This window comes from Asterias rubens, unplaced genomic scaffold (assembly GCF_902459465.1).
Source record: "Asterias rubens unplaced genomic scaffold, eAstRub1.3, whole genome shotgun sequence".
Taxonomy (NCBI): Eukaryota; Metazoa; Echinodermata; class Asteroidea; order Forcipulatida; family Asteriidae; genus Asterias; species Asterias rubens.
In genome coordinates, this window is record NW_022985694.1 from 484,789 (window position 1) to 556,877 (window position 72,089).

Genomic DNA, 72,089 nt, shown 5'->3' on the forward strand with positions numbered 1-72,089 from the left:
TATTTTTTCATGCTGTCAGTTACGTCAACTGAGTCAAAACTTGACATGCTTGTCATGAAGGCTATGCTGGACATGCTTTCTGTGGAGAGTAACTGATAGGTTTATTCACAGCTCTTCGTACAAGTTGAATTCTGCCATTCGGTTCCGCTGCAGCTGTAGAAAGTTAGGCCGTTGGCTTGGCCTAAGCCAACGAGGGACGGGTGGAGGTCCTGGAACTTCAACAGCTTGAAGGTGACTCGCGTCCAACTGCTCTAACACGTCAGGATGAGGGCCTTGCCTAGGTCCACGAGGGATAGGTGGAGGGCCTGGAACTGCATCAACTCGAAAGCGATTTGCCTGTGAATCGAGGTGGTGCTGAACTGTAACAATTTGTCTTGTTATTATGTTGATGCACCAGAGCACTAACGATAGGACTAGTTGTTACAACCAAAGCAATACATAAGTGAAGCCAATAGAAAAGTGGACACGCCTCTATCATGTTTACACATAAATGAGAGCGGTCTCAGGCAGTTTCCGAATGTATCCTTAAGCTTCCCATCATGCTTTGCGACAACAGCACCTTCTACTATAGACTGTGCAAGTCTCGCGCGTAGCCGGACAAGAAAACATGTCAAAGGAAGAATACTTTAATTTCCGATATCAAATCTTTGTTTTAAATTTTTTCTCATAACAAAATCTGAACAACAAAAAATAAAGATGTACTATAACGGATTATTGATATAGCCAATATTACTATTTTTGTACAAGAACACAAAAAACAGCGAAAATGGGAGTCTTGGGAAAACCACAGTATAGATGAGGAAAAGGCATTTCAGGGAGGCACTTCAGAGGAAACTGAGGGCTCTAGCGATAAGGGGAGCTCACCGGATGAGAGAGAAGCCGAAGACGTGTTATGAGTACATGTAGTTAACCAGCCCGGGGACGATGATCGTCAGGCCGAAGACGATGAGCCAAACCCTGATGATCGACGGCTAAAGACAGACTGGTAAGGCCACAAAACGTTTCATGAATTATACTGAATGATGCTTCGTTTGATCAGTTTATTTCTGCTCCCAAATATAGTTTAAGGCTATCCTTGACTAAATTGAAACATGAACGAACATGATGGACAAGGTTTATTGTTTACCTTCATTCACGTTATAATACATGTATGTGAACAACACATGCACTGACTTAGGCAGTAGAAATGTGAGGGGAGGGGTAATTTTTGTCTTGCGTTTTATACTTTGTTGGCAAAATTCATACGTTATCAATTTAAACTGATATTGTAGATAACCTATGTTGTTGTTTTTCTCCACCAAGTAACTGCATGGTGGTTGACACATGTGCATCTACACAATATCTCATGTACATGTACGTAACTGCTACTTTGGATTATGATTGCAGTAGTAATGATGAAGGAACGCACACCTAATCGCAGTCCGGCAAGCAAATATGGCTTGTTTTCAATGTTGTTTTGCCGGACTGGAAGTGAGGTGTGTCGACCCTGGCGGAGGTGGGCTAATGTAATTAGGGCGAGCCACGCAGTGGTGAGGGGTTTGGCCCGAAGGGCTGATACGTGGGGGAGGGGGGTTAACATTATGCATGGCATTATGTTGAGTGGTGTTTGAAAAACACCGCAGTAGTTGTCTCACGACAGTGTAACTGAGTGCAAACCGTTATTGTTTGTACTCAGTTCGCGGTGCGTTAGTGATTTTTTAAAATCACGAAGCGCCGCATCACAAAACCACGCAGCACAACCGAGACGTCTACGTCTCGGTTGTATTTTCACGAAGTGAAAACAAAGCGGTTGATTTCCACGACGTCTGACAAGCAAGCCGTCGTGGAAGAATAAAAAGGGTTGGTCGAGGACTATAATGTGTTCGTGTACATGCGTGTATGCAGATTCAAATTTATTTATCTCGCCCTTTATCTCTAGTGCCATCCCGTCTTAGTAGACCGGGGTCATCATTGTATTTGGTGTTATGTATTACGAAGGAAGGCGCTTATGTCTTAACTTATTAAGTGATTAAATTCAACGGATGTGTGACAAGGTATTGGAGTAATTTGTATGACGTCACATCCCATTTCCAAACGCATCTGGACAAGTTACTTATACGTGTCCGTATACTTATTCTGATTGGTTGATTGGTCTATGACGTCACATCCCATTTCCGAATGTGTCTGGGCAAATTTCTCATACGTGCCCGAATACTCATTCTGATTGGTTGCTTGGTCTATGAAGCCACGCCCAAAGTTGAACGTTTCTGGACAAGTTTTCAGAACGTTCCTATAGAAAAATGTGAGTACAGTTGGCTTATATAAGTTGGATTTTTGAGTTCGGATTCATTACCTACACCAAAAACCGAAGGTATTGAAGCAAGAGTCGATTATCCAGTATACTTTGATACAATGGCTGCTCTTCCAAACGTGAACACTGACCGGGCCCAGAATAACAGTCCGACACCGAAGCCACCTCCACCATCGCCTAGTGAAGGAGTTGAAACCGAAAACACCCGTGATATTCCTCACGACATGTTAGTAACTGGTTGGCGCGAAGCCGCGAGTCCGGACGGTAGGGTGTACTATTTCAATGTGTTCACACGACACAGCGTCTACCCACCAGCGTGAGCAGAAGATGTTGCCCAACAAACCCACGTCCGATGTGTTGTTAGCCGCCATGAACGATTTGGGTACTGCGCAAGACGACGCCTCGGTACCATCCGCCGTGCCGATGAAGCGTCTGAAGGGGAAAATGCCAAGCAGAAAGCGTACCTTCGAACCCGATCCTGACCAGGAGGAGAACGAGAGAAAGGCGGTCAAGTTTCCCATCGGAGGTGAGCGTTATGTTACTGTGAAGCGTTTTAAGGGCCGTCCTTACGTCAATATCTGAGAATACTACTGGAACGAAATTCATAGCAAGATGTTGGCGGGGAAGAAGGGCTTGAACCTTCCTGCGGAGCAATGGGTCCAGTTGATGGGGCACGCCACCGACATCAATAACGCAGTGAGTAAGATAACTGACTCTTAACTATTACCTTTCTGTTTCTGCTCCAGACGGTGACGTCATGCGTTGTAGAGCACGAGTCAGACTACTCCTCAAGCGGATTCTGGATAAAATAGTAAAGGATCAGATAGTGCGGAGGGTGTACCATATACAACAACAACTTCCCTGCGAAGGCTGTCAAGAGAACTGGCCCGGTCAGGACGACCACGCCTGTCTGTTTTTCGGAGACACACCAGAGTACCGCGTGGAGGACTATGTTTCCGAACATTATAAACATGTGGCATTATCCATAGACGCGAATGAGATCTTCGATGTATTCTACGCCGTATGTCAACTTTTGGTCGCCGTGGGTTTCACTCACCCGAAACTTAGCAAAGAAACTTTGAACGATACCATTCAGGAAATCCTGTTGGGGTGGGAAAACGAAACCGAGGACATCGCACAGACATTCAATTCGTGGTCGTTTCTCAACGTCACCAGACTCTTAGATTTTGTTATGACATCTCATTGTGCATAACGAAAAGTACCGGTGTAACTAATTGTACACCTTTCCTATAGTTTGTTACTTTCATATGTTAAAATTGTAACTTGAGTTGTAAGACATGTAATTGTTGTCATTAAAGCTGTTTTTCTTTTAAAGAAACTAAATGATTTGTGTCCGTCGTACGTTATATTTGTGTGCGTTTTCTAAAGGGCCTGTTACTCAATGATAGTCACAAGTAAACGTGAAATGGGATTGGGGTTAAACATTATTCAAACTTTGAAAGGGGTGGGGAGTCCTACAGAGACAACGAACAACAAATAAAGGAAAAAGACACAAAATTAATTAAATCGGCTTTCTAAACTTTATTGAGTAAACCACCCTACTGATTATTAACATTACTTAAAATTATAAAGACCCCCCCCCCCTCCTCCCCCGACATTAAATGCTTCATACGCTTATCATACATAGAAAAACACGACTCTTCCCATCCACCTCCTACCATTTAAGCCAAGGACTTTGAAATTTGTCGCGAAACAAAGGACAAGTCGTACACCTTTGTGTTAAAGTTTGGAAAGTTTTTTCTGAGAAATCGTTTACTGCTACATCATTTCCCCCTTTATCGGTTGAGAAAAACCCAACGATGGTGTCCATGTGGATATTCCGACAACGGTGTAATAGGAAAAACAGAGAATATTGACCGCATACAGCTGACAGTGGGCCCTGTAAGTTAGTACGATTATGTACAGTCTGACGAGTGTTCTTTTTGAGAAAAGTTGTAATAGACGATAGGCTTGGGTCAAAGTATTCTCCCACACCGTCCATGGTGATGTAAACAGCAACCCAGTGCTGTTCTGGTTTAGTTGAGGGATCCGTGTTGATAACAATGGCGCTTGGATGCGGGAGGTGATGTTTCGGTATTCTATCACTCGCAAACACTCCCCTGAAGACTTGGCGGGTAATGCGGTCTCTCTTTAAGATTAATGTTATCTCGTTGGTATCCATGATCGTTCCGTCTAGCTGTTGTAGTCGAAGATGATGTTACGAGCTTGATCAATCTCTAATATGTTGTTGAACTAGGCATAGATGATGATGTTGATGGTTTCTTCGAGCGGTGAGGCAAAGTGCATGTCCAGACGAAGGTTCCCATGCTTCACCAAGCTGAAGTGTCCACCGCACGCCAAGTCTGGGGTCAGGTCAAAAGCGTAGTGTGTACCCGTCTGGGTAGTCGCTCAGACTGATGTCGTTGCCTTCATTCATGTACATTGTATCCATACCGGAGAACAGCGTGTGATAGGATCTCACGCAGTTTTTCCTTCCCGCGGTGTAATCTGGTTTCAGAGGGGTGTGGGGGATCTGTTCGCCGTTGACATGTACCGACACGTAATTAACATTAAAATGCTGGAAGTTGTAGGGGTTTTTGGAGTATGACCCATTGAAGGCCGCATTGGACACGCAACCCACCACAATTATATTGGGTAGCTGACCCAAGAACAAGTGATCCTGAGTGAGTGTTAAGTTTCCCCTGGGTACAGACATCATTTTACAGACGACGCGTCGGAGGGGATACTTGGCGGTTCCTTTTTCCAGAGCTTTGATGTGTCCGAGCATCACCGCAGAACTGACCGTTACTCTCCGAATAAACAACGATGCATCCATAATCTTAATTTTGTAGGTGGGGTTTTTCCCGGAAGCCATGAGACAAAAGGCGTCGCTGCTGGGAACCAGCTTGACTTTCAGGTCAACTCCATTGATCAAGTGTTTGTCCTGACAGCAACTGACTAATAAATAGCATAATTTATGCACAATAAACCGAAACATTCTCCTCAAATTGTGAATAAGGAATGGCCAAATTATCAGATAATCCCGCACATCGTTAATATTTATATAAAGATTTTAATCAGAAACACGTAAAATACAGCACACAAAATGTTAAAAAATTACTAGCCAAAATCTCTTATAATGAGTGTTTAAATGTAAAATAAAATGACACTATAATTTCCGCCAATCTTCAAAACAGTCATCATCAATAAATCAAGAAAGAACAATCATCTGGGTGCATTTCATGATGATAAACAAACGACATTAACCTGATAATTTATCAACAGCTTCTATAACAGCAACTGAACATACATGTTAAAACTTGCTCTTTATCTAGGCCGCGAATTTCTAACCGCTTTTTGATTGGCTGGAGGCAGCCACGCAAACCAGGAATCGCGCGCTACGAAAAAGCAGACAACATTTGCAAGAAAATCCTAATAAAAGGAAAGTTGCAAGGTTTTATATACCGAATCTAAGACACTTGACGATTGCTGACTTATTTATGAAATACAACCAAGTCTTTCTGCATCTTAATTTAACGAAAGAAAGTTCTAAGAGCGTTTCCCTTGTTTGATAGGACAAAATCACGTGTCCAAGACCAAATGAATATTAATGAACTGAGTTGTACAATGGCGGCGCCCAAACGACCACTCGTTTTTACATGAATTAAATTTTACACCTCAAAGAAGCTTTCTCCATGTTTAGGGACAAAACACACAATAATTAAGTGAGACAAAATAGACTTGAACTCCGTCTCACGTCACACTCTGCTGAAAAGAACACTGTAGGCATGGACATACATGTGAAAAAAAATTACAAAGCAATGTTAATGGCTGTCAAAAACTGCACACAACAGTCCGGGCATATTTTCATCACATCAAATGTAAACATGAGGTATTCTCTGGGTACAACATTGTACAAGGCGCAACAGATACCCAATACATTAATATGATAGAGAGGAAAACGATGATACTGTTATTGATGATGATGATGGTGATGTTTTTTTCTGGTCTTGATAACCATTACCATGAACCACTTGTAAATGAAAATCACGAGGTGGGCTAATTCCTACTTGGTCTAAGAGAAGAGTTCAAAACCACAGTTAATGCATTATAGCTATGTTGCATATGGAATATCTGATATCATGAAATCATATCGTGAGGATTTAAATGAGAGTAAAGATAATTCGCCGAAAGGTGGTGCTAATTTAAAGACCTTATAAGTTAAAGACCTTAATCAACTGGGTCTTCCATCGTGTTAGAAAAATTAAAATATGAGAAGGCATTTAGCCATATCTCTGCAGATAGGCAAATCAATAAGTTTGCAGCAGTGTAGTTTGATTTTGTGGATCCAGTGGAGTATATTTAGGACAGAACAACAGAGGTGAGGATTAGATGCGATACATCCCAGTTGTTGTAACTATCAATTCCTTACTAAGAAATGATGTATTTGCTACAGTCTAAAAAGGCCACTTTGCAGATAAAAACCTTGAGAACTATTGTGATGGCAGTCTCTATGCAACCAATTAACTATTTTCTCGAAACAATATGAAACTTCCAATACGGCTTTACTTTGATGCAGATAGGCAAACTATTCCATGAGGAACAATGTTCAAAAACTGACGTTTGGTGCCGTTTTCTTTTAATCTTTGGAAATTATCTCCTTTATGCTTTATCCGTTTTTCTACTAGAAGAGGAACATCTTACTCTTCTGTTGTATAGCTGCAAGGTTGATTTTGGAGAGATTCACTTATTAATTGCTTCAAGTTGGTATCAAGGGCTCAGCGCTGAAAGGATTTCCATCTTTCGAAAATGCATACAATCTGTCTTCTTTCTTCGTAGCTTTTTGGTACACGTTGACGGAAATTAAAATGTGCTTTGAGTGCCTCCAGCTTTTCACCCTTTTTAGACAACAATGTCAAGTACTCGTCAACTTGATTTGAAGAGTGCCACAGGTCCAGTACATTATATTCAGTGTATGGTCTTTATTCTTGCAAACTATCTTGCGTTCAAGTTCTTCAGCATGTGCCAACTTCGCATATTTATACAGCAGCACGCATTGTCACTTGAATTTCCTGTTGGCGTTCTTTGTAGCATTTCTTCACATTTTTGACTGAATGACTTCTGTGCAGAATTGAATATTATGGCGTTTCTGATGATGGAGTCTTACCAGCAAGCCATTTCATGGTCTTATTCAGGGTTTTTCCCTAACAGATCTGTCCAGATGTGCAAAAACACTCTCAACATACTTATTGTCTTAAGGGAGTCCGAGGTCAGGTATTCTGTCTCACATTCAGGAGCATCTGCCCACTTCGTCCTTGAAGACGATCTGCAGTGTAGCCGCCGATGGGAGCTTGGCACTAAAATAACCGGACATTTTTGTCAACATCTCATGGTTGTGTCGGGTAACAGTTTCTCTTGTTATTTTCCAACGAATGCTGGTTAACTGCTGTGTGCGTGTAGAACTCATTATAAGGAATTTGCAATCTCTATAATCTCTTGATACTCACTTCTGTTCGAAATCCAGGTGGATAGACGTATCCTTAATAGTGGCATGGTGACTAAAAAGAAGACCATTCCCAGTGCTTTGCAGGGCGCTAAATAATGCGGTATCATGCAGCAAGATGGTTGTTTGCCCCACTTTGCAAGTAGAGTACTTGGTAGTTGGTGACATCTTCTGCCATGAAAAAAGTACTTGCTGCATTCAGAAATAATTTATTGAATCGGTTCCCACGAAAGCGCTCATAAGGTAAGCGCCGAAAACCCATGTCTTTCAAGGACAACTTAATTACAAAGTATATATTTATATTTGTTTATTTTATACTATCTAAGTGTTTATCATAGTGATTTTTTTATTTATATTCTATTCGAGGATTGGATCAGCAGGCTTTTGAGTCATAATGTAGTAGTACGCTTTTGTTTATCCTGGCCGTCTTAAAATGGATTGTTGTCCCTTCCTCTTCCTTCCTCCACATCCCGTACCTGTCCTGTACCCTTTTGTCTAATCCCGCTCCTCTAGTTACCCTGTATTTAAGTTGCCTTTTTTTTAAGTCTTATTATCCTTTGTTTTACATGTATGTATTTGTTTTTGACACTGGCCGAATAAATAATAATAATAATATGGACCAAGGCATAGCAGGTCACAAAAGAAGTTGCACAATTGCCGTAATGATTTACGCTCATGGTTTTTAAAATGTGGTGCACTTTATTTGTTTTGACGCCCTATCAGACATGGTACTTAGTATCATCTTAGTAAGTGTTTAGCGGTGTTTCTTTCACTGGTTGAAGCTTGGTCCTTTATATCTCTTAAAATCTGTTAGAAAGTATCCTGGTCAGACTTCGAAGCAATGTTGCGTGTTCCTATAGTGTTAAACTCCCTCAAGGTGAAAACCTTCATACTTCTTTCCGAACTTGGATGTCTCATCACTAAACAGTGCCAAAATTGTTTTTACTAGATATCCATTCAGTTACTGTTGCTGTGACATCGTTCCCCTAATCACATTCCACCCATTGATAGTTGACTTGGATGGTATTACATTTGCCTTCTTATCTGCTAACTTCAAAACACTTGCTTTTACCGGAGGTACTTTTGTTGTTGCTACATTGAACACTAACTCTCCCTTTTTTCTAATAGTGAACCCCTAATGAGTCAGTTTTTGTTTCAATTTTGTCAGTAATTTTTTGCTATGGTGTCTTGGACACGTCCTCCGAGCTATTCATAGTTGACTTTTATTTCTTTGTTATAAAATCTTGCATTTTCAAGCTGCATTGTAATTTTCCTCATCTTTCTATGTTTCTTGCTTTTGTTTTTCTCTAAACACTTATCACATGACCTGTTTCTCGTGAACTCTGCATAATTATACAGTTCACTCTACTTTTTGAAACGTTCTCCGACCAGGTTCACTTCTGCACTCGATTCAGTGACGATAAAAGGCAGGCAGAAGCTCCAGCCCAAATATGGCAACAGTACTCCATGAGGGGACGTATAGTTGTCTTGTAGAGGTAGAGAGTAGCCTCATCAGGAGGCAAGAACTTCCGAGCTCGATACAGACAACCTTCTCGCATGGAAGCACTCTTGGCGATACCAGAGATATATACCTCCCAACCCGTATTACTGGAGATGTATATCTATTTTTTTGTGTTCTTCTGTGTTCTGGTCCCTGAATGACCTGCACATACAATTTGTTATCTTTCACATACAGTTTCCAGTCTGATATATTCACTTTATCTCTGACATGTGTTAAAGCATTTCAAATTTCACATTTTCGTAATTTTGTTGTGGACATTACTTTGTCCACATTGTCTTGTGTGTGAAGGTATGACATCTACAAGTTGGTCTCCATACCAATGAGGATATCATTAAACAGGTTAATGAGCAGAGTCTCAACACTACGATGGGTCCGGTATGCAGCCTGACAATTGTCCAGAAGGTCATGTTCCTTTAGAGGCTCTTCCTAGATGGCCTAAAACCCACGCCCGGTTTTGAGGCTCTTCCTAGATGGCCTAAACCCATGCCAGGTTTGAGGCTCTCCCCAGATGTACCAATCTAGTGCCAGACGTCAATTTAGAAGAGACACCGTGTAACCAGCACATCAAACCCAGTCATCAAACTTCCGGTAGCTATAATCTTAGAGTCTCTCATTTGAATTGTATTAAATCTGCCATGTACATTATTAATTGTTCTATTGCTTTAAATATTGTTCTTTGAGTAAAATAAATTATCATCGTGAATATAATCGCTGGTTAGGTTTCACTCTTCCTTGTCAAATGTCTCTGTCGTGCTTTAGTTCCTTTTTGACATTGTAATGGACTAGGCGCACGTAACACTTGCTAGGTGCTTCGCTCCTGCAACCTGAGAAGAAAACATCGTTTTTCATTTTTTGAAGATTGACTAGATATTCTCTTCGTGGCTTTTTATATTTAAGTGTCTGCTTCAGTTTTTCCCTTTTGTTTGAACGAACATATCTTCCTTTAATTTCCGATTTATGATGAGTAGGGTGACCTGTAAAATCAACTTTTAGCTGTAATTTATTTCATCATTCATTTTTATTTTAAACGTTACATTACAACCATTGAAGTTGCAATAGCCATTTGCCGAAAAAGCGAAAGTAGACGTCCTTCGTGTTGTTTTTGCGCTTACATAATGTCGTCGTAATTGAAGAGAGCAGAATGGATGAATTTTTTTCAGAGGTTTTAAAAACACATTTACCCAGTCTGCGGGCAATTTGTGTCCATTTTGGTGTCTCCTAAGTTTATCCCATTTTCGGCTGTCAATGTAAATATAACAATCCTGAGATGGGGGTGCCTTAATTTCACGGTATTTTCTTTCTTTCCGGGAAGCTACCTGTGGTGATTTTACATGTTATTGTAATAGCGCCCTCTCTTGGCAGACTTTAGACAGTTAAAACATGGCTACCTAGTTACAGACATGTAGCAGTTCATGAATAAATATAATCAAAGAATAATCCTTGCCATCCGTGTAATCTCAAATCAAAACATGGTGTCAGAAGTGAAGATTTCTCCTGTCAAGACAGTATAGCTGAAGATTGATAGAAGGTGAGCCATAAATCAGCCATAAAACTCAAGAATTGCCGATATAAAAAGACATAGAAAAAAAACGTTGTAACGTTTATTGTCGAACTGATCTCATACGTTGGGGGACGGGCTTTGCTCCTCCTGTTGTCTAGCTATTACAGGCTTTATAATAGGGGTATGTACCTGACAGAGATCTATAATACTCATCAATAAAAGGACAATCTTGAACACTAAAATGGCACATCTACCCCATCTATCACAACCTCCGGCATTGGATCTGACTGGCAACCTTGCCGAGAATTGGAAACGGTTCAAGCAGCGATATACATTGTATAATATAGCTTCAGAATTAACTGAGAAAGATGATAAGACTCAGACATCAACTCTCCTTCATATCATAGGGGAGGCAGCCCTCGACATCTACAACACATTTATTTTTGAATCGGAAGATGATAGTATGAAACAAGATGTTGTGCTAAAGAAGTTTGAGGAATACTGCATGCCGAAGCGCAATATCACATTTGAACGCCACAGATTCTTTACCAGAGATCAGCAACCAGGAGAAACCATTGATCAGTATGCTACGGAACTCCGTACCCGCAGTAAATCTTGTGAATTCGGCGAGCTTAAAGATTCGCTAATCAGAGATCGCATCATTTGTGGAATTCCAGAGGATAGCTTAAGAGAGAGACTCTTAAGGGGAGATAACCTCACTCTGGAAAAAGTCATGCAGCTATGCAGAGCAGCAGAAACCACAAAGCTACAAGCAAAAGAGCTAGCTCCATCCGGCAAGCCAGTAGTAGATGCAGTACGAGCAAAAGATCGAAGATCGAATGGCAAAGGAAATTTCTCCAAAAAGTCTCCACATGCTTCGAATAAGGGTAACAAGACATGTTATCGATGTGCCCAAACACACGAGTATGGTGCATGCCCTGCTCATGGAAAAACGTGCACAAAATGTGGAAAAATAAATCACTTTGCAAAAGCCTGCAAGGGTGCACAAAGCTCTCCGTACAGACAGAAAAATGTACACAACGTCACTGAAACTCCAGAAGATATGGAAGAATTCTTTGTGGATGTGATAGACAGTGATTCAGGCAACGATGAATGGAAAATTCAACTCAATACACATGGTATAAAAGTAAACTACAAGTTGGATACAGGGGCTCAAGCAAATCTCCTTCCTGAAAAGCTGTTTCAACAAATGAAACCACAGCCAAAGCTTCACGCAGCAAAAGTAAAGGCTACAGGATATTCGGGAGTAGACATACCCATCACCGGCAAATGTATGGTGAAAGTGCAACACAAAAGTAAGAACTACTTCATTGCATTTCTAGTCACACCAGGTAATCATCAGCCATTGTTAGGGTTGCAAGCTTGTGAGAAGATGAACCTCATAAAAAGAGTACTAAACATCACTAAAACACCCCTCGAAGTAGAAGATTTTGCAGATGTGTTCACCGGGTTAGGATGCCTACCTGGAACACACCACATCACAACAAGTGAAGATGCCATACCTGTCCAGCATGCATGTAGGAAAGTGCCTTTTCCTCTACAGGGAAAGCTCAAAGAAGAGCTGGACAAAATGGAGCAAATGCAGGTGATCACAAAGATAGACCAACCAACAGATTGGGTGTCGTCACTCTGCGTCGTTGACAAGAAAAACGGCAAGCTCCGAGTGTGTCTGGACCCACGAGATCTAAACCGGGCAATCAAGAGACAGCACTACAAATTGCCATCTCGTGCTGAAATTACAGCACACTTTGCAGGAGCAAAATTCTTCAGTAAACTTGATGCCTCAAGCGGATTTTGGCAAATCAAATTAGATGATGCCAGCTCAGAACTTTGCACGTTCATCACACCGTTTGGAAGGTATCGTTTCCTTCGTCTTCCCTTTGGCATCAGCAGTGCACCAGAGGTATACCACAAAATCATCCATGATCTCTTTTCTGAAGTGCCAGGGGTCAACACAATGATGGATGATATCATCGTTTGGGGTTCAACTCGCGAAGAGCATGACCAGAATCTCCGACAAGTACTAGAGATAGCAGAGCGTAATAATCTCAAACTGAACCGAGAAAAGTGTGAGTTTGGGGTGAGAAAATTGACCTTCATTGGAGATGTCATCAGCGACCAAGGAGTCTTGCCTGATCCCAAAAAGGTCTCTGCTATCCTCAACATGCAGAAACCCCAAAATAAGAATGATGTACAAAGATTCATGGGGATGATCAACTACATGGGCAAATTCATTCCAGATCTATCTACCAAGTCAGCACCACTACGCAGCTTGCTTGACCAGAAGAATCAATGGATGTGGCTTGAAGCACAGGAAAAGGCGTGGCAAGAACTGAAAGTTATACTGACAACAGCGCCAGTGCTCAGGTTCTATGACCCCAAAAAGCCCATCAAGCTATCAGCTGATGCATCAAAGAATGGGCTCGGTGCAGTTCTACTACAACAGTATGATAATGAATGGGCACCAGTGGCGTATGCATCCAGAGCCATGACAGCGGCCGAGACAAGATACGCCCAAATTGAAAAGGAACTGTTGGCCATAACCTATGCATGTGAACGCTTTCACCAGTACATCTACGGACAACAAATAGAAGTGGAAACTGACCATAAACCACTCATTCCGTTGTTCACTAAACCACTGTGTGATTGTCCATTAAGAGTACAACGCATGCTCATCAGAGTACAACGCTATGACTTGAAAGTGTCTTACACACCGGGTAAATACATGTATACCGCTGACACACTTTCAAGGGCAGTCGATCCTCATGCAGATAAAGACAGCTCCAAAGAGGATGACATTCAAGCCTATGTCAATACTATATTGACCAACATGCCAGTGTCCTCTAACAGGAAGAAAGAAATCGCCCTGGAGACAAAACGCGATGAAACCCTCAAGACACTGAGCACAATCATCAATGAAGGTTGGCCCGACGTGAAGAGCAAATGTCCAGTTGCAATCAGCGATTACTGGAACGCACGTGATGAACTTTCACAAGCAGACGACATGTTGTTCAAGGGAACTAAAATAATCATCCCAACATCAATGCGCCGAAACATGCTTGAGAAAATCCATGAAGGTCACCTCGGCATTGAGAAATGTAAACGTAGAGCCAGAGAAGTGATGTATTGGCCTCGCATCAACCAAGATGTAGCTGACATGGTAAAAAATTGCAACTCATGTCAAACATACCAGCCAAAGCAGACGGCAGAAACACTCCAGCCGCACCCTACTCCCGACCGCCCATGGCAAAAGGCAGGAGCAGATTTGTTCACACTCAACAGTAAGAACTATATAGTCATTGTAGACTACTTCTCACAATTTGTAGAAATTTGCACATTGACAAGCACAACCAGCGGCACAGTGATTAACAACTTGAAGTCTGTGTTTTCGCGACAGGGAACTCCACATGAAATGTTCACCGACAATGGACCCCAGTTTTCCAGTGCTGAATTCAAACGCTTTTCAGCAGATTGGGACTTCACACACACCACATCGAGTCCCCACTATCCTCAGTCAAATGGATTGGTGGAAAATGCTGTGAAAATTGTCAAGAACATGATCCGCAAAACAGTTAACAGTGGCCAAGACATCTATAGAGCTTTGCAGATTTATCGCAGTACACCACTTGAGTGCGGGAAATCCCCAGCAGAGCTGCTGTACAACAGAAGAATTCGTTCCAATCTTCCCATGGTGGACAGCTTGCTTGGTTTTAAACATCTCGACAGTAAAGCATTCAAGCAAAGAAAGGACGCACAAAAGGAAAAACAAAAGGGTGGATCCCGTGACCTTCCTCTACTTCAAGTAGGAGATACCGTGAGGCTGCTGGATACGACTAAGAATATGTGGTCTCAGGGCGGAGTAGTTACAGCCGCATTGCCAAACCGTTCATATCAAGTAGATACAGGCAATGGCACGAGACGTCGTAATAGGCGGCACTTGAGAGTTGCTTCACAACCGCCACAGCAGTGTGACTTCATCGAGCCATCATCAAAAGAACAGGATTTCGAAACAACCACGACCGCAACAGCAGTTGAGCCGAACAACAACGACATCACTCAACCAACAGCTACTATGACCAGGAGCGGACGAGTTGTTAAGCCACCGATAAGACTTGATCTATAAATCGCGAGACTTGCCAAACCTTACTTACAGTCACAGTTAAACTTAGCGTTAATTAGTTTACAGCGTTCATGAGTTTACAGCGTTAATGAGTTTACAGCATTATCTTCAAGTTCTTAAATTTAAAGTTTTCTTGAGGAAATTTAGTTGTTTTTATAAACACCAGTCTTCGAGAATTAACACTGAACTTTTCCGCATCGTCTTCATTACACTACCGCATCGCGATACGCGTATCAACTGGAATGTGAACTTTGAACTATATACATGTACACTGTCGGGACAATAACTTCATATTATGAACTTCTTTATTTAAAGAAAGGAAGATGTGGTGATTTTACATGTTATTGTAATAGCGCCCTCTCTTGGCAGACTTTAGACAGTTAAAACATGGCTACCTAGTTACAGACATGTAGCAGTTCATGAATAAATATAATCAAAGAATAATCCTTGCCATCCGTGTAATCTCAAATCAAAACACTACCTTGTTTTCTTTTTTACAGCACATTTCTGAGATAACTTCATGTGGTATGTCACCGAACATGTTGTCGGAACTGTCATTATCACTGATTCCATCTTGCGAACGATTTGATTGTTCTTCGTCTGCTCTATAATGTTCATATAATTCATCATAATCGCCATGATCACTTGTGAGATAGTTTGATGAATGGTTACTAGAGACGTCATCACGTGTACTCAAATTATCTTTATCATCAGTAGATTGAACATGAGTTGTGAGGTTGTTATCAGAATCATCATGATCACTTGAGAGATAGTTTGATGAATGATTACTTGAGACGTCATCACGTGTACTCAAATTATCTTTATCATTGGTCGATTGAATGTGAGTTGTGAAGTTGTTTTCAAAATCATCATGATCACTTGAGAGATAGTTTAATGAATGGTTACTTGAGACGTCATTACGTGAACTTCAATTATCTTTATCATCGGTCGATTGAATGTGAGTTGTGAAGTTGTTATCAGAATCATCATGATCACTTAGGAAGGAATTTGATGAACGCGAAGAACAAACGTCATCACGTGTATTTAAATTGTCTCCAGACTGACTATGGCTGTCTAATTTAGAAGCAGGTTCATTTACGCGGGTCTCTTCGTTAGATCCACAGTCATCACTCTCAGGCTGACTATCAGATTTCACCTCACCCTCTCGAGATGAAAATGTTTCATTTATGTTGCCGTCTTCAGTCAAACCAACGTCTCCATTGTGATTATCGGTGTGGTCATTTGATTTATCGGGTGTTTGATCTGCAGCTGTGTTATTGTCATCATGCCTATGTTTAAAAACCAATTTATTTGAGTTGCATCCATTTATACCACAATAAAAAGTTACATGTTCCGTAAAGGAATCTCCCTTTCTCACAGGTTTTAAACATAGACATGAGTAGTGGTACCACAAGCCACAGTTATCACAAGCGACCATGCTCTGGTCTTTACTGTAAGTACTCTGGCATATGCAATATAATTTCTTTGCCCGTTTTGACCTATGACTTTTGGGGGGATTAGATTTTGTTTCCTCGCGCCGGTTGATAATCCGCCTAATGACGTCCTTAACATTACCTGTATTATTTTTCCAACTTTCATTCCATTTTGTCTGTCTCTCTTGACCCATCTTATTGATTTAATTGAAGAAATACTTACGCTTGGAAGTGTGTTACTGTCTAGATCTGACAGGGTTATGCATTTGCTAATAACCTCTGCCAGTATCTGACTCTTACTTGTTACGTCAATTTTCCCAACTCCATAGTCTGGCCCTCCTCCCACCTTAATCGGTTGAGTCACTTTCACGTCTTTTGTCTGTTTAAATAAAATAATATACCAATTTAAGTAAATAATCAAACGTGGCCACGCGAACAACAAGTTACAAGCCAACTCAAAATTCGACAAGCCTATTCATTTTGTTTCAATGCATTGCAAGTGTTTGGGAAGCCCGTCCTTACTTCAGAGGGAGCCGTTTCTCACAATGTTGTATACATGTACCATCGACAGCTCTCTATTGCTCGTTACCGAGTAAGTGTTTAATGTTAATAATATTTTTCGGAAATAACAAGTGACAAGAAGGTTGTTAGATGGTACATACCTTTGAAGCAAGTTTACGGGGAAACGAGAGCCGATGCTTTGCCCTGAGGTGGTCCTGTAATTAGTTGGGCTGAGCTAATTAGCCAATTAATATCTTAGGGGCGCCCAGGTATGATGGTTTTGGAGCTAAGGAAGATATCTTCGAAGAAAAATCTGAAGGTTTATTGATTTTACTTTGAAAACATTTAACATACCATAGTATCTCTTACTGCCAGTAACGGCCGTTATCGCGCCGCCGTTGCTTCGTAGGCAAAATGACGAAGGTTGATCACAAGAGGGCGCTATATTATGCAAATGTTTAATTAGTTGGGCTGAGCTAATTAGCCAATCTATTCATTAGGGGCGCCTAGGTATGATGGTTTGGGATCTAAGGAAAACATCTGTGAAGAAAAATCTGAAGATTTATCGATTTTACTTTGAAAACATTTCAAATTAAAATTGGTACTATTCGATACTTGCGTTTTTTTCGTATATAGAGTGTGCGTACAGGCTATATTATGCAAATGTTTAATTAGTTGGGCTGAGCTAATTAGCCAATCTATTCATTACGGGCGCCTAGGTATGATGGTTTGGGATCTAAGGAAGACATCTGTGAAGAAAAATCTGAAGATTTAATGATTTTACTTTGAAAACATTTCAAACTAAAATTGGCACTATTCAAAACTTGCGCGCTTTTTCGTATATAGAATGTGCGTTATACGGGCCATATTATGCAAATGTTTAATTAGTTGGGCTGAGCTAATTAGCCAATTAATATCTTAGGGGCGCCCATGTATGATGGTTTTGGAGCTAAGGAAGATATCTTCGAAGAAAAATCTGAAGGTTTATTGATTTTATTTTGAAAACATTTAACATACCATAGTATCTCTTACTGCCAGTAACGGCCGTTATCGCGCCGCCGTTGCTTCGTAGGCAAAACGACGAAGGTTGATCACAAGAGGGCGCTATATTATGCAAATGTTTAATTAGTTGGGCTGAGCTAATTAGCCAATCTATTCATTAGGGGCGCCTAGGTATGATGGTTTGGGATCTAAGGAAGACATCTGTGAAGAAAAAATCTTAAGATTTATCGATTTTACTTTGAAAACATTTCAAATTAAAATTGGTACTATTTTCGATATTTGCGTTTTTTTTCGTATATAGAGTGTGCGTACAAGCTATATTATGCAAATGTTTAATTAGTTGGGCTGAGCTAATTAGCCAATCTATTCATTAGGGGCGCCTAGGTATGATGGTTTGGGATCTAAGGAAGACATCTGTGAAGAAAAATCTGAAGATTTAATGATTTTACTTTGAAAACATTTCAAACTAAATATGGCACTATTCAAAACTTGCGCGCTTTTTCGTATATAGAATGTGCGATATACGGGCTATGTTATGCAAATGTTTAATTAATTGGGCTGAGCAAATTAGCCAATCTATTCATTAGGGGCACCTAGGTATGATGGTTTGGGATCTAAGGAAGACATCTGTGAAGAAAAAGCTGAAGATTTAATGATTTTACTTTGAAAACATTTCAAATTAAAATTGGCACTATTCAAAACTTGCGCGCTTTTTCGTATATAGAATGTGCGTTATACGGGCTATATTATGCAAATGTTTAATTAGTTCTGCTGAGCTAATTAGCCAATCTATTCATTAGGGGCGCCTAGGTATGATTGTTTGGGATCTAGGGATGACATCCGTGAAGAAAAATCTGAAGATTTAATGATTTTACTTTGAAAACATTTCAAATTAAAATTGGCACTATTCAAAACTTGCGCGCTTTTCGTATCTAGAATGTGCGTTATACGGGCTATATTATGCAAATGTTTAATTAGTTGGGCTGAGCTAATTAGCCAATCTATTCATTAGGGGCGCCTAGGTATGATGGTTTGGGATCTAGGGAAGACATCTGGGAAAAAAATCTTAAGATTTATTGATTTTACTTTGAAAACATTTCAAATTAAAATTAGTACTATTAGATACATGCGCGCTTTTTCGTATATAGAATGTGCGTTATACGGGCTATATTATGCAAATGTTTAATTTGTTGGGCTGAGCTAATTAGCCAATCTATTCATTAGGGGCGCCTAGGTGTGATGGTTTGGAATCTAAGGAAGACATCTGTGAAAAAAAATCTTAAGATTTATTGATTTTACCTTGAAAACATTTCAAATTAAATTGGTAATATTCGATACTTGCGCTTTTTTCGTATATAGAATGTGCGTACAGGCTATATTATGCAAATGTTTAATTAGTTGGGCTGAGCTAATTAGCCAATCTATTCATTGGGGGCGCCTAGGTATGATGGTTTGGGATCTAAGGAAGATTTCTTCGAAGAAAAATCTGAAGGTTTATTGATTTTACCTTGAAAACATATAACATACCGTAGTACCTCTTACTGCCTGTAACGGTTGTTAATGCGCCGCCGTTGCTTCGTCATGACGGTGTGTTGACAGGTTTTTTTGAAATTTGGTGCCAGCACCAAATTTCTCGCCAGCAACAAATTTGGTGCTAGCACTAAATTTAGTGCCGAGTTCAGCCTGGTCATTCCACGGATGAAGGCCACTTAATACTTGTTTTAATTAACTGACACACGCACGTGCCTTTCCAATGCCATTCTGCTGCGCGTGCCAATTAAGCATAATAAATACGCGCAAGTCCGACTTTAGGACGCTCAATCGTGACTGCGATGGGTCAAGAACCTAAAGGCCGGTTGCATATTTTTTTTACACCGCAGCGAGGGGTTTTGTACTGTAATACTGCCAATTTTTGTCTTGAGATGAGACTACAAACATTTATGCCTATGAAGGGTTAGGTTTAGGGTTAGGGTTAGCCCTACTCGGACTCTTCCTCTGTGCTGTACACAGATACATGGTTAGGGTTAGGGTTAGGGTTTAGAGTTAGACGTAGTCTCCTATCTCAAGACGGAATTGACAGTGTTACAGTACAAAACCCTTCGCTGCGGTGTAAAAAAAAATACGCAGCCCGGTTCATACTTCCTGCGAATGCGAATGCCAAGCGAATATTGACGTCACAAATTCGCAACGAATATATTGCAGCAGTTGAGCGGTCAACTCTTGCGAATTATTCGCAGCGAAAACAGAGTTGTGACGTTAATATTCGATTCGCCTTCGCATTGGCAGGAAGTTTGAACCGGACTTAACTGTTGAATAGGAAATGTCAACTGACATACAGATCCATGTAATACTAGACCCTTCCACTGATATGCTAAATACGTATAGACACCACTGGTTGGCAAACGCGATAGAGTTGTGCACCAAAAAGACGCACTGTGCGCGTGTGCGTCACGTCGCCATTACCCCCATACAAATAGACGCGATGTTCCCTCATTTTTGCCAACCAAACACATAATGCGCACGCGCGAAGGTCAATTTAAATATTTTAGTGGAAGGGTCTATTCGATTGGTGGAACTTACATCATGTGAAATTCATTATTACTCCCATCACCCTCACCGGTGATCAAAAAGTCCTTTTTGCCCATGGGAAATAGCATAGTTTTTTTCAAAGCACTGGAAGCAATCAATATCTGTATACTATTCCCCATGAGCAAATAGAACTATTTGATCGCCAGTGAGGATGGGAGTAATAGTTAATGTCACTTGATGTAAGTTCCACCAATCTAATGACAAGGATCTGGATGTCAGTTAGATATAAAAAATAAACAAGCAAACGCACGCGCAGCGGCATGGAAGAGTCGTTGAGGTGCCTTACAACAAATGCACTCGGAAGCAGCCATGCGTTTCCTTGCACACTGAGCGTGCGATTCGTTGATTTGTTTACATTTATCCCAATTACGAGTCAAGTGACTCCCGTCGCCGATTGTGTTAATTATTTTAATATTCAAATGCACATTTTTTTTTTTTTTTACTTCCTATACCATTACATTTAGTCAAGTCTTTGGCTGTATAGGACCTGAGATGTGGGTTGAATAAACAAAATCTACAAGATACAGATATATCAGCGTGCAGATAAAAGGACTGGGCACTGGATCTAGTATTTGTTCATTCTTTACGCTAGCCAGTTGTTGAGTTCGCTGTGAATGTGGTTGCGTAAATTGAGGTATAACTCAAGGGCAGACTCGGGTGTTTCGGGATACACGATTTCATTCTCTGTCATAAACTGCAGGCAAATATTGAAAACATCCTGATCACAGGGAAAATCCCTTGAAACACAGTGCTGTAAACACGCATGTATCTGTCTTTGGTTCACTTCAACTCGGAAACTTGTTCGGCCAGACAGCTCTGGAATTGTATACAGGACTAAAGGCCGACCATTGGGAACGTTTGCATTTCGAGTTCTGGCGATGTGATGGGTGTTCCAAATGCGGACAACCTCATCAAGACCGTTCTGAAAGAAAAACAAAACACAATGTTCAGTTCAAAAGTTTTACGCAGACATGTTACGAGAATAGATATTTAGGTAATTCCGACATGGAGTTCTCATTTCACAAATAATATACACCTTACGACAATTCGTGACAAAAATGGTGGGGGGGGGGGCATGAAAGTGATCCAACACAACCTCAAACTCGATATAAGTACACGAAAGCGATAAGTACATTGTGCATATACATCAAATTTAAAATGAAGACTATCTTTAATTATAAACCCCCCAAAATGGGCATTTGTAAGGAATTAACAAGTTTCATTTAAGCTCGTTTAACAAACAATCTGCTACTGGCTTGCGGCAACTGCCTTATTTCAAAAGGATCCCCACGATACATAATAGTGATCTATTGTGTGAAATATACAGATTTTAACAAGAAATGTTGTTCTTGGCCTTAAAAATAGCAAGTTAAAGCGGCCAATACTAATCCTATTCGTTCAAACGTAAATTGTATTTCTGTGTTTTTACTTTTAGTTCCAAATATGTGCTACGTAACTTAAAGATTTCCAGTTAATTACCTGAATCAACTTCATGAAGCAGAATTGAAGCAAATTCTTATCGATGAAGTCTCCTGTGAAATACCCTTCGTCTTTGAGAAGACCAAAAAAGTCCATCCAGTACTGTGCAAATTCTCTTCGTAGAGTGCCCCACCATCGTTCTATTCCTTGATTGTGTGGACTCGTTCCGTACAGAAACGCTTTTCTTACATTACCATTCAGAAAAACCTGCATGTCTCGTACAGTGCCATTCTCTGTTCCTAGATCAGCCTGGACAAGTTTTGGGCATCCCATGTGATTCCTTACTGCCTCCATGTAGTAACCTGCTACCACCTGTGGGTTGTTGTTAGTGGTGTAAGCTTTCAGCCAAATTACAGCCCGGGAAAAGCCATCAATGCATCCGTGAATACAGAAGCCGTAGTGCTTTAATTTATCATACCCGTCCATATGCCAAAGGAAATCTGGGCCTCTCGCAAAGTATGCACGCCGTTTTAGTCTCTTTCTGAGCCTACTTTCAACTCCCTCGGGATCTACAATTTTCAGCAGCAAACGTACAGTTTCCCTGTCCACGGTCAGCCCAGCTTGGACATATTTTGAATGCAGCCATCTGTATCCTTGGTGATTTCCTTGGTTTGTCTGGGTGTTAACAATGAACATGGCCACATCTAACAAGTCAGATTTGTGTTTTCTCCTGAAAAGTCCAAGCTTGCTCAATTCACTCTTCAGGGTCCGCATACTGATTATGATTCTATGATTCGCTGCTAAAGAGCACAGGATTTCCCTATAATTTAATCCAAGCTGGAAATAAACTTGTATCAATAAATCCCGTTCCATGTTGTCAAACATTGCAAAATGCCGACAACAATTGCACGACTTTATGTCCTTATGAATGATAACCTGCCCCAATATCTGTTTTCAATTTAAAGATTTGAAGTTGCGGCCGCAAGATAATAGTGGCGGTCGCAACTTACTAAGTGGCGGCCGCAAGATAACAAGTGGCGGTCGCGAGATAATAAGAGGCGGCTGCGAGATAATAAGTGGCGGCCACAACTTACTAGCGACCGCAAGATAATAAGTAGCGGCCGCAACTTACTAAGTGGCGGCCGCAAGATAATAAGTGGCGGCCGCGAGATAATAAGTGGCGGCCGCGAGATAATAAGTGGCGGCCGCGAGATAATAAGTGGCGGCCGCAACTTACTAAGTGGCGGTCGCCAGATATAAGGTGCTGTGAAATACATCTCATTCAGTGAAACATAATGCACTTGTCAAGTGGCACAAACGGGGCTTCATAGTTTGTTATAAAATGCATTGGGTAGAAAGATGTTGTAAAAGTAGAATACAAGTATCCACACAAACATGCCTCGAAAATGCACGGTTACCTCGTCGACTAACATGGTCGGCAATTATGGGAGTTTGACTCCCATGAGTGGCCGACCGTGTTAGTTCGCAAAGTAAAAGGAAAACCGTGCAATTTCGTGGCAAATTTGTGTGGATCATTGTATTCTACTTTTAAAACATCTTTCTACCCATATGAATTTTATAACAAACGGTTTCAAGCGCTTTTTATAGAACAACTCGTCTGCTCCAATGCAACGTGCTCCTTTAAAGAACTACGTGTTTCCACCATGGGTCGTACAATGTTTGGTCACACTACATCCTTTGAGCGCGCTATGTAGATGTGTGTATATTCTATGTTCAAGGCGTTTCCCTTCCTGTTAAATAGTCTCTTCTGTAGTCGTCAAATCGTAAAATGCTTTGAAAAGGCGTTAGTTGGCGGCTTTTAGGTTGAAATGTACACCTTTAGATGCTTCACAATATTTCACACCAAAACAATTTGTTCACTTTGATTTCTTTGCATTGACATTATTTTCATTGATTCAAACACTAACCAAACGATAGCCGAATACCTAGTGTTTGTTTTCACAAACACTAGTTGTTTTTTGTTGGTGTTTTTTCTCTACTAAAAGATAGTGTTTGAATCATTAGGTTTAAAACCAACACTTTATACGGTACAGTTTTAATAAAATCAAGAAAATTGTAAAACTGAATACATCTTGCTCAAGCTTCACTAACTGTACTTTTCAGTTAGAGAAATGGTGCCGTATTTACACGGTAATGTAGATTGTTGTCTGCACATTTCAAAACCAACAGACTGTGACAAATGTTTCACGTTTTAAATGTTTTATTGCACAACATTCTTAAACCAACCATAACAATTGGCAACCAACTGTTATTAAAACATTGCAAATTCTTAAAAAAACCTGAAATTGGCAACCAACTTTTATTAAACATTAATAACATCGTAATATGCAATTATCTCTCTTGAACTGGCTTTTAGTAAACAAACATTCTCAGCACTTATTATGACAAGTATTATGTCCATTGACTTAAACAAATGATTATGGGATGTCACTTCACACAACATGTACAGATCCAGGGGGGGGGGGGCACTCAATCCCACTTGCTCACATGCTCTGAACCCCCCCCCCCCCACCACCACTCACACACCACAAGGACAAATAAGTCATTAAGTAGACGTCAATGAAATTTCAAAAGATTACATTCTGCAGGGGTGAGATGTGTATTGAGGTGACTCAAAATCTAGGACAGTCAACAAGTCTTGCACTTATGAATGTTGGTGAATCAAAAAAACAATAAAAATGTTGGGCCTGACCCCTACCCCTCCCACAAATTTCCTGCATCTGCACCTGCTTTTCCATGTTCAAGGTATCACTAAAAATGTACACAAATCCGAAATGGAGGATGAATTATAGCAACCCAAATATCCTTTTATCCCTCTAGTCCCTGAACCTCCCGAGTTTGCTGAAAACCAATTTTTCAAGATTCTTGCAGTAAATTACTGGAATCGTAGTTCAAATTTTAAAATATAGCAATGGTTTAATATTTATGCACAATTTTGTACCCCTTCGGTAATATTTATATAAAAGTACAAGTGCCTCTCGTTAAACGGCTATTGTAATTTTTATGGCGAATATTTTTGTGCAATGATAAAACGGACACAATAGCTTTTCAAGGCTTTTATCTGGCTCAATGCTCATACTGATCAAATGCGAAGGCGTTAGTTTTCGACAATATCATCATGAATGATTATTAAATACAGTTTCCTTTGTGTTTACTAATGAGCATTTTGTTGGGTAAGAGCTAAATTATTTCATCGTCATTAGCTTCGACTATGAAGAAAGAATTAATAATGATCTATACAAAACTAGATGGGTTAACAAATGCGTAGACCTACTAATGACTATCAAGTTTTCTGTTGATGTTCCTTTTTTTCTACAAACACAAGTTAGCGAGGTTTCCTCCTACCGCATACAGTGTATCGCTAGGCGGCTGGGCGGACCAGTGGCTAAATGGTTAAAGGCACAAATTGAAAAAATATAACATTTTTAAATGTAACAGTTCATTACATATAAAAGCTTTTAACTTTCAAATTTCTAATCATACCAAGTAACGTCCTTATAATCACTGGTTAAAATACATTGTTTTTGATATCCGAAATGGAGGACGATTAGCCACCCAATTTGTATCCTTTTATCCCTCTAGTCCCTGCACCTCCCGAGATGGCTGAAAACCAATGTTTCAAGATTCTTGCAGTAAATTACTGGAATCGTAGTTCAAATTTTAAAAGATAGCCATGGCTTAATATTTATGCAAAATTGTTTATCAATTCGGTAATATTTATATAAAAGTACAAGTTCTCATGGGAACAATAAATGCCTCTCGTTAAACGGCTATGGTAATTTTTATGGCGAATATTTTTTTGTAAGGATAAAATGGACACAATAGCTTTTCAAGGCTTTTATCTAGCTCAATGCTCATACTGATCAAATGCGAAGGCGTTAGTTTTGGACAATTTCATCATGAATGATTAATAAATACAGTTTCGTTTGTGTTTACTAATGAGCATTTTGTTGGGTAAGAGCTAAATTATTTCATCATCATTAGCTTCGACTATGAAGGGAGAATTAATAATGATCTATAAAAAACTAGATGGGTTAACAAATGCGTAGACCTCCTAATGACTATCACGTTTTCTGTTGATGTTCCTTTTGTTCTACAAACACAAGCTAGCGAGGTTTCCTCCTACCGCATACAGTGTATCGCTAGGCGGCTGGGCGGTCCAGTGGCTAAATGGTTAAAGGCACAAATTGAACATTTTTAAATTTAACAGTTCATTACAACCAAAAGCTTTTAACTTTCAAATTTATAATCATACCAAGTAACGTCGATTACTTTCTTGCCAAGGTCGACCTAGATGTGCTTTCCCCTAGCATTCACTTTCCTTTGCATTCATACTGATGCATCATGGTGCAGCCGACTGGCACTGCTTTCAAAATGTACAACAATCTTCGTGGATAAAAACAAATAAAAGTAATTTCACTTCGCAGGTTAATAATTCTAAACAGTACTTGTCTTGAGAAAAATACAAATTGAACTCTCACTGTGAGATGCTGTTTAAGGGTGAAAATGTGTATCAAAATGACCGAAATGACCTAGGTCGACCAGTGAGGCTTGTTGTATGCACCAATAAGCTGTCCCATATCTAGTCAAACAAAGAAAATAACATTACCTCTAAATACCTTCTAGTGTTGTTGCTGCTTCTGCCTGATACTCTAAACTAAACACATAGTAGGATATAAAAAAGGAAGAAAAGTAAGAACACACATTTTGAACAGTTTATTTAAAAGAAACCCATTGGAATGAATTAAACTTGGCTGCAGAACAGTACACCTGTATAACACTAACAGCAACTGACAGATGAATGCAACCCTTGAAAGAACATGGTCCAGTTTTATAGAGCTGTTTAATACATGAACGTGGAAAGCATATAATTTGTTGAGAGAATAACATGACTATCCAAGTTTGCTAAGCTTACAAAAGTTTAGCTTAGCAGAATCGGGTAACCTGACAAAATGCTTGGACGATGTAAATTGACTGCACCTGGTTCCCCAGTCTACTAAATTGTACTTGACTGATTGATTTAAATGTTTAACTTCTAGGCCTATCATCACTTCAAAGTTCAATACAAACACAATTTATTGCACCATGTGCACCGAAGGCCTAAAGTTAAGACGAAGGAAGTAAAGTAACGTTAAACATTAAAATAAAAATATCAATTTGCAATTTGTTTGTATAATGCATGCCCCTACTTTTGCAAAAAATATAGTTTACTACAATACAGCATACACACAGTTCAATCACTATCTTAACAATGCCGTGGATGTAGGCCTACTGTAGGGGTAACAAGATGTACATGTCCTAACATATACGTTTAATATCCACTGTGACCAGACAACAACACGACGAGCATGAACCAACGTCAACGTGCCACTTCTGAGCGCAGCCAATGTCTCCCTAAAAAAGGTGTTTTACCTACACAGACCAGACAGTATACATTTCAGTTTAAGCTACATCTTTCACTTATGACTTTGGTTAAAAAAACACGAAGAAATTTACAGTTTAACCTCTTGGCGACAAACAAAACATTGAATGAAACACTCACCTCAACTTTACACCAATCCAAAAAACAAGATGGTGGTTCGGTAAACTTTTTGAGCGGGTGATGCTTGGCAACCGACAATTGTGGGCGTGTCTACGTGACGTACTGTAAATATAATTTACAGTAACATTCCTTCTAAAATACAGTATTATTGCGTGCAACAAAACTGCTGTCTGGAATTTACTGTGGATTACAGAAAACAACTTTAAAATGCAATTACAGTAAACCACTGGGCACAAATACAGTAACATACTGTCAAAGTTACAGTGCCATGTTACAGTATAAATAATACAAAACGTATGCATGTGTTCTAATAAATAGGACTAATCTTAGCTCGTCTGATAAGTTTTCAAATATATTCCATGAGGAAAACCTGGGGGGTTTCTTGAGACATAAATCCAGATTGAAAATTAAAGAACTCCTGCATATCAAATTAGAATATTAAAAACAAGTAGTCTTATACTTAAAGGGTTTTGGGTACTTTTTGTAGGACTCAAATCACAATGTGCACATCTTTCCTTTGCGTTAAACTTACAAGGTTTGAAGATAGTAGAAAGCGTCCATTGAAATATAACTTCACGAGGTGCTGTAGTTTTTTAGAAATGAGTAAACAATGTCACAACGTACACCCTATTTACCGGGTTTTGTATTTAAATTATGGTTTGGCCAATTTACCAAGCTCGCCTCGCGAAAAAGAATATTAGAATGGATAATCAACTGCTCCTTAAAGTAACGACATCCCCATGCAAAAAGATATACTAATTACCAAACAGTGGCTCAGATTGCACGACAAAGCATCTGTAGGACCCAAACGCTTCTGGGGCCTCACTCCACGCCGTAAAACTGCTCAATGTAGCAGAATGTCGGCAAAAACAATCAATTGGAAACATTTCTTTACCAGTTTGAAGGCAGTGGACACTATTGGTAATTACTCAAAATAATTATTGACACAAAACCTTACTTGGTAACATTGTGAGAAACGGCTCCCTCCGAAGTAACGTAGTTTTCGAGAAAGAAGTAATTTTCCACGAATTTGATTTCGAGACCTAAGATTTAGAACTTGAGGTCCCGAAATCAAGCATCTGAAAGCACACAACCTCGTTTGACGAGGGTGTTTTTTCTTTAATTATTATCTCGCAACTTCGACGACCAATTGAGCTCAAATTTCCACAGGTTTGTTTTTTATGCATATATTGAGATACTCCAAGTGAGAAGACTAGTCTTTGACATTTACCAATAGTATCCAGTGTATTTAAGTGTTAATAGTTTTGCATACACCACTAATATTAAATCCCGCCCAAAAGGAACTCATGTGATAAATAGTATCATGGTATATTTGATTGAAATACAGAGCGTCTAGAAAACAAAAGGTTTCCATGTGTTCTGCACATGCGCCATTAAGTGATAATGTATCTACAGGCAGTGTGTATATTACATGTATTTAAACGTTGTGTGTATATTTAATTACTCGGTGCAGGGAGGGAAGCTGTTGATCAACACAAATACAAATTTTCGCCTCGGTTTTAGATTGTTCTATGCATCTGTTAAGTTGCTACCTTGTTTCAAGACGATTCAAGAACTCTGCCTGTCTCTGGTGATACAGAGAGGTTTTGTCAGTGGAGAGGACATGATGGGTCCTTTGCTGTTCCTGGTTCTTGGTGGTAAGTGCACAGTTTTTCTCCTATATGTAAAATAAAAACAAGTATTGCAGCCTGTCATCCAAAATTCAGTTGAATTTGTCCTTGATATTTTGATTTTTCGTTATCTAACAAAAAAAACAAGGATTTGTCTCATGACAAATAATTTAAATGTTTTGTGTTGATAAATACTACACTTATCTTATTAATCACCAATTCAAAAAATATTAACTACTTACTTGAAGTTGAAAACACTCATGTCTACCAAATTGTAAAATTTGCTAAATTTACATTACAATTTGTTTAAGTAGCAGGGTGTAAGAACCATAAAGATCCATATACTTAAGCCTGTATATTTCTTTGAAAAGTGTAATTGTTTCCCATGGTGTCACAATACGCTGGGCGCGCGTGTGAAGTAACTGTGCCGTATAGTTCTTGATAAAATCTGAGGCAACGGACCTGCTTCGGTCATGAGTAATTTGCCTTTTTATCTTGATCTTAAATTATGTACTCTGTTTTCATTTTGTTTCTTTTCAGGGGTGCTCTTACATCCTTGTAGAAATAATAGTTAGTAGGAAGCTGTTATTTCAAGTACGCTTAATACTTGTTAAACCTGGGCGAACCAAAAATCAACCTGCTGATATAAAAATTGCATGTTGTCAATCAGGTCAAACTGCTGTACATCACTCGCAGTAGGGGCGTTGACAACATTTCTGAGTGATTGGATTAAATAACAGCTTCTTACACTTGTTTGATGTCATTGTTAGACTGTACAACTATATTGTATGATTGTTCTTTTATATTGTGCGTTTTACAAGACTATGTTTGAATCAGTGAGCCACCGACGAAACAGTAAACCTGACATACACCCGGAATTTTATCATTTTGTTAGTAAGGAGGCTGGCCACCACTGAATTTGTGACTTTCAAGTGTTTAAATAAAGTAAAGAGTTGTGATGCTCTTTTAGTCTAACTACCCAAATGTTACCTATATAAGAACTGTTCACACATGGACCAATCTTCTTGAGGTGGAATGTTGTTTCCTAGTTTCCCGCGGTAACTCTTCGCGAAATTTTTACTATTGAATGAATTTGTTTCCTGCCTTGACATAATTATTCGGTCTGAATGATAAATACAATTTCAAATAACATGACTCTCCTAAAATGACTTGAAAAGGAGTTTACTATTAGTTGAACATAAAATCATAACACGGAACCCAAATTAGATGTTATACCATCTATACGTCATCGGAAAAGGCTACAAAGACTGTTAAAACATACACTAAGAAAAGTGACATCATCTGACTTAAACTTCCTATCGTGATGTCCTTCAACTGATTCAGTTCTTTGAGCACACACTCCTTACCCACACCCACACTGTAAAAAAAAAAATCGTATTTTTACAGGAAATTCCTGGCAGTCGGGACGCCAGTACCATCCTGTAAAAAAACGGTGGCATGGAAATTACGGGACTCACTGTTATTAAACAAGTTTAATACATTGTCATTCAACGTTGTATTCCTTTAAAATAACGGTATTTACCCTGTCAATTTGCGACCAAGTCCCGTTTTACAAGTGCCCAAAACTGTTATCTCACATTATGTATATTGTAATTTAACGGTTTGTTCCTTTAAAGTAACGGAATTTGCAACCAAGTCCCGTTTTACAAGTGCCCAAAACTGTTATCTCACATTATGTATATTGTAATTTAACGGTTTGTTCCTTTAAAGTAACGGTATTTACCCTGTCAATTTGCAACCAAGTCCCGTTTTACAAGTGCCCAAAACTGTTATCTCACATTATGTATATTGTAATTTAACGGTTTGTTCCTTTAAAGTAACGGTATTTACCCTGTCAATTTGCAACCAAGTCCCGTTTTACAAGTGCCCAAAACTGTTATCTCACATTATGTATATTGTAATTTAAGTTTGTTCCTTTATAATAACGTTAATATTCCAGTAAATAATCAGGATTTACCGTCATTTTGGAACCGATTCCCGTTTTATAACAGACAAAAACTGTTATCTCACGGGGACAGTTCGTTATAACACGTCAGTGATTGTAATTCAACAGACAACAGTTGTTTCTCACAGTCCCTGTATGGTTTATTTATGCCACAACAATGTAATTTAACAGGATGATTTTGTTTCAATAAAACTTAGGATATAAAACCTTGATTTTAATTTTAATGTGATTGTAATATCACAAAACCGGGTGGCTGAGAGGAAGCTGTTTTATGAAAACATTTAAGTACTGACATAACATGGAAAGTTTTTTTTAAAGCTTAACTTTGTGATATTATTGATCTCTTTGTGCATTATTTTGAAAAGCAATGTTTTATGTAAAAGTTTTAACTATATAATTGCTTTACTTTAAACCGGCTTAACTAACCAAACTATGACTTTTCATAATACCACAAATAAAGAAACTTTTTTTTTTTAAACACTTGGAAAACTTGTTTTGTGGAGGTAATTTATCAAGAAAAGAACTCTAAGAAATATACTTTTCATGAAAATTCACCATAATATAGCACTAACACAAACTTATAAAGGTTCAACATATTACCACCAAAAGTCTTCAAAAGCTTTCGATTTTCATCTTGACCATCTAATCAGGGTCTAACATCATTGAATAGTAATTTACAAAACAAACATTTGCAAATCCTGTAACAAATTTGTTTACTGGCAGATTAATTTTGAAAGGTTCAACATGAGTAAGTCTCAAGAATATATAAGGGAAAAGGACGTTGAACTTACTTCCTTTGTTCAACTTCCTTTTTCCTTCTGTATTCTTGAGATTTACTTTCCTCATTGTTTCAATCTTGTAACTTTCTTTCGATTAGAAATTGCTGTGTTTAAAACCTGATTTTATTCTTCAGAGCATAATTCCACCTTTTTGGCAATGTCAATAACAAACACCTCATTTACACAGAAGTGCAAGAACAGGAAAAAGGTTTTCTATACCGCAGTTAATCAGTGCAAAATGTCAGTCGGTTCCCAACCGGATAATCCCTCGAGAACAGACAATTTGCTTTCAAAATTATGGATTATTCCAGTTTTCGTTCCAACAATGTGCACCATTCATAATTTCTTTTTAGCGATTTTTGAATATTTATCATTAAGTGTTAGCCCCTAATCCACGGCATCTTGATTTGTGGCATCTTGATTTGTGGCGTGTCTCTATCATTGTAGGAGTTTACACATTCCACTCAAAGGACTTCAGTGCATTAGTGAGCTTCAAGAGACCTGCATGTACCGCTGTCTTCTTCTGTCCTCCCTTAGTTCCTTCCTGTGGATTGATTCCCACCAAGCATCTTTAAAGGAAACAAGAATGAGTTATTGCTCAGACAACATTTATTTTGTTTTAGCCATAATGACCTTTACATTTGACCTAGGTGGTCCAAAAGCAATAGGCTTCTGGGGGATCCCTAGACTAATCCACAAACCAAGTTTGGAGTTGATATGCCATGTCCTCTTGGAGTTATTGCTCAGAAAACATTTCTTTTGTTTTAACCATAATGACCTTAATATTTAAATAAGGGGGGCCAAAAACAATAGGCTTCTTTTTGTGCATGTTCATATGTTGGGTTTGTCTCCAGAACAAGCATTATTGGTTTTACTCGTTTGTCAAAAACTATAGCACTTCTGGCAAAAATATTTCAAGGGATTTTTTCTAAAATAACCATCTTCATACCATGTGTAAATCTGTGAACCTTAAGATTTTTCCATCTTACCAATCATTTGGTTGTGCAGCTATTCCTAAGCATTGGCCTCAATCCCTATGAGTTTCATTAAATTTCAGTCACACATCACTGCACAGTTGTCAATTAATTTGGAATGTGTGACCAAGTTCCTTGCAACATAAATGTCAGTGTTGTGTTGAGCATAAAACTGAAGTCTTGCCATGATAGCCAGGCAAATGATTCCAATCCCAACTGCAACCCTATTTACAACATGAGGGCTTTTACACAGCTTAACACAGTATTGAAATTGAATAAGGCAAGGAACTTGGTCAGTGTTCAAAAATGTTTACTCAATGGATAATTGTGCAGTGATGTTTGACTGAATTTAAATGTAACACATAGGGGTTGGGGCCAAGGCTTAGGAGTAGCTGCACAACCAAATATTTTCTAAATTGACCTCATGGGTTTTGTGGTTATTTCCAAAACAGTCAGTCGGAACAATTTGGGGAACATACTGTAATTTGAAGTATTCTAATGCACTGTAGTCAGGTGCTCGGCCTTCTTACTTGACCACTAAAAAATTAGCGTTTAAAATGTGCACTTGGAAGATATCCCTTTGGGTAACTATAGGGGTGCGACCGATGTCCCCCAGTCCCTATCTTCCCCGAATCCCTTTGTTCAACCCTAACTGAAACCCTTACCATTACCCTAATCCTAACCGTAACTGTTTTTTTATTTTTTTTTTTTTTTTTTGGGGGGGGGAACACAGGGTTTGGGAACATAGGGACATTGGGTGTACCCCAACTACAGTACTGTATTTGTTTACTTTTGTTTTACCAACCTTTGAATAAACTCCATTACTCCCGCTGAGGTAGCCGGATACTGTAGGTTGAAGATGTAGTAACTGCCGAAAAGCATGCAGAGTGCGGTAATGGGGTTGTCCACATCAGCGACTGTCAGCTGTCCAATAGCAAGTGACCATTTGTTGGCCTCTAGTAGCTTCCCTGAAAATCAAAATGCAATTTTTATCTTGGGGATGGGGTGGAGTATGATAAGATTTGAAGGTAGCATGGTGGAGATAGCAATAATTCTAAAGATTTACGGTAGCACCATGTGACAAATCTCTTTGGGAGGGAACTCCAGGGAACTGGAGGGAATTAAACTTGATGTTCCAGACAGTATGCTCTGCTCGTCATCAGGAGACTGTGGGGGGTATGCTTAGTGAATTTATTTGAATGAATGGACTTAGTGAATTTATTTGAATGAATGGACTTAGTGAATTTATTTGAATGAATGGACTTAGTGAATTTATTTGAATGAATGGACTGAATATTGTTGTAGCACCAGGTAGTTTAACAAGTAAATTTACATGTACTGAAGCCATCCAATGTCACCAAGGATGTTTAAATTTGAATAGATAAATATAGCCCCTTTACTTTCTGGGGATGGTAACATAAGTGTGCTGTGATAAACAAATGAAGCAGTGGCGGATCCAGGAGCCCTAGTTACCTTTCCCATTTTTGCGGGAGCCAAGAACTATTCCAAAGGGATATATTTTTTTACTCACCCTGTATACTTGGATAATCAAATACATGTACTTACCATTGACAAGCAGACAGGGATTTCCGGGTAGGTCCTCTTTGTTGAAAACAGGTTTCTCAAGTTCCTGTAAAGCAAATATTTGATCAACATTTACTAAAACAACTGGATTTGGTAAAAAAAAAAAATTAAAAAAAGTCTGAACAAATGAAGGACAAAATTAAGGGGTCAACGATTGAGGATGTTTACACATATGACACAACGGGTGATCAAAGATTACAAACATGAATGTGTGTTAACTCCTCCTCTTTTACATGAATGCCTTGGATAGACTCACAGTGCGAAGTACAAACTGTTAAGTGCTGATTTTTCTGTCCACATACATAAATGCAGACACGCAGTCAAAACTTTCAGGAGAAGGTTTTTAAAAAAAAACATTATGAGGAAAGTATATAGATATATTTCTAAGTTGCTTACCTCCGTAGAAAGGATGTGGCATCCCCTGTCCTCACCAAAGTAGGCACACAAAACAGTGATTAAGCCAATCACTTGTGGTGACTTGTTGCCCACTACATCAACAGCTGCCTCTAGTTGCTGGAGTGTATCCTGGAGTTGTTTGTTTCGCAGACATGAAGAGTGCTGCTTAAGGAAGCGCAGAATCTTGGGAATTTTGTCCTTGAAGCTTTCTTGCACCTTGTGCATGATGTCAGTACCAACTAGCTCCTTGAAGTGCATTAGCATAAACTTCTCATCAAAGAGATATGGCCAGTCCTCAATTACATCAAGAAGAGCACAGTTGGCTTTGTTCAGCATTGCTCTGTGTTGCATATGTTGTTGACATCTTTTCCATGATTTGGGTCTTATCCGTGTGAGGCTCAGATGCGTGGAGAGCCTTCAGCTCGTCTTTAAGCAATACTTGACTTGCCACTGTTTCTCCCTTTGGAAGTGATATAGGCTGCCAATTTATGCAACCATAGGAATCCCGCTTTTTCTTTGCCGGGCCACTAGATATTTCATCCCCAGAAGAGAATCTTCCCCGTTTCATTGAAGGACGACTTATGTTGTCGACTCTGTTAACCAACTGTGAGAGCAGGCTGTCATAACCAGATCCAACTTTCTCCCCACCAAGTTCATCAATGAAAGAATCCGGAAACCTCTGAACAATTTCGGAACTTAATGCGCGCAGCACCTTTGTGCGGGGAAGTGATGTAGATGGTTTATCCAGATCATCTACAATGATGCGTATCATCTCTTTGCGAAGACTTGGCGCTGGTCTTCTCTTTGCCTCTAATGCTGCCATCAGCAGTCTGGGCATCTTCTGCCATGGAACACGGGTGCTACCTGTTTCAGCAGATGACCTTGATGGGAATGGGTTTCCCACAGCAATTTCCACACTGGATTGGCTACTCTCATCAGTTGCTGATGATGATGAACTTCTTGAGGATGATGAATCATCAAGTTCGAGTGTTGCTTTGACGGGACGATTTTGGGAGCCACTTTCTAGGAAATGCCAAAAGGGCAAAAGTAAAACAATCTTTTTCAGTTTTGAAACAAATAACAGGAAAAAGACAGTGGAGCAAAAAAGGACTCAAATACCGCCACTAGCTGCACGACAAATGGAGTACCTTAGCCAATTGTTTTAATTGTTTCGTGAACGTGAGTGAAAAATGGCATAATGTAGTGCATCTGTGCCCCACATATTCGGCCAAGTGGTATAGTGGGACACAGATGCACTACGCTTTTGGTGTTCCACAAGTGTGAACGGGATAACAAATTTATCTTCAAGCAAACTTATTTGACATGCAATAAAGTCGTAACTAGCAAGTTTTACATATGAACCTTTCAGCGGTTTACTGCATGTAGCTGGAATGTTGCTTGCAGCTTTGAATAGCGCAGGACACAGGGTGCAATATGGACCATGCAATACAGTATATCACTGTTGTTGCCATTGATTGAACAATCAGAATTGAGGATACAAGTTTGCTTGACGATAAATACTCATGTCTTATCTTTAATGTTATTACTTTTTTTAAAACAGTCCAGGTGACAATCTTATTTTGGTTTAAAATTAATTTTTTCAATTTTGTTTAAAAATGATAGCAATATGCTCTCTCGTGCCTTACTTCAAAGATTGTCATTTTAATAATATAGAACTGAAACCCCCAAAAACTAAAAAAAAGAAAGAAAGAAAACAAAAAAAAATATCCCCCTTCCCCCATGTATTAAAAGAGACAGGTATATTGCCCAATGTTAAATGGACCCATACATGTACACATTGTAAAAACACTAGTTGCACATTTGTTTTTATTGTCTTTCATTCAAAAATACAACTGTGCAGTGATGCGTGACTGAAATTAAATAAGACTCATAGGGGTTGAGGCCAAGCCTTAGGATCTGACCTCATTCTTATTTATATTTAAAACAGTTAGATGGACACTTCCTGGGACGTACTGTATATGGCCAAAACAATTTAGTGTAACAGAATATGAATGGAAGTATTTAAAATGAGAGTAGATATTTGTTACAAAGTGCTAAGCCATTGACATGCTCTTGGGTTAAAAAACCATGTAAGTATTTACAGTGAACTTACCAACAGGGGGCCTACAATTCAAATGGTCTAGCAGCCTTCTTGCTTCAATCGGTGTGAGGGTCTGAGAAATATCCCTCTCATTAATGTAGACTAGGTCATTTACAGACTCGACACCCATTTTCTGAAGATACTCAAGGAATGATGCAAGACGACGGCGCTTGATGTTTGGCAATATGTCTCGTATCTTTTCTTCTACATCATGCAGATCGAGCTCTGACTCACTGGAACTGCTTTCCAGTTGCCGACTGTCCATGTTGAATCCTGACATTTAATAAGAAATTTGCTAACTTTATTTGCATGTGTCCCATGCGTCACCCATTGAAGGCCTTTACAGGAAGTGTTGTGCTACTGATCAAATTATCAATCTACTTTCACGATTCGTACAGTTACTTATTAAACTGAGCACATGGTTTATTCTTTAGTGTAATCATTTTACAACCGCCAACTTTATAAGAAGCCAAGGGACAATAGTCTACGAGATCACAATATGACACGCAAACAACGCTGGAGTCACCACTTTGTCTTTCATCATGGATTTTGTACAGACCCAACTTACACAGAAATGTAGACTGACATGGTCTAACAAGGAAATAAACTTTCCTGTGTGACTGTGATACAATAACAAGTAGTAAACAAGAAAATGTCCAGTTACCAGCGGCATCTTTCAACAAGACATACATGCCTTTTTTATAAGATGTGCCAAACACTGATGCTTCATCTGAAACTTCACAGTTTTGCATATGTAAATCCATGGCTTGTACAGCTTTCTGGATATTGTCTGCATACATATTTGAGTCAAATGCTGTTCCACACTTAACCTTTACATCATCAGGGAAAATATTCCCGTGAAAAGAATATGCATGCATTAATTGATGCCTCTCTGACAGCATTGCAGTGACATTCTTAAAATTCTGACTGATGCGTGCACACTTTTTGAAGAAAGCATGTTTGCTTTCGAAACGCAAGGTCCATACTCTGATCAGTGGGCCAAACATCAGTATGAGCCATGGGTAGTGGCAGAGAAAGTGGTGTTTAGGTCTAAGTTTTTTCTGGGGAAACAAGTCCTTCCTTTGCTCGAGATACTCATCAACAAGGACCTTGAGATAGGCTACTTGGGATGAATCAATGCTTGGTGAAACTATGATCTCCACAATCTCCTTCAATTTCAAAACTAACTCCCAAGTGGGATTCTCAGTGTCAAGAATGTAGTTATACATAACAATAGGAAAAAATCGTAAAAACCACCAATTTTGGACAGCATGCCCTCCGATCTTTTCTCCTTTCCTGACAAAAAACAACATATTCCTTGAATCACACCCACTGAATGAAATTCTTGCCAGCTGTTTATTTAGGAGTTCATATGTGAACCAGTGCTTGTCAACAACAAAATGCTTGATGTACAATGCCAAGTCATAGTCTACTACACCTTCAAAGAGGTCATGACCAAGGCAAGGAGGCAACCCAGGATTAACTACATGATAGAAGGACAAAGCATTGAAAATTTAATCAAATTTGATCCCTTCTACATGATCAGTATCACCTTCCTGCAAAACTTGTAAGGAATTGGTGTACGTCTCTTTTGTTCTATACAATCCTTCAATGTAAGGTGGGCCTTCGGCAATCTCACTCTTACTTCGGAGACAGTAACGGCAATAGTAATTCGCACAGAAACTCTCACAAAAGCCTCCAATATAATGAGAACCCAAATTGTCACCTATTATAGCCAATATAGTGCCCTTGACAACTTCCCCTCACCATGTACAGAGATTCCTTGACTTTCTAATTGTTGTAAATCTTTAACAAGAGTAGATAAAACTGCTTCTGGCCCAAATTCCTTGATTGATTTTTCTTTGCACAGCATTATCAACTGCATAGCGTCTACTTGTGACCTGCATCTGGGATCAATGTTACCAAGAGTATAATAAATGCCTAGCACCTTATGTTTACATCTTGCTGACCCAAGTGGGTTCACTATCTCAAAACTATCCTGAAACAGAAGTATTTGCAAAGCATTGGGATTGCTCTGGAAAAATGCATTCTGTTTAAACACTTTACCATCCTGAATATCATGCAGTTGGTTTACTTGGTTACTTCCTCCATCATTGCAAACTGGCACCCAATGTCTTTGCACTGATTTGTCTTCACACATAACCTTCAACATTTCCTGAATTGGAACATAGTGGCAGACATGTGATTTGCCTGAAGAATCTACCCCAAGATTGATTTCTACTGGACTCACAAAGTTGAATGCATTTTTGTAGTAATTTTTTCTGAGATAAGTCGAGCGAAGTGTACCACACAGTTGGGACTGAAACTGGTGTGATTCTTCCGAAGGAGCTAAACTACATCCCAATTCAGCTATTCCATCCAAAATGTCATCTGCCACTTTGCATACTACATCACCAGAAACCCCTGCTTTCAGGAGTTTAGACTTGACATTTGTCTTTGCACTCTCACGAGTCAATTGATGCAGAATGTTCATTTCATCTACTATTGTTTGAATAGTTGTTTCAGGAACAAGGGACTTTGAGTACAACTTCAAAAAAAACAATGCAATTGCCTTAGTATATTCAGCTACACTAGCTCCGGTTTCAACTCCATCTTTATTATCAATATCATCATCTCCACTGTCTTCATAAGTATTACTGCCATCAAAACAAATTGCAGGTTCAGTGACACTGTGTGGATTAGAAGTTTCAATGTCCACGCCTGAGCAAAGTATTCTTGGTGTTAGTGAATGAACTGTATAGTGTCTGTGGTATCTAGATATGTGTGAAGAGAAGGAAGTCTTTTTATTGAATTGTTTTGTACATTTTCCAAATGGGCATGGTACATTCAATCCTTCCTTAATGTGATTTTTCAAGTGTGCCAAGAACTCTTGAATATCAGAACACTGCTGTTGACAAAACTGCAGCATGCATTCAACAACAACACCTGCACTCTGGTATGTGGCATTATTTGCATCCTCATCACGAACGCCACCATGATGTCTTAATACATGTGACACTAATCCCTTGTAAGTAAAACATGTTTTCATACATCCTGAGACACAACAGGGAAAGTGTACATTTCTCTCATGCCTATGAATTTGATAATGTTGTGTGTATGCCTTTATAGTCTTACAATGTACATTACAAATGTGGCAAAAAGGCTTGTCCTTTGGCATTGCATTTTCCATTTTGTGAGAATATTAAAAGGAAACAAAGCGAACTTAACCAGACCATAGATGACCAGACATGCCAGATGTCCATGTAGACCCAGCCATCAATTCAGTCACACAATGTCATGAATGCCGCCTCACCACCCATTCAGTTCACCATTGACAATGACACAACTGACATGACTGACGTTAAAATGGTAATTATAGTGTAGTTAGTAGTTAGTACATGTATTATATTAATAATAAATAGGCTACTCAACCCGACCATGGAGCAAGGAAAACTTCAGTCAATCACTGACAAAAAGCAAACATTACGTGGGCCCTAAATGTGCTCAGTTTAAAAGTAACAATACTTGGCCAAGTTCTTTTAATTCAAACAATTACAAAACGCATGAAAAAGTGCCAAAAAGCAGTCAAACCTTGTCAACGAATCTCCGAAAGTAACGTCAGTAATTTCGCCACGGCCCAGTCTAAAATTCCGCGTTTTTGAATAGTCTGGTAAGCGCTATTGTCATGCGCATAACAATGCGTATGTTTTGCTTTGCTTGTCGGCTGAAACCAGTCGGAAACGTGATAAAACTTGCATGATCTTCCAACTTCAAAATAAACTTTAAATTATTATTTCATTAGATAAAACTTAAGTTAAAATTTGAACACATGAACATTTTAAAAATCATTTCGAAAAGGATGGATTACAGTGTAAAGGACCAAACATGAAACAAATCTTCAAATGGTATTGTCGACAGAGACCGTTCATTACAAAAAGTTTGCGCGGGCGTGGTGACAAACTTGGATGAGCTATACGACGTTCATGCATGTCATTTACATGAACCAATTACAGCACGCAGCAGCTTAGAAAGTAATGAATATTCTCAGTGATCACGCCGTGCGCGCGTGTGTTTACGTGTGTGTGTGTGGTGGATGGCGTGACCTTGCAGCGCCATGAAAACTTGCACGCGGCGCGGCAACTAGACCGTCCACTGGAGCAAAGTGGGTGGAGTGTATCGGCCACCGCGCGCGAAACATGTATTTTGTTAATGTCGTTTCATACAGCTCTTGCAGCACAGATGTGCAAAAGTTGTCGTTTTGAATTTGACTGGTACGTGTGTAAAACATTTCTAAAAACAACCTTTTTTGGTTTGTACAGCAAGTACACAACCTGAATATTTATGTGAAACAGTTACTATTGCTCAATACGAGTTTCTTTTGGGAGTTTTTGTTTCATACAAAGTAGGGTATGTGCATTTTCGCTATACTTTTCTGTGTGCGTACTGCAGCGTGTTTTTCAACGCACATGATTTGTATGAGAGATGTCCGTTTACTTATTGTAATGTGTAGAAACGGACAAACCTGTAAAAAGACGAGGGTTTCTCATTCTTGGCTTCGGCTCCTTCTTCGGCTCCAACTTCCTGTTTTTTATGTGGGACACTTTTTGCTGCAGAAATGTTATACCGCATAATTCCTAACATTTAAGGCCTCAGCAGATGTTTCCAGGTCCAGAGACGAAGGAATTGAGAAATCCCCAGTTGTTGATTGAAAGGGAGGTCCTGTGAATTCACATCATTTTGATGCAACTCACGTTAAATATAAGAATTACGGTTGAGTAACGGTATAAATACCTTGCACCTCTGTGATTTTACAGGAGGAGCTTTATAAAGTACGGACTAACGGGAGAAAATGTAGTTTTAGGGACAACTCCCTGTTATTTTACGAGCGTAGACAGAAACAGTTGTAGAAAAACGGACAAACTTGTGAAAAGACGACAAAGTAGTGTATTGAAAGGAAGATCCTGTAAATTCACATCATTTTGATGCAACTCACGTTAAATATAAGAATTACGGTTGAGTAGCGGTATAAATACCTCGCACCTCTGTGATTTTACAGGAGGAGCTTATAAAGTACGGACTAACGGGAGAAAATGTAGTTTTAGGGACAACTCCCTGTTATTTTACGAGCGTAGACAGAAACAGTTGTAGAAAAACGGACAAACTTGTGAAAAGACGACAAAGTAGTGTATTGAAAGGAAGATCCTGTAAATTCACATCATTTTGATGCAACTCACGTTAAATATAAGAATTACGGTTGAGTAACGGTATAAATACCTCGCACCTCTGTGATTTTACAGGAGGAACTGCTAAAATACGGACAAACGGGAGCAAATGTATTTTAACAGGAAAAAAGTCCCTGTTTTTTTACGATTTTTTTTACAGTGCAGTTAGTTTCAGAGAATACTGTGAATGTTTAAATTGTGTTATGTTCAGAAAGTGTTCAATGGCTTTGAGTTCCACAAATTCTTGACTTATGCAAATTGAAAATTTATTATTTCGAACAAATCTTTTGATCTACAAAATCAGTCTTACAATCAGTATATCATCGGAAAGGTCTTTAAAAACCGCGTGAACGTTCAAAGACATGACCCCCATTTTGACTTTGTCTTGCGATTCAAATTGGAAATTGACATTTTTTTAAATCTTGTTTAAATGAACAATTGTTTTGGATCGGTCGAGTTGGTATTTTAAAAGCATTCGTAACCGTTTGTTATAAAATGCATATGGGTAGAAAGATGTTGTAAAAGTAGAATACAATGATCCACACAAACATGCCTCGAAAATGCACGGTTACCTCGTCGACTAACACGGTCGGCAATTTATGGGAGTTTGATTCCCATGAGTGGCCGACCGTGATAGTTCGCAAAGTGAAAGGAAAATTCGTGGCAAATTTGTGTGGATCATTGTATTCTACTTTAAAAAAATATTTCTACCCATATGCATTTTATAACAAACGGTTTCAAACGCTTTTTATAGAACAACTCGTCTGCTCCAAGATAACGTGTTCCTTTAAAGAACTACGTGTTTCCCCCATGGGTCGTACAACGTTTGGTCACGCTACATCTTTTGAGTGGATTATGTACCTTTGTGTATAGTCTATGTTCAAGGCGTTTTCAACATACGTTTCCCTTCCTGTTAAATAGTCTTTTCTGTAGACGTAAAATCGTAAAATGCTTTGAAAAGGCGTTAGTTGGCGGCTTTTAGGTTGAAATGTACACCTTTAGTTGCTTCACAATATTTCACACCAAAACAATTTGTTCACTTTGATTTCTTTGCATTGACATTATTTCCATTGATTCAAACACTGACCCAACGATAGCCGAACACCTAGTATTTGTTTTCACAAACACAAGTTGTTTTTTGTTGGTGTTTTTTCTCTACTAAAAGATGGTGTTTGAATTATTAGGTTTAAAACCAACACTTTATACCGTACAATTTTAATAAAATCAAGAAAATTATAAAACCGAATACATCTTGCTCAAGCTTCACGGTGCGATCGAGTGGCTACTATTTAGATTTTAGCCACAGGTTGTTCAGTGGCCTAAAAGCATAGACTTGATGAGTCGTTTGCTAGTGTACAATTGTTTGCAGCGCTGCCTAATACAGGTGCCACCAATACACAAATCCTGCTGTTCAAGGAACAGTCACGGTGCGATATACACGCATGCAACGGTCGTCGGTAGCGTTTGGCATGGTCATACTATGTACGGCTTGAGTAGGTTGTTCCCAAAGGAATATTCGTTATGGTACACTGTAAAATATTTCACTTTGAAATTACAGTAAATTACTGGCAGCTGAGTTGCCAGTAACTTACTGTAAAATTTACAGGAAAGTGTTACTGTATTCATATACAGTAACACTGTGTCATGCTGTATTTGTATTAATTGGTAAATTACTGTACTTTTCAGTTAGAGAAATGGTGCCGTATTTACACGGTAAATTACTGTATTATCTGTACAGTAGTTATAACTTACAAAAAATCGTATATTTACAGTACAAATTACAGTTATCTCGACTGGAGTTTACATTAACGAAAGATGATATTGTAGATTGTTGTCTGCACACTTCAAAACTAACAGTTACAATATTGCTTCACGTTTTAAATGTTTTATTATTATTATTATTATAACAAATTCTTATATAGCGCATTTCACAATAACCGTATCAATGCTCTTTACATTAGTGCCCTGGTCATGGGGCCAATAACATCCCTGTAATGTTTCTCAGCTCCCTTGGGAGTATACAGCCCTGAGCTGCCTGTAAGGCGCTTGTGGCTTTTTCATACACAATAACAACCTCTACCCTCGCAGGTACCCATTTATACCCCTGGGTGAAGAGAAGCAATTACATTCTTAAACCAACCATAACAATAGGCAACCAACTGTTATTAAACCATTACAAATTCTTAAACAAACCTGAAATTGGCAACCAACTGTTATTAAAACATTAATAACATCGTAATATGCAATTATCTCGCTTGAACAAGCTTTTAGTAAATAAACATTCTCAGCACTTATTATGTTTATTGACTTAAACAAATGATTATGGGATATCACATCACACAACATGTACAGATCCAAGGGCGGGGGGGGGGGGGGGCACTCAATCCCACTTGCCCCCCCCCCCCCACCCCTCACACACCACAAGGAAAAATAAATAATTAAGTAGACGTCACTGAAATTTCAAAAGATTACATTCTGCAGGGGTGAGATGTGTATTGAGGTGACTCAAAATCTAGGAGAGTCAACAAGTCTTGCACTTATGAATGTTGGTGAATCAAGCACAAACAAACTTTTGGCCTGACCCCTACCCCTCACACACATTTCCTGCATCTGCACCTGCTTTTCCATGTTCAAAGTATCACTAAAAATGTACACAAATCCGAAATGGAGGATGAATTATAGCCACCCAAATATCCTTTTATCCCTAGTCCCTGCACCTCCGAAGTTTGCTGAAAACCAATTTTTCAAGATTATTGCAGTAAATTACTGGAATCATAGTTCAAATTTTCAAAGATAGCCATGGCTTAATATTTATGCAAAATTGTTTACCCTTTCGGTAATATTTATATAAAAGTACAAGTTCTCATGTGAACAATAAATGCCTCTCGTTAAACGGCTATGGTAATTTTTATGGCGAATATTTTTGTGTGAGGATAAAATGGACACAATAGCTTTTCAAGGCTTTTATCTAGCTCAATGCTCATACTGATCAAATGCGAAGGCGTTAGTTTTTGACAATATCATCATGAATGAATAATAAATACAGTTTCCTTTGTGTTTACTAATGAGCATTTTGTTGGGTAAGAGCTAATTTATTTCATCGTCATTAGCTTCGACTATGAAGGGAGAATTAATAATGATCTATAAAAAACTAGATGGGTTAACAAATGCGTAGACCTCCTAATGACTATCACGTTTTCTGTTGATGTTCCTTTTTTTCTACAAACACAAGCTAGCGAGGTTTCCTCCTACCGCATACAGTGTATCGCTAGGCGGCTGGGCTGTCCAGTGGCTAAATGGTTAAAGGCACAAATTGAAAAAATGTAACATTTTTAAATTTAACAGTTCATTACATATAAAAGCTTTTAACTTTCAAATTTCTAATCATACCAAGTAACGTCCTTATAATCACTGGTTAAAATACATTTTTTTTAAATCCGAAATGGAGGATGATTAGCCACCCAATTTATATCCTTTAATCCCTCTAGTCCCTGCACCTCCCGAGATGGCTGAAAACCAATGTTTCAAGATTCTTGCAGTAAATTACTGGAATCGTAGTTCAAATTTTAAAAGATAGCCATGGCTTAATATTTATGCAAAATTGTTTATCATTTCGGTAATATTTATATAAAAGTTACAAGTTCTCATGAGAACAATAAATGCCTCTCGTTAAACGGCTATGGTAATTTTTATGGCGAATATTTTTGTGCAATGATAAAATGGACACAATAGCTTTTCAAGGCTTTTATCTAGCTCAATGCTCATACTTATCAAATGCGCAGGCGTTAGTTTTGGACAATTTCATCATGAATGATTAATAAATACAGTTTCGTTTGTGTTTACTAATGAGCATTTTGTTGGGTAAGAGCTAAATTATTTCATCATCATTAGCTTCGACTATGAAGGGAGAATTAATAATGATCTTTAAAAAACTAGATGGGTTAACAAATGCGTAGACCTCCTAATGACCATCACGTTTTCTGTTGATGTTCCTTTTGTTCTACAAACACAAGCTAGCGAGGTTTCCTCCTACCGCATACAGTGTATCGCTAGGCGGCTGGGCGGTCCAGTGGCTAAATGGTTAAAGGCACAAATTGAACATTTTTAAATTTAACAGTTAATTACAACCAAAAGCTTTTAACTTTCAAATTTATAATCATACCAAGTAACGTCGATTACTCTCTTGCCAAGGTCGACCTACATGTGCTTTCCCCTAGCATTCACTTTCCTTTGCATTCATACTGATGCATCATGGTGCAGCCGACTGGCACTGCTTTCAAAATGTACAACAATCTTCGTGGATAAAAACAAATAAAAGTAATTTCACTTCGCAGGTTAATAATATTAAACAGTACTTGTCTTGAGAAAAATACAAATTGAACTCTCACTGTGAGATGCTGTTTAAGGGTGAAAATGTGTATCAAAATGACCGAAATGACCTAGGTCGACCAGTGAGGCTTGTTGTATGCACCAATAAGCTGTCCCATATCTAGTCAAACAAAGAAAATAACATTACCTCTGAATACCTTCTAGTGTTGTTGCTGCTTCTGCCTGATACTCTAAACTGAACACATAGTAGGATATAAAAAAGGAAGAAAAGTAAGAACACACATTTTGAACAGTTTATTTAAAAGAAACCCATTGGAATGAATTAAACTTGGCTGCAGAACAGTACACCTGTATAACACTAACAGCAACTGACAGATGAATGCAACCCTTGTAGTCTGGTGGGAAGGGGGGGTTCCCATGCACCCCGTGGATACCTTTTTTTAACTTACTTTTTTGTAATCCTTAGGGTGTCTAGTTAATGAAATTTGGTGTTCCCAAAATTAAATATTGTCCCATGGGGTCCTTAGGCGGCCATCTTTGGCGGCCATCTTGGATTTTCGACAAAAATTGATATTCGGCGTAACTTTTGAACCAGACATCACACAAAGACAAATTAACCCATTTTACAATTCAATTTTACATCACAAATCACTATGGATGGTTATTTATATGATTCAGACAAGTTAGATACAAGAAAACTTGCAAAATATGAAAAAATCAGCAAAATTTTTACTCAAAATCTTGTAAAATATCATTTTTTGTGATATTTTAAATAAATAAACATCTTAAATCTGTTTCAATTTGGTCAATCTTGCATTCAGTTTAAACCTTCAGAAATACTCTTTAATTTGATACCAAGATGAATCTTCTCAGTGATAAGATAAAACAGTGGCAGCCATCTTGGATTTCCGAACAAAATCAATTATTAGCATAACTTTTTTACTTGACATCGTAGAGAGACAAATAAACACATTTTCGACACTGATTTTGCACAATAAATCAATTGTGAAAGTTTTTTCCGTTGTTCAAATAATTGGGATATGTCAAAAAAATATATTGGAAAGAAGGGAACATGTCTAATTTACACTAAAATTTGCAAAACATCAATCTCAGGAGTGTTTTTTAAAGAAACAAATTAAACTTGTTTCAATTTAATCAAATTTGCATTATGTCAAAGCAATGAAAGTACTCTGTAATTAATACCAAATAATATGTTGAGAATAATTGTCAAATCATCAAACATCATGTGATTAACACATCAAAACAATACATGGCCACAGATATGTGACAACTTGCACACCCGATTGATAAAATACACAACGTAAAAGCTGTTGGTCCTGCCAAGCCCACAATTTATTGAAACCATCTAACCAGAATGCCCAACATACATGCCAGCCATGCATGCTGTCTCCCATTCACTTCCTTCAATTGTAGCAAGTTTGTGGTGTTAAAAGATATAAAATTGTAACACATTAGATGTAAGTTGTTACAAAGTATAACATTATCTACTTCAACATTTATATTTGCTTGGTGAAGGTCTTATTGTGGAACTATAGTTTGAGCTGTAAAGGTGACAGGGATCTATATTGATCATAGAATAGTAAAGTGTAGTGCTGGATAGACATGCCAAAGTCAGCAAAACGCAGTATTAACAGGGATAAGGGTGGGGGGTCAGTAAAACTACAGAAATCTCATCATAGTGGGTCCGTCTGTATTTTACATGTGAGTGGCATTCAGCATCTAGAATTCACACCATTCAGTGAAATCCAGGGATCTGCTGCTGAAAAGCTGTCTCAGCTACACAATATTCGTGACAGACGACTCTGCGAACCTGAAAATTCACCCTATCGCTTCGAGGATGTATGTAATCGCATTCCGGAAAGTCTTGCTGGTGCAGACTTAAAAGCAATAGGCTATCATCGAGGATGTTATCAAAACTTTACTAAAAATCAGAATCGTTTGAAGTGTAGTGGAAATTCTAGTGAAGCCTCAACCTCACGTTGCCTTCGTAGCGCGTCAGTTTCCTCTCCCAAACAGCTGTTCCCTCCACAATGTATCTTTTGTGGAAAGCTTGAACAGAAAGTGTTTGGAAAGACTACTCGATGCATGAAGTTCCCAGTATTCAAGGATGAAGATGGAAATTTGAGAGAGCCTACTTGGAAACAAATTGAGCCTCGAGCCCAAGAACTAGGACTAAACAGTTTACATTGTATGGTGCAAGGAGAGGACTTGTTTGCGAGAGAAGCAATGTTCCACAACTCCTGTCTAAAATCATTCAATCTCAAGTATATTAATCACTTGCGCGATAAAGAGAGAGATGGCAACCGTGATATCGACACAGAGCAAAAACTTAAGGCTGCTGCACATCTGAAAGCATTCACTGCTGTTCTTGATTTTATTCAAGACCATGTGATTGGGCAGAAAGAAGTTGTGCAGCTTGCATCGCTTCGTCGCCTCTACATGCAAGAGTTGGAGCGAAACGACTTTCCTAATCCAGAGTACAGAAGTGAGAAGCTGAAATCCCGACTTGAGAACCATGATATTCATAAGTGCATCGCCTTTGTCAAATTCAATCCAGGTGACCAAGGGTTTAGAAAATTTAACCTGGTCTACAGTGCCAGCCTCTCTGTAGCAGATGCAGTGACATACGCCTATAAGCTGGGATCCCAATATAAATATGAAGACGCAGCCCTTTTTCTCCGAGGTATAATCCAGCGGGCATTCAAAGAGTCAACAGCGATTCCCTGGCCTCCAACAGCTGACGATCTTTTGATAAAGTCATCGTCAGATGAACTCCTCCCACCTGACCTCTTGAAGTTCCTAACTTTTGTCATATCAGGTGATGCCGATGCGGAGAAGTGTGAGGAGAAAACTAGACGTGTCCTGCTCTCTATAGGCCAGGTATGTTATGTGCTTAGCTTTTTAAAGTTACGTTTAGTGTCAGTTAAACGCATATGCTTTAGTAACAATTGTATCATTTTAGTTGCTCTTCTGTGTTCATTATCATCCCTGTTTTGCTCCTCAGGACATCTGCCGTGCTGTGACGAAGGGAGAGTGGAAAATGCCCAAACACATTCTTCTCTGTACCACCATAAGGCACCTTTATCGCAGTAAGAATCTCACCACTATCCTCAGTAGACTGGGACACTGTGAGACATACAATTTCAGCTTAGAGCTTGAGACAGCGCTGGCAAAGGCTATCGATGAGGTATCATCTTCCCTAACTCCCCAGATAATTACAGGAGAGGGCAATGATGTGTTTCATACAGAGTGGGATAATCTCAACAAAATAACAACGAACATCCACGGCTCAAACGTGGTAAATAGCACTGGCGGGATCATGATCCAGGAGGTGAGACCAGGGTTTGATATCACCAACCAAAATCGGAAACTTCCTCTCTACAAGCGCAGTAATACACGGTCAGTTAATGTGAATACACCAGAGACACTGGCTCCTGTCCATATATTTGGCCGAGTCGGGCCCAAGTTTCCCAAGGGATCTGTGTTCACCCCACCAGCCATAAACAGTAAAGTGTACTCGAAATGCATCAATGATTATCGTGTCTGGTTACTTGCTCGGGTTGTGGGCAGCAGCGCACAGAAGCAACTTGTCCCAGGATTTGGTGGCTTCATCTCTTCAACGGGTACCAAACCCTCCCGAAAGTCAACTATTGACTATTTCACCCCCATCAATCAGCCCTTCACCGAGTATGGAGTCATTAAGGAGTTGCTAAAGCAGTCAGAGGAGGCCACCATGGAGGTGGGTCAGGAGTATGTCCTGAACACCTTCGATCTCGGTGGGTGCATGAAGGCCCTACCCCTTATTTGGAAATTCCCAGACGAGTACAAGAAGCATGTTATCACCCCAGGGCCATTCCACACCGGGATGAACTACATAAACATGTTGACTGGTCACAAATGCAGAGGCTCAGGCTACTCTGAAATCCTCATTGAGGCTGGACTGGTTACAAGTGGCTGCCTGAGTAGTGTGCTGAAAGGGAAGGCGTTCGCTAAAGCCATGTTCTGTCTGAAAACAGTAAGTGAAGCCATGGAGCGGTTGCTGATGGAGAGATTCATTGATGAGGAGAATGTTGATGTAAGCAACCCAAAGGCCTTGTTCAACCTCATCCAAAGCTGTAGTCAGGAGACCCTAGACCTTGCATTGCAGGATCCTTCCACCCTTACCATCCTTAAGAAGCATAACACCTATGAAGACAAAGTGCGCAATGGTCACCTCGGCAAAACAGCTAAGTTCTGGCTCAGTGTTATTGACCACACCAGACTGCTCCTTATGCTACATTACTCTGTTAAGACGAACAACTTGGATCTGTTCCACAAATGCAACGGTGATATGGCATATCTTTTCTTTGCATATGACGGGCCAAACTACTCAAGGTAAATCACATTAAAGTACTTATGAAGTATTATTGGATGAGTTAACTGGTATAATTGATTTCTTTGCCTGATTGTGTAGTCTTGATGCATCACATTGTCTTTCCACAGGTACTTGACATGGCTGGATGTGTTTCTGACGAATATTGATAAGTCTCATCCTGGCGCCAAAGAGTTGCTGAAGAAGGGTGGCATTGCAGTTGCACGTTCTGTCATCCCCGGTGCTCTCAGTGCGGTGGACAAGACGATGGAGGAGACTTTCATGAAGTTTGCTAAATCAACAGGTACTGAATTGCTTTTACAGCACACCTACTTTGTGTCATACTGAAGTCAGTGGGTGCTTGGCAGACCGACCAGATAGAGTATATTTTGCCAGAATACCTTTCTATTTTGGACACTAACCGTTGTAAACTTCTTTGTTTTAAATTACCAATAGTCATAATAATATTATTCTTTTGTCTCTCCATCAACTATCTCTTCAGGTGGATTCACAGGGCTTTATACCATGTATGGTGCCTACCAGCGATGGTGCCGTACAACGTCAACCCGAGCTCAGTACTATGAGAAGATGCTTGATATGTGTGGCTTGATCGATGACCCTGACTGCCCAAAAGCTGGGAAACACCGTGAACTGGAGAGAGCAGAGATAAGAAAGTCCGAGGAGGCAGTTCAACAAACCATATCTGCTATTCGCAACTTCACCAATCCTTTCTCCATAGTTGACAAAGACCACCTCTACAGCTTGTCGTCTGGTGCTCCTGCTTCCCCAGAGGTAGAGTTTGATGTGCTTCGTGCTGAAGAAGCTGGTAAGGAGGCAAATGAAGCATTCATCAAAGATCGATTTGTGAAAGGCTCTGTAGAGTTCTTTGATCCAGTCAAGAGGCTTAAACTGAAAACGATGGAGGCCTCAAACAAGACAATAAAGCTCACTGCATCACAGGGAAAGGTATGTAACAATATACTATAATAATAAAAATTTAAAATATATCTTTTTGAAATGTATACCAGACAAATTCTAATTCAGGTTTGACATTGTTCCCATGTTAATCGTTGCAGGTCATCCAATACCGTGAGCAAAGTGATCTTGCTTTCATGCTGCTCATCAAGTCCCAGCACCTGGCAGAGCCCCTGAACCTTGACGAGTTGATGCGGTACTCACTCACCCCTGTCCCTCATAGTCTTGGCACGGCTGATGGATTCTTCAATAAGACAAACAAGGCCGCGGTGCTTCATTTCCTGACGGAAGATGCTCCTGAGAATGTGCCTTATCCCAAAGATGCCCTCTACATCCAGGATGGTAATGCACTTTTCCACGCCCTGACAAACCTCCCTCCCACGTTTGGCGAAATTTGTCTCAAGTTGCTAGATCAGATGGTTGCAAAGAAGAACTTTGTCTTTTCAACTGATTCATACCACGCCGACTCCATTAAAGCCCAGGAACGATTGCGCCGTGGCTTCTCCCAACGTTACATCTTGGACGGACCGGCAACGCGTAAGCCAAGCGACTTCAAATTATTCCTGGCAAACGATAGCAACAAAACTCAGTTCTGTCAGCTATTACTACAGGTATGGGGTAGTACAGGTGCAGCTCTTCGCCTCGAAAAAAGTGGGACAGCAATGGCAGTGGTGGATGGCAAGGCGTATCGGATGGTCTCGGCAGATGGCGTCGTAAGTAGGCATAGTATTGAAAATCCATTTTTATTATAGCTGGGAACTTCCATTTAAAATTTTGTTAGCCTATTTTGTTACGATATTCTTTTGAATTTATTTCACATGTTTTAGGTGACTGTACACGAGATCCCTGAGCTGGCGTCGAATCAAGAGGAGACGGACACCCGCGTTGTGCTTTACGTCAAGTATGCCGTCAAGATGGGGTACAACTCAGCTGTTGTGAGGACGCCAGACACGGACATTTTCTTAATCCTCTTGCACTTTGCCCACTCAGTAGCTCTCACCATCTACCTTGACACAGGGACTGGAAAGCATCGACAGATTGTGAATGTCAGTGAGCTCGCAGAATCAAAAGGAGCAAACTACTGTACCACGATACTTGGCCTCTACGTTTTCACCGGGGAAGATGTAACAAGTGCATTTAAGGGAAAAGGCAAGGTTGGACCCTTAAAGAAGCTACAGAGCAATCCCAAGTACCAATCAGCTTTCAGGTGAGAGTTTTTTCTAAAATGCTAATTGCAGTAGCATATCATATCAATCAAATATTTCTGCAGTCAAACTCTTAAATGATAACTTTGTTTCCTTCTTTTTCAGAAAACTTGGTGACGAATGGTCTGTTGAGCCAGAGGTGATTGATGAAATTGAGTCGTTCACATGTATGATGTATGGCCACACCCGGGAGAAGTCAATCAATGCCGTACGTAGCAGCATGCTCAAGCAGATGGTTGGGGAGAATGACCAACTAACAACAAAATCTAGAGTAGATTTCTCCCGGTTACCGCCTTGCAGAGACAACCTTATTCCACACATCCATCGAGTAAATCATCGTCTTGCGACTTACAAGCGAGCTGACACGCCAATCTTCTGGTGCCCAAAACCCTATGATCCTGGACAGGGCTGGGAGAAGACAGAAGAGGGTATATTGGAACCAGTTTGGTCGTGTGGGCCTGTTCTACCCCCTTCCCTCATTGACCTGCTTCAGACAACTGCGGCGGAGATTGAGGAGGATCAAGAGGATCAAGAGGGAGAAGAGATTGACTATGATGATGCACTTAATGATGATGACTAGATATTTTATCAATCAAATAATCAACTTTACTCTTCATATTAGGCGATTAATAAACACCTAGACCCTAATATATGTACACAATTATGGCAAAGAAGGCCAAAAAGCCAACAAGACCAGGGTGATTAGAAGTAAAATGGGTAATACAGCTCAGTACTCGGCACAACTTTTGAGTAAATTTTTGTTTGATAAATTCTTTTCGTATAAAGTAAGAAAAAAAATTGCCGAAAGTCTCTGTGTGTAGGATGCTTTGTCCAGATACTGTTCTAAACATAAATTTTCATCCAAAATTCCTTGATGGCCGCCGAGATGGCCGCCAAAGTTTTCTTTTTAAATCCAAGAACATATAAATTATTTTGGTATCGAGTTAAAGAGAACTGTTCATGCTTTGACATCAATACAATAGTGACTGCATTGAATGACATGTTTTGGTTAACAACCCACCTGAGATTGATGTTTTAAAGGATTTTGAGCGTAAAATATACATTTTGCCTTTAACATTCAAGTTTTCAGAATATCACAATTGTTTGAATAACGGAAATAACATTCACAATTGATTTATTGTGCAAAATCAGTGTCGAAAATGTGTTTATTTGTCTCTCTACGATGTCAAGTAAAAAAGTTATGCTAATAATTGATTTTGTTCGGAAATCCAAGATGGCTGCCACTGTTTTATCTTATCACTGAGAAGATTCATCTTGGTATCAAATTAAAGAGTATTTCTGAAGGTTTAAACTGAATGCAAGATTGACCAAATTGAAACAGATTTAAGATGTTTATTTATTTAAAATATCACAAAAAATGATATTTTACAAGATTTTGAGTAAAAATTTTGCAGATTTTTTCATATTTTGCAAGTTTTCTTGTATCTAACTTGTCTGAATCATGAAAATAACCATCCATAGTGATTTGTGATGTAAAATTGAATTGTAAAATGGGTTAATTTGTCTTTGTGTGATGTCTGGTTCAAAAGTTACGCCGAATATCAATTTTTGTCGAAAATCCAAGATGGCCGCCAAAGATGGCCGCCTAAGGACCCCATGGGACAATATTTAATTTTGGGAACACCAAATTTCATTAACTAGACACCCTAAGGATTACAAAAAAGTAAGTTAAAAAAAGGTATCCACGGGGTGCATGGGAACCCCCCCTTCCCACCAGACTAAAGAACATGGTCCAGTTTTATAGAGCTGTTTAATACATGAACGTGGAAAGCATATAATTTGTTGAGAGAATAACATGACTATCCAAGTTTGCTAAGCTTACAAAAGTTTAGCTTAGCAGAATCGGGTAACCTGACAAAATGCTTGGACGATGTAAATTGACTGCACCTGGTTCCCCAGTCTATAAATTGTACTTGACTGATTAATTTAAATGTTTAACTTCTAGGCCTATCATCACTTCAAAGTTCAATACAAACACAATTTATTGCACCATGTGCACCGAAGGCCTAAAGTTAAGACGAAGGAAGTAAAGTAACTTTAAACATTAAAATAAAAATATCAATTTGCAATTTGTTTGTATAATGCATGCCCCTACTTTTGCAAAAAAAATAGTTCACTACAATACAGCATACACACAATTCAATCACTATCTTACCAATGCCGTGGATGTAGGCCTACTGTAGGGGTAACAAGATGTACATGTCCTAACATATACGTTTAATATCCACTGTGACCAGACAACAACACGACGAGCATGAACCAACGTCAACGTGCCACTTCTGAGCGCAGCCAGTGTCTCCCTAAAAAAGGTGTTTTACCTACACAGACCAGACAGTATACATTTCAGTTTAAGCTACATCTTTCACTAATGACTTTGGTTAAAAAAACACGAAGAAATTTACAGTTTAACCTCTTGGCGACAAACAAAACATGGAATGAAGCACCAATCCAAAAAACAAGATGGTGGTTCGGTTAACTTTTTTAGCGGGTGATGCTTGGCAACCGACAATTGTGGGCGTGTCTACGTGACGTACTGTAAATATAATTTATAGTAACATTCCTTCTAAAATACAGTATTATTGCGTGCAACAAAACTGCTGTCTGGAATTTATTGTGGATTAAAGTTAACAACTTTAAAATGCAATTTCAGTAAACCATTGGGCACAAATACAGTAACATACTGTCAAAGTTACAGCGCCATGTTACAGTGTAAAACATACAAAACGTATGCATGTGTTCTAATAAATAGGGCTAATCTTAGCTCGTCTGATAAGTTTCCAAATATTTTTCATGAGGAAAACCTGGGGGGGGGGGAGTTTCTTGAGACAGATTTCCAGATTGAAAATTGAAGAACTCCTGCAAATCAAATTAGAATATTAAAAACAAGTTGTTTTATACTGCGGTATAAGGTTAAAGGGTTTTGGGTACTTTTTGTAGGACTCAAAACACAATGTGTACATCTTTCCTTTGCGTTAAACTTACAAGGTTTGAAGATAGTAGAAAGCTTCCATTGAAATATAACTTCATGAAGTGCTGTAGTTTTTTAGAAATGAGTAAACAATGTCACAACGTACACCCTATTTACATCTTTCCTTTGCGTTAAACTTACAAGGTTTGAAGATAGTAGAAAGCTTCCATTGAAATATAACTTCATGAAGTGCTGTAGTTTTTTAGAAATGAGTAAACAATGTCACAACGTACACCCTATTTACATCTTTCCTTTGCGTTAAACTTACAAGGTTTGAAGATAGTAGAAAGCTTCCATTGAAATATAACTTCATGAAGTGCTGTAGTTTTTTAGAAATGAGTAAACAATGTCACAACGTACACCCTATTTACCGGGTTTTGTATTTGAATTATGGTTTGGCCATTTTACCAAGCTCGCCTCGCGAAAAAGAATATTAGAATGGATAATCAATTGCTCATTAAAGTAACAACATCCCTCGCAAAAAGATAATATTAATTACCAAACAGTGGCTCAGATTGCACGACAAAGCATCTCTAGGACCCAAACGCTTCTGGGGGCCTCACTCCACGCCGTAAAACTGTTCATTGTACCAGAATGTCGGCAATAACAATCACTTGGAAACATTTCTTTACCAGTTTAAAGGCAGTGGACACTATTGGTAATTATATTAATTTTGGTTTTTACCCATACACCGATGTGTGTTAGAACTGTATACTCAGTACTTTCCCCGAGTCCTGTGAAAAAATATCACAGGCATATTACTCGGGTGGGATTCGAACCCACGACCCTTGCAATTCTAGAGCAGAGTCTTACCAACTAGACTACCGAGGTTGCCCGGTAGCTAGAGGCAGTTCGAATCCTATGTTTTGGCAGCGGGTACCGCAACGATATGTAATATGCCTGTGATATTTTCTTTTTCACAGGACTCGGGGAAAGTACTGAGTATACAGTGCTAACACACATTGGTGTATGGGTAAAAAACCAAAATTAATATTCTTTATCCCCGATGCAAATTTAACATCTATTATATTGGTAATTACTCAAAATAATTATTGACACAAACCTTACATGGTAACATTTTGAGAAATGACTCCCTCTGAAGTAACGTAGTTTTCGAGAAAGAAGTAATTTTCCACGTATTTGATTTCGAGACCTAAGATTTAGAACTTGAGGTCCCGAAATCAAGCATCTGAAAACACACAACCTCGTTTGACGAGGGTGTTTTTTCTTTAATTATTATCTCGCAACTTCGACGACCAATTGAGCTCAAATTTCCACAGGTTTGTTTTTTATACATATATTGAGATACTCCAAGTGAGAAGACTAGTCTTTGACAATTGCCAATAGTATCCAGTGTATTTAAGTGTTAATAGTTTTGCATACACCACTAATATTAAATCGCGCCCAAGAGGGACTCATGTGATAAATAGTATCATGGTATATTTGATTGAAATACAGAGCGTCTAGAAAACAAAAGGTTTCCACGTGAACCCACATCCCAAGCCGCTGTGTTTTCGTGTTCTGCACATGCGCCATTTAGTTTGTAAAAAAGCACTGTTTTGCAAAAATGTGTAAGTGATAAATAAATGTATCTACAGGCAGTGTGTATATTACATGTATATAAACGTTGTGTGTATATTTAATTACTCAGTGCAGGGAGGGAAGCTGTTGATCAACACAAATACAAATTTTCGCCTCGGTTTTAGATTGCAGCCTCTCATCCAAAATTCAGTTGAATTTGTCCTTGATATTTTGATTTTTCGTAATCTAACAAACAAAACAAGGATTTGTCTCATGAAAAATAATTTAAATGTTTTGTGTTGATAAATACTACACTTATCTTATTAATCACCAATTCAAAAAACATTAACTACTTACTTGAAGTTGAAAACACTCATGTCTAACAAATTGTAAAATTTGCTATATTTACATTACAATTTGTTTAAGCAGCAGGGTGTAAGAACCATAAAGATCCATATACTTAAGCCTGTATATTTCTTTGAAAAGTGTAATTGTTTCCCATGGTGTCATAATACGTTGGGCGCGCGTGTTAAGTAACTGTGCGGTAGTTCTTGATAAAATGAGAGGCAACGGACCTGCTTCCGTCATGAGTAATTTGCCTTTTTATCTTGATCATTAAATTATGTACTCTGTTTTCATTTTGTTTCTTTTAGGGGTGCTCTTACATCCTTGTAGAAATAATAGTTTGTAGGAAGCTGTTATTTCAAGTACGCTAAATACTTGTTAAACCTGTGCGAACCAAAATTCAACCTGCTGATATAAAATTGCATGTTCTCAATCAGGTCAAACTGCTGTACATCACTCGCAGTAGGGGCGTTGACAACATTTCTGAGTGATTGGATTAAATAACAGCTTCTTACACCTGTTTGATGGCATTGTTAGATTGTACAACACTATTGTATGATTGTTCTTTTATATTGTGCGTTTTACAAGACTATGTTTGCATCAGTGAGCCACCGACGAAACAGTAAACCTGACATACACCCGGAATTTTATCATTTTGTTAGTAAGGAGGCTGGCCACAACTGAATTTGTGACTTTCAAGTGTTTAAATAAAGTAAAGAGTTGTTATGCTCTTTTAGTCTAACTACCCAAATGTTACCTATATAAGAACTGTTCACACATGGACCAATCTTCTTGAGGTGGAATGTTGTTTCCTAGTTTCCCGCGGTAACACTTCGCGAAATTTGTACTATTGAATGAATTTGTTTCCTGCATTGACATAATTATTCGGTCTGAATGATAAATACAATTTCAAATAACATGACTCTCCTAAAATGACTTGAAAAGGAGTTTACTATTAGCTGAACATAAAATCATAACACGGAACCCGAATTAGATGTTATACCATCTATACGTCATCGGAAAAGGCTACAAAGACTGTTAAAACATACACTAAGAAAAGTGACATCATCTGACTTAAACTTCCTATCGGGATTTCCTTCAACTGATTCAGTTCTTTGAGCTCACACTCCTTACCCACTTCCAGTTAGTTTCAGAGAATTTCACACGTTGTTAAAGTATATCTTTGTTATGTAGGATTGGCATCGCAAACAACGCGTACAAAGTTTTACCATCTATGTTTAGTTGTTCCGACCTACCGTCGGAACGGGTATTGTTTTCGTCGATATTTTTTAAATGTTTTAGAAACGGTTTTGTTGTTGTTTTTTTCTCCCAAAAAGCCATAGGTTTAACGCACGATTTTTTTGTGACGAGGTAATCTTAGAAACGGTAGAAATGACAGACTTGAGTTCTATATTAAATCGAAGCTTAGTACGTAACTTAATTTGTCTACGTATGTTTTTTAATCTCTTAATCAATTAGCTGAGTTATTAATGATATGAATATTTAATTAGGCAATCTTGTTAACAGCATATCTCCCAAAATAAACGTCCGATTTTCAAAAATTCTTCATATGTTGACTCTCTTGGTTTTGAAGATGTGCAAAATGAAGTAATTTTATATGTCACGTCATCTTGTAATTATTTTTATTAAATATATACAGTTATTATATAATAGGAGAATCTACATACATGTACACGGTTGTACGATACGAATCGTCAGGTTAGCTAGCTACCTCCATACATGGTCACATATCATGGAGGGAAGATAATGATAGTTGAAAGCTTGCTGTGTTGTTAAAGTTTTTGAGAAATGAGTAAAAAATAAATGTCACGAAAATTATGTTAGTCTCAGTTTTAGCATGAATATCGAAACAGCACATGGTTTTAGCAAAGCATGTAAAATGTATTAAGCTCTGAGCGTGGCGCGTCATTGACCGGGTTCATTTCAGGCGACAACGACGAAAATACACCGCCCGGGATTTGGAATGATTTACGGGTAAAGTCACCTTGTTTGCGCCGGGGACCATTTGCCTAAACTAATTCCAGTATTTCGCGTTACTTTCGGAAATTAGACCATGACAAACAAAAACTCTTTGACAGGAATACAAAAGCAAAGATTTTATTATGCTGACGTTTCTCTGGTGGTTGAGTGGCTCAGTTTTATAGAGCTGCTTATAATAAACAGGCAAAACATTTTGCTTTTTACAAAACGACAGAAATTGAACAGAATACCTGGATTCACAACTTGAACATGAGGCATGGTTAAGCGGCTTTTTGTGTTCAAAAAGCTGTATGTAGTTTGGTCCTGGGCCAATGGCTTAAGGAAATAATCGCAGTGCTTACGTAATCAGGGAATTGTGCTTACGCTAAGCGTAATTAACAGCTTAGCAGTGAATGTGTTTTTGAGCGTCACAATTTGCATCAAAAAATTTGCTACCGTTGACTAATTATTGTGCTCAACTCCTGCGAAACTTCCACTGCGAAAACAGTGACTTAAAAATTTGATTTGCATTCGCAGGAACGTGCTTTACTTGTGACAAAAGTAGACCGGGGTGACTAGTGTGCTTTAGTGTTAAAGTCGCGACTACAAGTTATTATTTGAGTCGCGACTACTGTTTTTCTCTACTCCGTTATAATCGTGTCCATACATTGACTACAAAATTTGTCCCGACTACCTGTTTGGTGAACCAGTTACTATTCGCAACATAATTGATATTGCCCTTGCGGCATATAGCGGCACAAATCTTGAGATTCCGTATGTTATCTCGACAAGTGTCGTAGTTAAAGGTTTGAGGTGCGACTAGTCGATTAGCAAATTTCACTAGTCACCCAGGCCTATCATGATGGGAACTTGCATAATGAAAAATCCTGTGGGAATGGGCCCAATGTCATGCTCTGCTCTGGAAGCAAAGATTCAGTGCTTAGCAGAAGCAGTGAATTATGCTTACGTCAAGCAAAATAGACTGCTTAGCAGGGATTTCCGTCGTTTGTGCTTCCAAGCTCGCACATTATACTCCGCGCTTGCACAGTAAGCGGAATATGGTGAACGTAAGCACAGAGTTTGGTGGCCGTTAAAATTTCAGTGAAATCCACTCGTTCTAGATCAAACATCAAACCACCAACCAAATACAAGAATTTTATCCTTAAGTAGTTTGTCACATGACAATGGACTCTAAAAATACTGGCATGAACTCAAGAAACCAACCAAATCAAACAATCCTGAGTCAAATACAAGTTTTTACATTATTCAACTAGGGACCACCCATCTTATATACCGCCCTCTATTGACGAGTGACAGTACAAGACCAGTTTTTAAACTGACTGTAGTTAAAGACTCCTTGGGGCATGGACATTTATTTTGAAAAGCTGTGACCTCAAGTTGACCTCTACGTCCAGGTCAACCAGAAGTGAGACCATATCTCAAGAAATATACTACCTATTTTCAAATGTGTTTCAGTTATAGACTCCTTGGTCATTTCAGCACATACTCCAAGCAAAAGAACACGGAATAGCTCTGTGTTTGTTGACAAACACTTAAGCTCTAGTTATATATATAATTTGGTCTCAAACACAAGTTTTATGGGGTTGGGCCCCTAGATTGTGAGATGATTTGGCCTCACAGAGAGCATTAATTATGATAATAATAATGATATTTATAATAATAATTATAGTGAGTTTGTATATATATATATATATTTGGTCTCTTGGACGAAGTGTTATGGGGATGGGCCCCGAGAGTGTGAGATTATCTGGCCTCAGAAAGTATTAATTATGATGTTTATAATGATATTTATAATAACAATAACAGTCAGTTTGTATATAATTTGGTCTCAAAGTGGAAGTTTCATTGGGATTGGTGTGGAGGGGGGGTGACGAACGAGGCCTAAAATAATTTGAAACCTCGAAACATCAGTGGGTTCGGATTGACTCTGTAATTTGGTAACTGTAATTGGAAGTCGGAAAAGCAACCGACCAGCGACGGAGGCATTAGAATGGCATAACAAAGTTAACAGTAAACAATTAACAAGTAAAAGAGAAAAGAGAAAATAAAAGAAATCATTAGTATGATAAATACATGCAGTGTGTGTGCACCAAAATCTATCCAATTAGGTAAAATACTGAGTGTGAAATAATGCAACTCTCAATTAATTAATTTGCAACCCTTCTGTTTTGAAATATACACCTGTATCTGTAAGACCTGTATTAAACAATTATATCCAGCAGTACAGTTAGTTTCTACCAGTCAAAACAATATACATGGGATTATCCAGATCTTGTCCTAAAACCCTTAAGAATTATCAGAACAATATATAGATTTATTCTAAAGTCTTAAAGTCATCAGCTTAATAATAATAGACAACCTTCTCCAAATAATTCACCATGGCAAGCTAATTAACACACTATGTCAATACATGTACCAATTTCACAACTCTACCAATGACGTAGAGGGCGCTGTTGTAGCATAACTAGACTATGGATCACCATTAATTCGTCAAAATATGCCCACATTGCTCAATCAACTTAGACTTAATACGTATAACTGTACTGTAAATTACCCATTTCACAGATGCATTAACTACAGGAATTATTTCACCACATACAATAAACCTCAGGCTCGTGTTAAATAAACGCACATGTACCAGCAGAGCGCTGTTGCTATGGACGGCGCCATGACAGTTTTATCTACTTTACAACTTTGACTGAACTTTAATTACTGAAAAATAAAATACAATCCAGAGCTTGAATGGGCTGATGGATAAATCTAAATGATGTTTGTTATACCCGGTTTATTGCCCTAAAGTTTATATATTTGAATCACACTTTCAAAAAGAAGAAAGTTTACCTGTAATTGGAGGTCGGAAAAGCAACCGACCAGCGACAGAGGCATTAGAATGGCATAACCAAACTCCGCCGCATGGTGGCGCCCTCCTAACTCACCGTCTGCCTCTCGCTGCCTCAAGGACGGCACAACGCTGCCTCCACATCTTCTCCCACACAAATTTGTCGTCGCCCCGACGACAAGTCAAAACTTTATCGCTAAACTTTAAAACACTTAAAAACTTTTGTCAAATAAGTTAACAGTTAAATACAACACCTTTAAGAGTAACACACAACTGCTTTAAATTCCTCACTTTAAACTCCTACTTTAAACTTCTACTTTAAACTTCTCAACTCAACTGTTCTGGCAAGACTTTACTAGTGAGTAGATAAATGCACATACAATTATTATCACAATTTTGGAAAACTAAGCAAGGTTGAAATGCCCATGGGTCCTTTGAGCTTCCTCACCTCAACTGTTCTTATTCCAGTGATAAATACGACAGTATTTTGTCACACATTCCAATACAGTTCTGTTTCCACATGTAATTGGGGATTGGAGCAGCAATAGTTCATACTGATAATTAGTCTGTATCTGAGCTACTCAAGTCTTTCTCAGTAGTGGCTGCCATCATATCCTTGACTTGAGTTAATAAGCGAACAACATTAGAAAACTGGTACCTACTTGGGGGTTTTCCTTTCGTCGTGCGGTTGGAGCGTCTCGGTTTCCTGGGCACTCCTGCGGCTGCCATAGCTTCGGTAGTCGTCTCAGCACTCCCAGTTGTGTCAGTTGGTGACATCTGTGGTCCTTCCACAGATGAGATGTCATGGGTAGTTCTGAGGATAAAGTTCTCACCTGGTGCACAGAGCTGATCTGCTGCAAGGGGCTCGTCTGAAGAAGAGGAGGCTGGAACTGCTACAAGGGGCTCGTCTGAAGGAGAGGGGGCTGGAACTACTGCAAGGGGCTCGTCTGAAGGAGAGGAGGCTGGAACTGCTACAAGGGGCTCGTCTGAAGGAGAGGGGGCTGGAACTGCTACAAGGGGCTCGTCTGAAGGAGAAGAGGCTGGAACTGCTACAAGGGGCTCGTCTGAAGGAGAGGGGGCTGGAACTACTGCAAGGGGCTCGTCTGAAGGAGAGGAGGCTGGAACTGCTACAAGGGGCTCGTCTGAAGGAGAGGGGGCTGGAACTACTGCAAGGGGCGCGTCTGAAGGAGAGGGGGCTGGTATGGGGGCGTTGGAGGGTGGCTGTTTGGGAAGGGTTAGTGTCACTCCCCAGTTGTCATCGCTCGTTGATGATGAGGTAACACCATCATCTTCTGTTATCGTCTTCTGTGCTCGGGGTGGTTGGGGGTCTAGCATCCCAAGGGCAATGTCTCAGCTCACAGCGATGAAGCACTTTTTGTCGTCCACTTGAGTTTCGCACCACATAAACTGGTTGTCCTTTGAAAGGCTGTTTCACTACCATGTATGGGTGGGTTTCCCAATAGTCCTGAATCTTTGCCCTTCCTCTGTGAGATCGGTCTCGGACTAATACGAATTCTCCTGTACAAAGGGGCCTCTCAAATGCAGAAGTTCTTAATTCTACCTTCTTGTCTAAGTTCGCTGTAGCAAGGGCCCGCGCCTTATCAAGATTCTCACAATGCTTTTTAGCGAAGGAGCCAGCACTGACGCCGCTGAGTTGAGAACGATCCACTCCAAGAACAAGGTGCTGGGGTAAGCGAGCATTCCTCCCGAACATCAAGTAGAAGGGTTCGTAACCAGTACTAGAATGTTTTGTGTTATTGTAGACTGTCACTAAATGAGGAATAGAGTCGGTCCATCTTGTCTTCTTATGGGTTGGCAGGGCAACAAGCAAGTTATGGAGCGTTCTGTTAAATCTTTCACATTGCCCATTGCCCTGGGGGTGGTATGGTGTGGTGTGGGACTGTCCGATGCCATACAACGTGCAAAGCTCCTGCACTACCTGAGCGAGAAAACACTTTCCATTGTGAGAATGCAGACGCAACGGAGCACCAAATGGTATGATGAGATGTTTCACCAGCATTTTGGCGACAGTCTGTGCACGTTGATCCTTTGTAGGGATTGCCCAAGTGTACTTCGTGAAGATGTCTGTGAGTACAAGTACATTTTCATACCCATCAGATGACTGCTCCAGTACAGTAAAGTCCATAGCCACTACCTCAAGGGGAGCTGTGGCACGTAGAGTTCCCAGTGGGGGCCGAGTAGCACGAGTAGGACATCTGCTTACACTGCATCTTTCACACTGGTGACACCAAGTGTGGACGGAGATTTCCATTCTTTGCCAGTAGAAGAGGGGTTGTATCAGCTTCAGGGTTCGCTTTACGCCAAAGTGTCCTGCATTATCATGAAAAAGAGTCAGGATCTCCTCGTGTAGTCGGGCAGGGGTCACCAATCGTTCACACATACCGTCTCCTTGCAACATAGAACGTCGGTACAGGACTTCATTTTTGAAGAAGAGTTGGTTCATATGTTTAAGAACTGAAACAACGTCACTTGGTTCGTTCTGCCTCTCTTGTTCTGATGGACGTCTTTGTCTCTTTACGTAGGGGATAACCCGTTGGAGAATGAAATCTTCATCTTGTAAACTTCTCAGCATCTTTGCAGAATAGCCCGGTAAACTTTGGCTGCCTTCGTCAGTAGTTACTTGGATTTGATGGGCCAACATCTGAGGAAATTCTGTGGTTACACCAACTGGACCACAAGTGGCGCGGATGGTACAAGATGATAGCTCAGCATCTGGGTTGGACTGTAAATTGAGAGCTGCATCAACTGGTCGTGTGTCAAGTCGCGAAAGGGCATCTGGCGCTTGATTCGTTCGTCCAGGACGGTATTCTAGTTTGAAGTCAAATGCTGACAACTGCTGTACCCACCGCATCTCAGCTGTACGCCCAACAACTCCAACTTGAATGCCGAGTAATTGTTATCGTTCTTCTCTGCTGGTCGTAGTGATCGTGAGGCATAGGCTACCACTGACTTTGAGCCATCGCGTTGTTGTTGTGAGAGCACGGCACCAAGCCCTTTACTGCTTGCATCTGTTTCCACTGTAAATGGTAGCGAGAAGTCTGCAAACCTCAACACCGGGGCTTCAATCAACTTTGACTTTAGTGACTGTATCGCCGAATGTGCCGCCTCGTCAAGCTCTATTCTCCTCTGTCCGTCTCTGATTTTTCCTTTACGCGATGTCCCTGTGAGATATTTGAGAAGTGGTGCAGTGACGCTGCGAAAGAACCCAGTGAAGCCAAGGAACGATCGCAGATCTGTGACAGTTGTTGGCACTGGCCAGTCTTTTACTACTGCAATCTTACCAGGGTCTGGCTTCACCCCGTCTCCGGCCACGATAAGGTGTCCAAGATATTTCACTTGAGTTTTGAAGAAGTCACACTTTGAAAATTTCAGCTTTAAACCGTGTCTTTGTAATCGCTGAAATACCATTTCGAGACGCTGTAGATGTTCCTCATAACTGGCAGAATATACTATGATATCATCAAGGTATATTAAAAGACTCTGCAAGGCTTCATCACCAAAACATCGCTGCATCAACCTCTGGAACGTTGCTGGACTATTGCAGAGGCCGAAGGGCATGCGGGTGTACTCCCACAGCCCAAAAGGCGTTGTGAAGGCAGTCTTTTGGATGTCACTCTCTTCCATGGCAACTTGGTAGAATCCAGACGTCAGATCCATGGTGCTGAAATACTTTGCATTCCCAAGGGCCTGAAGTGACTCATTGATTCGGGGCAACGGAAATGCGTTCTTCGTCGTCAAACTATTAAGTCTCCTGTAATCCACGCATAAGCGAATCGAGTGGTCTTTTTTCCGCACGACTACAATCGGGGATGCCCATGGGCTTGAGCTTTCTCGGATGATCCCTTTGTCAAGCAGCTCATGGATGTGTGCCCTGACTTCTTTGTATTGTGATGGTGGAAGTGACCGGTATCGCTGACTAATGGGGGAGGCATCACCTGTATCAATGCGATGTCTGACGGTGTCAGTGTGGCCCAAGTCACCATCGTTCTTCGAGAATACACTGTCATACTTCTGGAGCAGCTTTTCGAATCTTGAAGCCTCTTCGTGTGAAAATTGATCTCCCAACTTCAGATCATGCAACAATGACGGTGTATCATTCTTGTCAGACGTAGACATCGAAGAACAATTCACTGAGTTTTGCTTTATGTTGTATAGAGTACCGATGCAGGTATGACCTGGTAAGACAACATCGCGATCTGTGTCGTCCGCTACAATGAAGGATAACTTTCCCCCATGGACACTGACTAATGACTTATTCAATTGAATACCATTGGGGAGATTGGATGATTCACCAGATTCCAATACTGCAACGTACGCTGTGTTATCTGGACCCGGGCTGGCTGAGGCTTGTAAAATCATCATCTGTTTGGCAGGGATTATTACAGCTGGGCTCCGACGGAGATATGCTCTACTAATCTGATTTTGGTTCGATGTAAATTCTTCACGTTTCTGCACTGTCTGCATTGCACTCTCCCACACTTTGTGATTGTCATGTGGCTCAATCTTCTTCAGATGGGTCTGTCCCTGAGATGTCATGAATTTGCTCCAACATTCCTTCAGGACGTTCATTCCAATAATACCTGATGCCATGGTTGATACCCGGGAGTCCTCAATGACGAGCACCACCCTGGATGGAACAGTGATGTCAAAGACTGAGATGTTGGTTTCAAAAACTCCAGTGTATGGTATGGAAGTGCCATTGGCTGATACCAGCTGGAAATACTCTGGTACGCTCATCAGTTGTATACCTCTTGGCTTGAAGTGTGTGACGTAGAAATTGTTGGTGATAGTTGTCACCATAGAACCAGTGTCCAAAAGACAAGGCACCTGTTGCTCACCAAAGAGTGCATTGACAGTAAAACAATCAGCAGTCGCCTTGGTCATAAATTCTCTTGTATTACAGTTAAGCAAGCCGTCACTTTTCCCCCTGGCTGTCTGGCTCGAAACAGACAAGGGAGCTAGTTTCCCATCTCATTCTTACGGCTCTGGGTGAATCACTGACCGGGATACGACTGCTGGGGAGGTGTCAGGAAAACATTTCTTGGCTGGCGGCGAGGGGCCGGGCAGTTACGAGCAAAATGCCCGAACTGGTCGCAGTTGTAACATCTGGGTGGGGATGGAGATTCGGGTCCGCCTTGCCAGTGTTGGGGCCCGCTGCTGGGGAAGGAGACATTGGCATGACTCGTGATGGCATCTAGTTTGTTGAGAATTCTCTTCATCTGCTCCTCCAAACAGGTGACTCTGTCTTTTGAGTTTTCTTGAACCTGCAGAGCGGATGCGCTTCGAGGTGTGGTTTGATGATGAGCATGTTCGCGTTCATCTCTCTTCACTGCCCAGTTCTTCAGCTCGCAGAATGAAATCTCGGAAGTTCGGTCAAGGAGATCCCTGCATTAGTGACGCAGTCCCTCTGTCTCGATCCCATCAACGAATTGTTCCTTAATGATTGTGTCAGTGGTTTTGTACAGGCCTGGATCCTTTTTCTGCAATCGATGAAAGAGTCTCTCTAAGTCAATAGCATACTGGCGGGTTGACTCACCTTGGCGTTGTCGGCGTTGCAAGAATTGGCGTTGTAGTTCCCCACTCGTAAGTGATTCTCCGTATGAGGACTGAAGATACTCCAAACAATCCTGGGCGCTTTTCCCACCAGAGAGGAGGGACCTTACTTCGATCTTTGGGCCGGCACGCAGGTAATCCAGCAAAAACTGTCCCCTCTGGTCAAGTGGCACGTTGTATCGTTGGAATGCGTTTTTCATTGACGATACAAATTCTTCTACTGTAACAGATTTTATGGAGGAATCTTCTCTGCCTTCGAAGGTGTGAAGCTTCCAATCAGGTGCCATCACGACATGTGTGAGACTGGGGGCTGTTGAAGGAGATGTCTGTGGTTTTTGCTCTCTGATAACGACGGAGTAGACATGGTCCTCCCAGCTGTCTTCAGGGGGTAGAATCATGTTGTCTACCTTGGGTAGCACCACTTCCTCACCATCCTTATCGATATAAGTGACGCCGATGGCACCCTCGAAATAGTCCTCCAGCGACTGTAGCGAGAGCTTTCCTTGCTGAAGAGGGAACCGAAGAGACTTTCCACCATCCTTGCTGACTTTTACAGTAGCACTCATTTCAACAGCTTATTTACAGACGACCTGCAGCACACAGGACTGGACAAACTTTGATACCATTCAATGCCTACAACATCGCTTTTGTTGTTTGAAATTACAGCAGTCAATCCCACTTCTGACACGTGTGGAGGGGGGGTGACGAACGAGGCCTAAAATAATTTGAAACCTCGAAACATCAGTGGGTTCGGATTGACTCTGTAATTTGGTAACTGTAATTGGAAGTCGGAAAAGCAACCGACCAGCGACGGAGGCATTAGAATGGCATAACAAAGTTAACAGTAAACAATTAACAAGTAAAAGAGAAAAGAGAAAATAAAAGAAATCATTAGTATGATAAATACATGCAGTGTGTGTGCACCAAAATCTATCCAATTAGGTAAAATACTGAGTGTGAAATAATGCAACTCTCAATTAATTAATTTGCAACCCTTCTGTTTTGAAATATACACCTGTATCTGTAAGACCTGTATTAAACAATTATATCCAGCAGTACAGTTAGTTTCTACCAGTCAAAACAATATACATGGGATTATCCAGATCTTGTCCTAAAACCCTTAAGAATTATCAGAACAATATATAGATTTATTCTAAAGTCTTAAAGTCATCAGCTTAATAATAATAGACAACCTTCTCCAAATAATTCACCATGGCAAGCTAATTAACACACTATGTCAATACATGTACCAATTTCACAACTCTACCAATGACGTAGAGGGCGCTGTTGTAGCATAACTAGACTATGGATCACCATTAATTCGTCAAAATATGCCCACATTGCTCAATCAACTTAGACTTAATACGTATAACTGTACTGTAAATTACCCATTTCACAGATGCATTAACTACAGGAATTATTTCACCACATACAATAAACCTCAGGCTCGTGTTAAATAAACGCACATGTAACAGCAGAGCGCTGTTGCTATGGACGGCGCCATGACAGTTTTATCTACTTTACAACTTTGACTGAACTTTAATTACTGAAAAATAAAATACAATCCAGAGCTTGAATGGGCTGATGGATAAATCTAAATGATGTTTGTTATACCCGGTTTATTGCCCTAAAGTTTATATATTTAAATCACACTTGCAAAAAGAAGAAAGTTTACCTGTAACTGGAAGTCGGAAAAGCAACCGACCAGCGACGGAGGCATTAGAATGGCATAACCAAACTCCGCCGCATGGTGGCGCCCTCCTAACTCACCGTCTGCCTCTCGCTGCCTCAAGGACGGCACAACGCTGCCTCCGCATGGGCCCCGAGATGATGAGATTGTTCTGCCTCACAGATAAAGTATAAAATATTGGGGATGGGCCCCGAGTTTGTGAGATGAACTTGCCCCCACAAGATGGAGTATGTATAATGTCACCTTGTAAATTTGAATGTCAATGTATGCCTTGTGCACTAAAGCAAATGTTGGGTCCTTGGTCCACCCGTTTTATTTTAAAGTGGTCAAGAAATATTCAAGAAACCTATGGGGGTGAGCCCCCGAGACGATGAGCTGAATTTGTCACACAGGATGGATTATGTATTTATAGGCCGATATCTTGCAACTGGTACAGTAGTACCAGATCGTTGGTAGGCGAGGTTAGGAGCTCCCATCAGGTCCTATAGAAAGAAGAAGAAAAAAATCTTATGGAGGCGAGGAGCGGGAGACCGAGCAAGCTCTTAGATCGCACTATAACAAGAATACTTAGGTCTGATGGCAGTGATCCTTTGTCTATATAATCACACCTTGGCAAACCCTGCAGGGAAGGGTCCTCCCCTCCCTTGTTTGTCGCCCCTAAGCTGGACACAGTTTGCTATTGCATCAGAAAAAATGAGTTGGTGGATGGGTTTTGTTGTTTTGTCCATTTCCTTGCTTCATCCGACGATATCCTACCGCAGGCCCTTTCTACGGAAGGCCGTTCTACGGGATGTGAGATTTTAGCAGACGGTCAAAGGCCAGAGAGGACGTATGAGAAGCATTGCAGGGGTCTTCCTCGAGCTCGACATCAGGTGTTACCGACCAACTGTCAACCATCCTACCTGGTGTACCCCTCCCTAAAAGTCCGTCTGATTGTTTAGTGAGGGGCACATTACATTCACAAATGGTCCAAACAGTTGTATATGGTCCCCCTCGGCCAAAGTAAATAGCCAAAATCAGTATGTATTGAAATTTAGACGTAATCAAAGAAGTTTGTAATGGCTAAATTTGCATACAGTGAGGTTTGTACACTGGGCCGGTTTTACAGTACGGCTGAGTAGGATACAACACTTTGAAAACCTGTGTAACATTGTTCCGTTTCTTTGCATCCCACTTATCCATTCCACGGGGACAGTTGTAACAGAGGGAAAACTCCGGACTCGGGATTCTACACTCCAAATCGTTTACACCCACATCTAAACCTCAATGTAGAGTCTTGAGCCCGCGAGTGAGCAGTGCACAGTAGGCCAGAATTGAATCAAAGTGCGCCAAAATTATATCTCAACATATTTTTGATGAAAATTGTATTTAAACATATTTATGATGGAAAGTTGGTTGTAAGGGGTTTTCTGATACGTACAATTTGATGGTCATGGTTTTAAAGGTCTATGACGTCATCATAGTCCTGAATCGTGATTGGTCGGCAAGAGTTTAATAACTACTATAATATGCGTTTTGTTCATTTGTTTTCTTCAATTAAACGTAAGCATATCAAAGAAACAGTTTGTGAACAAATTTTTGCGATGCAAAGTGTTTTCATAAAGGTTTCTAAAAGCGGTACTCATAAATGGTGGTCTTTCTTTGATGCTGAACAGAGAAATATGACCGTTGACACACGCACGAGTCGTTACAGGTGGTTGAGTCAAAACAGGCGTTTATCATAGGGGTTTACAACTTCAAAACTGAATAATTTCCAAAGTCGCAAAAAGTCGCAACCAAATTTGGTTTTAGACTGTTTCTGAAGGTTCGGGCTACTAAAAAGGGGCAATCGGCGGCATTTTATATTTCCTATGTCTCTGATTGAAATGAATGAATTGAGAGACATTTTATGGGATTTATTAGACCTTTTCAAACAGTAAACAGAAATTAAACTAATTATTAATATATTTTTCATGAAATATAGACAATAAACAACCATCGATACGGTTTTCATGGCATTATCTTTTATGAGCCGCTCAGGGCAGCAAGTTAAAATACCCATTAAGTTCAACGGTTTTGCCGCACTTTTTTACCATTTTGTGTCTAAATAAAGTTATAACCCGAATTTTGAAGAGGTTTTTCATTAATTCTTT

The 72,089-nt window shown here is 39.7% G+C and overlaps 4 protein-coding genes across 4 annotated transcripts; 3 read left to right on the forward strand and 1 right to left on the reverse strand.

Moving 5' to 3' along the window:
• The first annotated feature begins 2,391 nt into the window (after window positions 1-2,391).
• On the forward strand, window positions 2,392-3,503 carry LOC117305633. Its single transcript, XM_033790511.1, has 3 exons — window positions 2,392-2,554; window positions 2,592-2,816; window positions 3,037-3,503. Exons 1-3 carry the CDS (start codon window positions 2,392-2,394, stop codon window positions 3,501-3,503), a joined length of 855 nt encoding a protein of 284 aa, XP_033646402.1.
• Window positions 3,504-11,959: 8,456 nt separating this feature from the next.
• Window positions 11,960-14,960, forward strand: LOC117305634 (uncharacterized protein K02A2.6-like). The gene has a single exon (XM_033790512.1). It carries the CDS (start codon window positions 12,027-12,029, stop codon window positions 14,958-14,960), a length of 2,934 nt encoding a protein of 977 aa, XP_033646403.1. The 5' UTR covers window positions 11,960-12,026.
• Window positions 14,961-30,748: 15,788 nt separating this feature from the next.
• LOC117305635 lies at window positions 30,749-37,160 on the reverse strand. Its single transcript, XM_033790513.1, has 6 exons — window positions 36,908-37,160; window positions 35,400-35,817; window positions 34,795-35,134; window positions 34,381-34,444; window positions 33,620-33,782; window positions 30,749-32,409 (listed from the first exon to the last, which is right to left on the reverse strand). Exons 1-6 carry the CDS (start codon window positions 37,158-37,160, stop codon window positions 32,292-32,294), a joined length of 1,356 nt encoding a protein of 451 aa, XP_033646404.1. The 3' UTR covers window positions 30,749-32,291.
• A 10,012-nt stretch (window positions 37,161-47,172) lies between these two features.
• LOC117305606 lies at window positions 47,173-54,408 on the forward strand. Its single transcript, XM_033790482.1, has 7 exons — window positions 47,173-49,347; window positions 49,472-50,841; window positions 50,950-51,122; window positions 51,321-51,784; window positions 51,895-52,506; window positions 52,621-53,000; window positions 53,104-54,408. The coding sequence occupies exons 1-7, from the start codon at window positions 48,070-48,072 to the stop codon at window positions 53,576-53,578; spliced, it is 4,752 nt and encodes a 1,583-aa protein (XP_033646373.1). The 5' UTR covers window positions 47,173-48,069; the 3' UTR covers window positions 53,579-54,408.
• The last annotated feature ends 17,681 nt before the right edge of the window (window positions 54,409-72,089 follow it).

Excerpts from the sequence above, each read along its gene's own strand:
- LOC117305633 (XM_033790511.1), top strand. The coding sequence starts at position 2,392 with ATGGCTGCTCTTCCAAACGTGAACACTGACCGGGCCCAGAATAACAGT. Across the intron at positions 2,555-2,591 it reads CGAAGCCGCGAGTCCGGACG|CGTCTACCCACCAGCGTGAG; the intron begins GTAGGGTGTACT and ends CACACGACACAG. Across the intron at positions 2,817-3,036 it reads GGTCAAGTTTCCCATCGGAG|ACGGTGACGTCATGCGTTGT; the intron begins GTGAGCGTTATG and ends TTTCTGCTCCAG.
- LOC117305635 (XM_033790513.1), bottom strand. The coding sequence starts at position 37,160 with ATGGACAGTCGGCAACTGGAAAGCAGTTCCAGTGAGTCAGAGCTCGAT. Across the intron at positions 35,818-36,907 it reads GAATTGTAGGCCCCCTGTTG|AAAGTGGCTCCCAAAATCGT; the intron begins GTAAGTTCACTG and ends GGCATTTCCTAG. Across the intron at positions 32,410-33,619 it reads GTAATGGAGTTTATTCAAAG|ATGCTTGGTGGGAATCAATC; the intron begins GTTGGTAAAACA and ends TTTCCTTTAAAG.
- LOC117305634 (XM_033790512.1), top strand. The coding sequence starts at position 12,027 with ATGAAACCACAGCCAAAGCTTCACGCAGCAAAAGTAAAGGCTACAGGA.
- LOC117305606 (XM_033790482.1), top strand. The coding sequence starts at position 48,070 with ATGCCAAAGTCAGCAAAACGCAGTATTAACAGGGATAAGGGTGGGGGG. Across the intron at positions 49,348-49,471 it reads TCCTGCTCTCTATAGGCCAG|GACATCTGCCGTGCTGTGAC; the intron begins GTATGTTATGTG and ends TTTGCTCCTCAG. Across the intron at positions 53,001-53,103 it reads AAGTACCAATCAGCTTTCAG|AAAACTTGGTGACGAATGGT; the intron begins GTGAGAGTTTTT and ends CTTCTTTTTCAG.